The following is a 71,697-nucleotide window of genomic DNA, read 5'->3' on the forward strand; positions in this document are numbered from 1 at the left end:
TGTATATACGTGTGCGTGGGCTCACATACACAAATTCAATGAATGGAAATGTAAGCATCCAGATTATCAGTTTAATTTAGTTATCTATACATACACACACACACACACACTCACACACCGAAAACATTGACAAAATCAGCCATTCCACCAAAACTAGCTGCTTAGTGTCTCATCTCTCATTGAAGATTCCAAATAGAAACGTGGATTTAAAGAGGCATGGTGGTTCATTCTCTCTTGGAGCCCTGTTGGAAGTTGACTGACTGATTCAGACATTGTGTTTGCTCTTGCTTCCCTGGTTCTTTGAATTGGGACGTGAGGGTGTCCATTTTAGATCTTTCCTGCTTTCTCTTGTGGGCATTTAATGCTATGTTTCCCTCTACACACTGCTTTCAATGTATCCCAGAGATTCTGGTATGTTGTGTCTTTGTTCTCATTGGTTTCAAAGAACATCTTTATTCTGTCTTCATTTCGCTATGTACCCAGTAGTCACTCAGGAGCAGATTGCTCCGTTTCCGTGCAGTTGAGCGGTTTTGAGTGAGTTTCTTCATCCTGAGGTCCAGTTTGACTGCCCTGTGGTCTGAGAGACAGTTGGTTGTAATTTCTGTTCTTTTGTATTTGCGGAGGAGTGCTTTCCTTCCAACTATGTGGTCAGTTTTGGAATAAGTGTGATGTGGTGCTGAGAAGAATGTATATTCTGTTGATTTGGGGTGGAGAGTTAATGTAGATGTCTATTCGGTCTGCTTGGTGCAGAGCTAAGTTCAGTCCCTGGATATCGTTTTCAACTTTCTGTCTCGTTGATCTGTTTCATGTTGACGGTGGGGTGTTAAAATCTCCCATTGCTATTGTGTGGGTGTCTAATTATCTTCTGATGACACTTGAAAGATCAAGAAGTAGAAGCGCAAAAAATTTATGCGTCCAATATGACAAAGCTAGTAAGTGGTGGAATTGGAATGGGAACCCAGATGTCTAACTCCAGAGCCTAAGCGCTTGAGCCACCTCACAGTGGTGCCTCTAGAGAAAACCAGGTAAGCGCACATTCAAAAGCAAAGGACTTTCAGTTGTTTTTAGCTTTTTTTTTATTTTTAATTTTTAACTTCATACAGACATTTATTCTGCGCCTGCCCCGGGGGCGGGGGAAAAATCGGGTGGGGGAGGGGAGGTTCAGACAGCCCCACAGAAGGGGAAGAGGCCCAAGAACGAAGACGATCAGGAGGCTGGTGGGCCTGGGGGCTGGCCTTGTTGTCAGAGGCCGGGGAAGTCCAGGTGGGATGGGGGAGGCTAGTGGTGGAAGGCCAGAGGTCTGGGAGGGGCAGAGGGATGGGCACAGGCGCCAGGGGCGGCGGCAGGGTCTCCGGGGACTGGGAGTGGCGGCTGGGGCCTCGGGGAGCCCATTGGTGGAAGGACAGAGGTCTGGGAGGGGCAGAGGGATGGGGACAGGGACGACGGCCCGCGGCAGGGACTCCGGGGGACTGGGAGTCCGGGGTCGGGGTTAGTCTTGGCTTTTGGCCCTCTCCTGCCGCCGGCTGCTCCAGTTTCTTTCGCTTTGCGGCGAGGTGGACAGGGCTAGCTCTCGGGATCGATGGCAGTTTGGGAAGAGGCCTGGGGCTCAGGACAGGCCAGGGCGGCGGGAGAGGCGGACCGGTGGCGTGGCTGGATCTGGGCGCGCTGTCGAACCTTCCACATCGCCAGCTGCAGGCAGGCGTTTGCGTCCTCGCTGGAGTTGTGGCCGTCCTGGCTGTCCTGGATGATCTGTCCCAGGTAGTCGGCCGCGAGATTCCTGAGGGAACGCTTGTAGGGGAAACCCAGGTAGTGCGGGAAGAGCACGGCCGTGTCCACCACGGTGCTGTGGATCAGCTTGAGGGCCAGCAGATCGCTCTCCAGGCTGTGCCCGATGAGGATGGTTTGGGCGCTGAAAAAGCTCAGCAGGATGGCTTGGACTTCGGGCAACGTGACGCTCGTCTTGGCGACGTCGGCCTCGGTCACTCCGGAAAACCTGGTGTTGTAGTCCACGATCTCGTTGTCGGGCTTGACGAAGGTGTCGTACACCACTTGCATGTCGGCGTCCACCACGGTGACGCGGGTCAGCTCCAGGCCATGCGTGGTGTAGCACATCTCACAGTCCAAGGCATAGATTCCTGGATAAGCGTCTGTGGAAAACTCTTTCTTGAAGGTCTTCACGAAGCCATGGAGGCTCTCCTTGCGGCCGTCCCGCACGTGCTGCTTTGCCACCTGGCAGCCCACTGAGCCAGGAGCAGCTGCACAGCAGGTGTACTGGCTAACCCGGCCTGCAGCCACTTGGCTGGAGCGGACCCGCCCCCAGTGATAATAACACAACTGGTCGCGTAGACAGCGGCCCGAGGAGGACACCAGGTAGTCGGTGCCACAACGGCAGCAGACCCTGCAGGAGGAGTCGCCGGGCCCCTTCCCCTGGCCAGTGAAGAGGACGGCGCCTCCGGGCCGCTCGGGGTGCGGGAAGGGGTAGCCGTTCTCCTTGAGCTGGTCCTGGGTGAGCAGGAACTCCTGGAGGCGGCTGTACAGGGCGGCCCTGCTGAGGCCCGGCATGGAGCTGGGGGTCAGGCCCTTCAGTCTCTTGAGGGTGTTCAGGACCACATTCAGGTACATGTTCTTGTTGGGGCTGCAGTCGTAGGCCACCTTCTCCTCGTTCAGCGCCTTCTCCTCGGCCTCCTGCTTGGAGGCGCAGAACTTGAGACACTCTTTGGTGAACAGTTGGAGATAGCCTCGGCGGATGACGGTGGGGACTTGGCAGCGAGACCTTCGGAGGATAATGGGTTTCTTCCAAGTCGGTAAGGATGGACGACGGACGATTCGCTTAGAGCTGAGTGTGGTGGAGGTCTTGCATGCCCTCCCCCGTCTGTTGCGACCAGTCTTCCGTGGCTGTGTGCCGACCCTGGAGCCATTGGAGCGTTGGCTGCTGCCGGCCACCCGGGTTCTCTTGGCATCGGTGCGACCTGCGACCAAGCAGGGGCTGGGAAAGTGGGCGATCCTCTTCCTCTCCCTGGGGGCTGAGATGCGGACTCCACAGGGCCTCTCTGTCAGCTTTGGGGCTGCTGGCAAGCAGCAGGCCGACCCCCTCTGCGCGGGGAAGTACCACGCCTCCGTCGCCATCTTGGGCCACGCTGGGGGCACCGCCGGACCCCTATTCTGGGGCTCCGCCCGGATGTCCACGAGTGCTGAGGCCTGGTTGTGCATCTGGGGCACGCAGAGCCCGAAGCTCTGGGCAGGCTGATGAGAGGGCAGTGGGAATTCTGGAGCCTCGAGGGCCGCCTCCTCGGCCACCTTCTTGGCTTCTGGGTATGCAGGAGGGAACCAGCAGGGAGCTGTGGCTCGCAACATCTTGCTGCCTTCGGGAACACCGACCTGGCTCTGCTCCACTCCCAAATGGCGGCTTGCCTCGTGGGGCGCCTCCTCGGCCACCTTCTTAGCTTCTGGGTATGCAGGTGGGAACCAGCAGGGAGCTGTGGCTCGCAACATCTTGCTGCCTTCGGGAGCACCGGCCTGGCTCTGCTCCTCTCCCAACTGGCGGCTTGCCTCGAGGGCCGCCTCCTCGGCCACCTTCTTGGCTTCTGGGCATGCAGGTGGGAACCAGCAGGGAGCTGTGGCTCGCAACATCTTGCTGCCTTCGGGAACACCGACCTGGCTCTGCTCCTCTCCCAACTGGCGGCTTGCCTCGTGGACCGCCTCCTCGGCCACCTTCTTAGCTTCTGGGTATGCAGGTGGGAACCAGCAGGGAGCTGTGGCTCGCAACATCTTGCTGCCTTCGGGAGCACCGGCCTGGCTCTGCTCCTCTCCCAACTGGCGGCTTCAATGAGTGGCGCGGCCGCCCCGCCTCACCTTTATACAGGCACAGGGCAGAGTGGGTGGGACTTCCCCTTCATTGGATTGGTGCTTCAGTCTAGTCACACTGAACCTCATCTTCCACGAGACTTCAGCTTGGGAATTCCTCAGGGGGTCCGCCCATGGAATCAACTGGAATTCCCGGTTGCCAACCTTGGAGCTAGGTTCCTTTTCTTAAGTTAATTGACTGTCCCTGCACAGCAGTCCTATAATAGCGAGTGGAATTGGGCTACCTAGGATTAAATTAAGGTTCAGGGAGGTTGGTCAGCTTGCTGGGCCCACACAGCAACCCATGGAGCCAGGACTGGGCCAGCAGTCTGCTGCATGCTGGAGGGCATGCCTCTCTCTGGGGTTGCCTTTCCCTGCTCTGTGCACTCCTCCACTGTGGGCAAACTGAAGACAGGAAGTGGACCGCATCCACTTCTCTCCCAGGATTTGGGCAATATTCAGTACAGGGGGTCTTCCGAAAGTTCATAGAAAATGTACATGGTGAGAAATCTATGCATGGATTTCAATTCGTTTTCACTAAAATAAACATGTACTCACTTCTTACAACCTTTCTGAACTGGATCTCATTGGAGGCACTAAGAAGGATGAGACATCCACTGAAAAGGCCTCCTATCAGTGCAACTTGAATTCCGCTAAAATTGCAGCAAGAGCAAACATCCAATTGACGGTGAAGCTTGGGTGGAAGAATGAAGAAATCATTGATGTTTGAAGAAAAGCTTCTAAGGACACTAGCCCAAAGAAATCAACTCTTTACGGAGATATGGCTTGTTTCAAGAAGAGATGAGAAGATGTGGAAGATGAATCCTGCAGTGGCTGTGAAAACCATTGTGCCCAGATCAGCTGCAGTGACGACGAGAGCTATCAGTGGAAATTTTCAACAGGAGGGATCACGATCCTGGGGCACCTCTTTGAGAAATTGTAACCGGAATTTGGAACACGGCTTTGCCAATATGATCCTGAAGGCAAAGCGTCATCAAAGCGATGGCTACCAAGAGATGGCAGTGGTCCAGTCAAAGGAAAAGGAGGGCAGACCAAAGGCAACATCATGGCATCAGTGTTATGGGACGCTCAAGGCATTTTGCATGTTGACTTTCTGAAGAGCCAAACATCTGCTTATTAGGAGAGTGTTTTGCGAAACTTAGACAAAGCTTTGGTAGAAACATGCTGGGAAAGTCTCACTCGAGTCCTTTTTGACCACATCAATGCTCTGCTCATTCCTCTCATCAAACAAGGGCCATTTTGTCAGTTTCAATGGGCAATCCTTAGGAATTCACCTTCCAGGCTGGTTTCGTTCCTTCCAACTTCTTTTTGTTTCCTCATGAGAAAAAGTCTCCTTGCCTTGCTTGGAAAGATGAGAGAAAGTCTCGTTGCCTTGCTTGGAAAGATGAGAGATGAGATCCTCCTCTTGTCTCCCAGGACAGAATGGTCAGACTTGAGTTTCCTTTCTCCTCACTCTTGTCTTCCTTGAGGGAGCTGCTGTGCCAGACAGAACTGCTCCCGTGTCTAGACACTGGTAGACTCGTTGAAGATCCGCACAGGCAATCCTCCGTGGGGTCAAAGTGGAAGGACTTATTTCTTTGGGGCTCAGTAGTCCGCATCCTGACGCGCACCTTCAGCAGGCCAGGGTGGGGAAAAGGAGGGTGAAAGGGGGTGGCTCAGAGCCCGCTTCTTCAGCTTGGGGGTATCCTGGGAGGAACCGTTGTCCAGTGAGCAGGTCTTCGTCTCCACCAAATTCCCTAGGGGGAAATTTCTGGCAGCCCTTCTTGTTCAGCAGCTTATTGGGGCCAGGTGGACCTCGGCTAGTCACCAGCCGGAAGGCCTTTCTCCATTTCAGTTAGTTTTGCAAGTTGCCTAGGTGACTATTGACCTCATTATCCAGAACAGCAAAGGGACGAGGGGTGAGAAGAGTGGCCGTCTGGGTTTGCAGCATATTGCTGCCTTTTAGGAGTTGTGCAGTCATCGGGTGTGTGGAACTCCACCTGGCTGATCGGTGGGAACGCCTCCACAAACTCGCTAAATTCAGTAGCCTTTGCCTTCCAAGATTCATTTACACAATGTAGAATGCTTTAAACGAACGAGCATGAAGAGTGCTGGGCCGGAAAGTGACGATACGGATGGTAGGGGCTCCTCGGAGTAGAGGAGTAGAGTTTTACTATGATAACTAGGAGGCAAATAACAAGGAGCTGAACGTGATGCATAATAAACGAAGCACACACTCACGAAGCTCCATACCAACTACATTCAAATGGTAATCATGATATTTGGAAATACAACTTAATGGGAAATCATTAAGTAATCTCATCCAACTTTCTTTAGTGGGTGGCAGGGCTATGGAGGGGAAACAGCAATGGTTCTGGTACCTCCTTAACTTTCTTCCATTCAATTCACCCAACAAGCCTCCAGAGAAGATATTACTGCTTTGATATTACAAAGGGAAAGACAGGTATGGCATCTCTAAAGAGCACAATGTTCTAGGACTGGGATGACTTGAAATCCACACACACACATTTCTGAGACAATTTTGCCATAAGGTACCTTACACCTTACTGTAAACTTATTTTACAATAAGTCTTGAACATCATTCCAAGTTACCATTTGGAAGAGTTTCCTCCATTTGGTTTTGTTCTAGCTGCATAGTATTCTTCTGTAAGGATGAACGTACTCTGATTTAGTTAGCCAGCCTCTTACTGATGTACAATTAAGTCGTTTGTAAATCTTTCACTCTTGAAAATCTTGTTTCTCACACATAAATATTTGTATCCAATAAATAGTTGAAGTAGAATTGTTGGAGTTCGAGACCAGCCTGGTCAACATGGTGAAAACCCATCTCTCCTAGAAACACAAAATTGGCCGCACATGATGGGACATGCCTTTAATCTCAGCTGAGGCAGGAGAATCACTTCAGCCTGGGAGGCAGAGGTTGTAGTGAGCCGAAATCATGCCACTGCACTCCAGCCTGGGGAACACGAGCGAAACCATATCCCCCCCAAAACAATAATAATAAATGTATGTCTATCTATCTATCTATCTATATATATAGGTACATATATCCAATAGAATCCTATTCAGCCTTGAAAAAGAAAGAAATCTTATCATTAGCAACATGAATGAGCCTAGAGGATGTTCTACTGTGTGAAATAAAGCAAAGGCCAGACACAGTGGCTCAGGCCTGTAATCCCAGGACTTCGGGAGGAGAAGGGAGGAGGAAGAGTTGAGCCCAGGAGTTGGAGATCAACCATCTCTACATAAAATACAAAAATTAGCCAGGTGTGGTGTTGGACGCCTGTAGTCCTAGCTACTCAGGAGGCTGAAGTGGGAGGATCTCTTGACCCCGGGAGGTGGAGGCCGTGGTGAGCCGTGTTTGTGTCACTGTACTCCAGCCTTGGTGACAGACTCCGACACTGTCTGAAAAAATACATAAATACATCATAAAGTTTTAAAAAGCAAACACAGAAATACAAATACTGCACGATCTCACTTCTATGTGCAATGTAAAAAAGTGGAACTCAGAGTCGTAGAGAGCAGAACGCTGCTTACCCGAGGCAGGGGCCGGGGAGGGATTGGGAGATGTTAGTCTAATGATACAAAATTTCAGATACGAATAGTTCTAGAGATATGTTGAACAGCACGGCAACGACAGTGGGTATCTATGTACTGTATACTTGAAATGTGCTATCGGAGTAGATTTGAAACATGTTCTCATCACCATAAAATCAGTATGTGAGGAAACGAATGTGTTAATTAGCTTGATTTTTGTGTCATTCCACAATGTATACATATATGAAACATCATGTTGTACACCGTAAATATATATCATTTTTATTTGTCAATTTAAAATGACAATTTAAATAAATTATAAAAATAAAATGAAACAACGTACACTGCAAAAGACTTTTATCTATTAAATCTCCAGAGAAGAACTCGAAGTTATAAAGGAAAGTAAAATTCCAGGAACGGTGAAATCCATCAGAAATGCCCTTCTTCAGCGCTTTCTGAAATTTGTCTGACACACTGGAAATCCAGTTCTTCACTAAGTCAGTGTTCTGGAAGTGTTAGTGTGTGTGTATATACGTGTGCGTGGGCTCACATACACAAATTAAGTGAATGGAAATGTAAGCATCCAAATTATCAGTTTAATTTAGTTATCTATACATACACACACACACACACTCACACACCGAAAACATTGACAAAATCAGCCATTCCACCAAAACTAGCTGCTTAGTGTCTCATCTCTCATTGAAGATTCCAAATAGAAACGTGGATTTAAAGAGGCATGGTGGTTCATTCTCTCTTGGAGCCCTGTTGGAAGTTGACTGACTGATTCAGACATTGTGTTTGCTCTTGCTTCCCTGGTTCTTTGAATTGGGACCTGAGGGTGTCCATTTTAGATCTTTCCTGCTTTCTCTTGTGGGCATTTAATGCTATGTTTCCCTCTACACACTGCTTTCAATGTATCCCAGAGATTCTGGTATGTTGTGTCTTTGTTCTCATTGGTTTCAAAGAACATCTTTATTCTGTCTTCATTTCGCTATGTACCCAGTAGTCACTCAGGAGCAGATTGCTCCGTTTCCGTGTAGTTGAGCGGTTTTGAGTGAGTTTCTTCATCCTGAGGTCCAGTTTGACTGCCCTGTGGTCTGAGAGACAGTTGGTTGTAATTTCTGTTCTTTTGCATTTGCGGAGGAGTGCTTTCCTTCCAACTATGTGGTCAGTTTTGGAATAAGTGTGATGTGGTGCTGAGAAGAATGTACATTCTGTTGATTTGGGGTGGAGAGTTAATGTAGATGTCTATTCGGTCTGCTTGGTGCGGAGCTAAGTTCAGTTCCTGGATATCCTTTTCAACTTTCTGTCTCGTTGATCTGTTTCATGTTGACGATGGGGTGTTAAAATCTCCCATTGCTATTGTGTGGGTGTCTAATTATCTTCTGATGACACTTGAAAGATCAAGAAGTAGAAGCGCAAAAAAGTTATGCGTCCAATATGACAAAGCTAGTAAGTGGTGGAATTGGAATGGGAACCCAGATGTCTAACTCCAGAGCCTAAGCCCTTGAGCCACCTCACAGTGGTGCCTCTAGAGAAAACAAGGTAAGCGCACATTCAAAAGCAAAGGACTTTCAGTTGTTTTTAGCTTTTTTTTTATTTTTAATTTTTAACTTCATACAGACATTTATTCTGCGCCTGCCCCGGGGGCGGGGGAAAAATCGGGTGGGGGAGGGGAGGTTCAGACAGCCCCACAGAAGGGGAAGAGGCCCAAGAACGAAGACGATCAGGAGGCTGGTGGGCCTGGGGGCTGGCCTTGTTGTCAGAGGCCGGGGAAGTCCAGGTGGGCTGGGGGAGGCTAGTGGTGGAAGGCCAGAGGTCTGGGAGGGGCAGAGGGATGGGCACAGGCGCCAGGGGCGGCGGCAGGGTCTCCGGGGCTGGGACTGGCGGCTGGGGCCTCGAGGAGCCCATTGGTGGAAGGACAGAGGTCTGGGAGGGGCAGAGGGATGGGGACAGGGACGACGGCCCGCGGCAGGGACTCCGGGGGACTGGGAGTCCGGGGTCGGGGTTAGTCTTGGCTTTTGGCCCTCTCCTGCCGCCGGCTGCTCCAGTTTCTTTCGCTTTGCGGCGAGGTGGACAGGGCTAGCTCTCGGGATCGATGGCAGTTTGGGAAGAGGCCTGGGGCTCAGGACAGGCCAGGGCGGCGGGAGAGGCGGACCGGTGGCGTGGCTGGATCTGGGCGCGCTGTCGAACCTTCCACATCGCCAGCTGCAGGCAGGCGTTTGCGTCCTCGCTGGAGTTGTGGCCGTCCTGGCGGTCCTGGATGATCTGTCCCAGGTAGTCGGCCGCGAGATTCCTGAGGGAACGCTTGTAGGGGAAACCCAGGTAGTGCGGGAAGAGCACGGCCGTGTCCACCACGGTGCTGTGGATCAGCTTGAGGGCCAGCAGATCGCTCTCCAGGCTGTGCCCGATGAGGATGGTTTGGGCGCTGAAAAAGCTCAGCAGGATGGCTTGGACTTCGGGCAACGTGACGCTCGTCTTGGCGACGTCGGCCTCGGTCACTCCGGAAAACCTGGTGTTGTAGTCCACGATCTCGTTGTCGGGCTTGACGAAGGTGTCGTACACCACTTGCATGTCGGCGTCCACCACGGTGACGCGGGTCAGCTCCAGGCCATGCGTGGTGTAGCACATCTCACAGTCCAAGGCGTAGATTCCTGGATAAGCGTCTGTGGAAAACTCTTTCTTGAAGGTCTTCACGAAGCCATGGAGGCTCTCCTTGCGGCCGTCCCGCACGTGCTGCTTTGCCACCTGGCAGCCCACTGAGCCAGGAGCAGCTGCACAGCAGGTGTACTGGCTAACCCGGCCTGCAGCCACTTGGCTGGAGCGGACCCGCCCCCAGTGATAATAACACAACTGGTCGCGTAGACAGCGGCCCGAGGAGGACACCAGGTAGTCGGTGCCACAACGGCAGCAGACCCTGCAGGAGGAGTCGCCGGGCCCCTTCCCCTGGCCAGTGAAGAGGACGGCGCCTCCGGGCCGCTCGGGGTGCGGGAAGGGGTAGCCGTTCTCCTTGAGCTGGTCCTGGGTGAGCAGGAACTCCTGGAGGCGGCTGTACAGGGCGGCCCTGCTGAGGCCCGGCATGGAGCTGGGGGTCAGGCCCTTCAGTCTCTTGAGGGTGTTCAGGACCACATTCAGGTACATGTTCTTGTTGGGGCTGCAGTCGTAGGCCACCTTCTCCTCGTTCAGCGCCTTCTCCTCGGCCTCCTGCTTGGAGGCGCAGAACTTGAGACACTCTTTGGTGAACAGTTGGAGATAGCCTCGGCGGATGACGGTGGGGACTTGGCAGCGAGACCTTCGGAGGATAATGGGTTTCTTCCAAGTCGGTAAGGATGGACGACGGACGATTCGCTTAGAGCTGAGTGTGGTGGAGGTCTTGCATGCCCTCCCCCGTCTGTTGCGACCAGTCTTCCGTGGCTGTGTGCCGACCCCGGAGCCATTGGAGCGTTGGCTGCTGCCGGCCACCCGGGTTCTCTTGGCATCGGTGCGACCTGCGACCAAGCAGGGGCTGGGAAAGTGGGCGATCCTCTTCCTCTCCCTGGGGGCTGAGATGCGGACTCCACAGGGCCTCTCTGTCAGCCTTGGGGCGGCTGGCAAGCAGCAGGCCGACCCCCTCTGCACGGGGAGGTACCACGCCTCCGTCGCCATCTTGGGCCACGCTGGGGGCACCGCCGGACCCCTATTCTGGGGCTCCGCCCGGATGTCCACGAGTGCTGAGGCCTGGTTGTGCATCTGGGGCACGCAGAGCCCGAAGCTCTGGGCAGGCTGATGAGAGGGCAGTGGGAATTCTGGAGCCTCGAGGGCCGCCTCCTCGGCCACCTTCTTGGCTTCTGGGTATGCAGGAGGGAACCAGCAGGGAGCTGTGGCTCTCAACATCTTGCTGCCTTCGGGAACACCGACCTGGCTCTGCTCCACTCCCAAATGGCGGCTTGCCTCGTGGGGCGCCTCCTCGGCCACCTTCTTAGCTTCTGGGTATGCAGGTGGGAACCAGCAGGGAGCTGTGGCTCGCAACATCTTGCTGCCTTCGGGAGCACCGGCCTGGCTCTGCTCCTCTCCCAACTGGCGGCTTGCCTCGAGGGCCGCCTCCTCGGCCACCTTCTTGGCTTCTGGGCATGCAGGTGGGAACCAGCAGGGAGCTGTGGCTCGCAACATCTTGCTGCCTTCGGGAACACCGACCTGGCTCTGCTCCTCTCCCAAATGGCGGCTTGCCTCGTGGGCCGCCTCCTCGGCCACCTTCTTAGCTTCTGGGTATGCAGGTGGGAACCAGCAGGGAGCTGTGGCTCGCAACATCTTGCTGCCTTCGGGAGCACCGGCCTGGCTCTGCTCCTCTCCCAACTGGCGGCTTCAATGAGTGGCGCGGCCGCCCCGCCTCACCTTTATACAGGCACAGGGCAGAGTGGGTGGGACTTCCCCTTCATTGGATTGGTGCCTCAGTCTAGTCACACTGAACCTCACCTTCCACGAGACTTCAGCTTGGGAATTCCTCAGGGGGTCCGCCCATGGAATCAACTGGAATCCCCGGTTGCCAACCTTGGAGCTAGGTTCCTTCTCTTAAGTTAATTGACTGTCCCTGCACAGCAGTCCTATAATACCGAGTGGAATTGGGCTACCTAGGATTAAATTAAGGTTCAGGGAGGTTGGTCAGCTTGCTGGGCCCACACAGCAACCCATGGAGCCAGGACTGGGCCAGCAGTCTGCTGCATGCTGGAGGGCATGCCTCTCTCTGGGGTTGCCTTTCCCTGCTCTGTGCACTCCTCCACTGTGGGCAAACTGAAGACAGGAAGTGGACGGCATCCACTTCTCTCCCAGGATTTGGGCAATATTCAGTACAGGGGGTCTTCCGAAAGTTCATAGAAAATGTACATGGTGAGAAATCTATGCATGGATTTCAATTCGTTTTCACTAAAATAAACATGTACTAACTTCTCACAACCTTTCTGAACTGGATCTCATTGGAGGCACTAAGAAGGATGAGACATCCACTGAAAAGGCCTCCTATCAGTGCAACTTGAATTCCGCTAAAATTGCAGCAAGAGCCAACATCCAATTGACGGTGAAGCTTGGGTGGAAGAATGAAGAAATCATTGATGTTTGAAGAAAAGCTTCTAAGGACACTAGCCCAAAGAAATCAACTCTTTACGGAGGTATGGCTTGTTTCAAGAAGAGATGAGAAGATGTGGAAGATGAATCCTGCAGTGGCTGTGAAAACCATTGTGCCCAGATCAGCTGCAGTGACGACGAGAGCTATCAGTGGAAATTTTCAACAGGAGGGATCACGATCCTGGGGCACCTGTTTGACAAATTGTAACCGGAATTTGGAACATGGCTTTGCCAATATGATCCTGAAGACAAAGCGTCATCAAAGCGATGGCTACCAAGAGATGGCAGTGGTCCAGTCAAAGGAAAAGGAGGGCAGACCAAAGGCAACATCATGGCATCAGTGTTATGGGACGCTCAAGGCATTTTGCATGTTGACTTTCTGAAGAGCCAAACATCTGCTTATTAGGAGAGTGTTTTGCGAAACTTAGACAAAGCTTTGGTAGAAACATGCTGGGAAAGTCTCACTCGAGTCCTTTTTGACCACATCAATGCTCTGCTCATTCCTCTCATCAAACAAGGGCCATTTTGTCAGTTTCAATGGGCAATCCTTAGGAATTCACCTTCCAGGCTGGTTTCGTTCCTTCCAACTTCTTTTTGTTTCCTCATGAGAAAAAGTCTCCTTGCCTTGCTTGGAAAGATGAGAGAAAGTCTCGTTGCCTTGCTTGGAAAGGTGAGAGATGAGATCCTCCTCTTGTCTCCCAGGACAGAATGGTCAGACTTGAGTTTCCTTTCTCCTCACTCTTGTCTTCCTTGAGGGAGCTGCTGTGCCAGACAGAACTGCTCCCGTGTCTAGACACTGTTAGACTCGTTGAAGATCCGCACAGGCAATCCTCCGTGGGGTCAAAGTGGAAGGACTTATTTCTTTAGGGCTCAGTAGTCCGCATCCTGACGCGCACCTTCAGCAGGCCAGGGTGGGGAAAAGGAGGGTGAAAGGGGGTGGCTCAGAGCCCGCTTCTTCAGCTTGGGGGTATCCTGGGAGGAACCGTTGTCCAGTGAGCAGGTCTTCGTCTCCACCAAATTCCCTAGGGGGAAATTTCTGGCAGCCCTTCTTGTTCAGCAGCTTATTGGGGCCAGGTGGACCTCGGCTAGTCACCAGCCGGAAGGCCTTTCTCCATTTCAGTTAGTTTTGCAAGTTGCCTAGGTGACTATTGACCTCATTATCCAGAACAGCAAAGGGACGAGGGGTGAGAAGAGTGGCCGTCTGGGTTTGCAGCATATTGCTGCCTTATAGGAGTTGTGCAGTCATCGGGTGTGTGGAACTCCACCTGGCTGACCGGTGGGAACGCCTCCACAAACTCGCTAAATTCAGTAGCTTTTGCCTTCCAAGATTCATTTGCCCAATGTAGAATGCTTTAAACGAACGAGCATGAAGAGTGCTAGGCCGGAAAGTGACGATACGGATGGTAGGGGCTCCTCGGAGTGGAGGAGTAGAGTTTTACTATGATAATTAGGAGGCAAATAACAAGGAGCTGAACGTGATGCATAATAAACGAAGCACACACTCACGAAGCTCCATACCAACTACATTCAAATGGTAATCATGATATTTGGAAATACAACTTAATGGGAAATCATTAAGTAATCTCATCCAACTTTCTTTAGTGGGTGGCAGGGCTATGGAGGGGAAACAGCAATGGTTCTGGTACCTCCTTAACTTTCTTCCATTCAATTCACCCAACAAGCCTCCAGAGAAGATATTACTGCTTTGATATTACAAAGGGAAAGACAGGTATGGCATCTCTAAAGAGCACAATGTTCTAGGACTGGGATGACTTGAAATCCACACACACATTTCTGAGAGAATTTTGCCATAAGGTACCTTACACCTTACTGTAAACTTATTTTACAATAAGTCTTGAACATCATTCCAAGTTACCATTTGGAAGAGTTTCCTCCATTTGGTTTTGTTCTAGCTGCATAGTATTCTTCTGTAAGGATGAACGTACTCTGATTTAGTTAGCCAGCCTCTTACTGATGTACAATTAAGTCGTTTGTAAATCTTTCACTCTTGAAAATCTTGTTTCTCACACATAAATATTTGTATCCAATAAATAGTTGAAGTAGAATTGTTGGAGTTCGAGACCAGCCTGGTCAACATGGTGAAAACCCATCTCTCCTAGAAACACAAAATTGGCCGCACATGATGGGACATGCCTTTAATCTCAGCTGAGGCAGGAGAATCACTTCAGCCTGGGAGGCAGAGGTTGTAGTGAGCCGAAATCATGCCACTGCACTCCAGCCTGGGGAACACGAGCGAAACCATATCCCCCCCAAAACAATAATAATAAATGTATGTCTATCTATCTATCTATCTATATATATAGGTACATATATCCAATAGAATCCTATTCAGCCTTGAAAAAGAAAGAAATCTTATCATTAGCAACATGAATGAGCCTAGAGGATGTTCTACTGTGTGAAATAAAGCAAAGGCCAGACACAGTGGCTCAGGCCTGTAATCCCAGGACTTCGGGAGGAGAAGGGAGGAGGAAGAGTTGAGCCCAGGAGTTGGAGATCAACCATCTCTACATAAAATACAAAAATTAGCCAGGTGTGGTGTTGGACGCCTGTAGTCCTAGCTACTCAGGAGGCTGAAGTGGGAGGATCTCTTGACCCCGGGAGGTGGAGGCCGTGGTGAGCCGTGTTTGTGTCACTGTACTCCAGCCTTGGTGACAGACTCCGACACTGTCTGAAAAAATACATAAATACATCATAAAGTTTTAAAAAGCAAACACAGAAATACAAATACTGCACGATCTCACTTCTATGTGCAATGTAAAAAAGTGGAACTCAGAGTCGTAGAGAGCAGAACGCTGCTTACCCGAGGCAGGGGCCGGGGAGGGATTGGGAGATGTTAGTCTAATGATACAAAATTTCAGATACGAATAGTTCTAGAGATATGTTGAACAGCACGGCAACGACAGTGGGTATCTATGTACTGTATACTTGAAATGTGCTATCGGAGTAGATTTGAAACATGTTCTCATCACCATAAAATCAGTATGTGAGGAAACGAATGTGTTAATTAGCTTGATTTTTGTGTCATTCCACAATGTATACATATATGAAACATCATGTTGTACACCGTAAATATATATCATTTTTATTTGTCAATTTAAAATGACAATTTAAATAAATTATAAAAATAAAATGAAACAACGTACACTGCAAAAGACTTTTATCTATTAAATCTCCAGAGAAGAACTCGAAGTTATAAAGGAAAGTAAAATTCCAGGAACGGTGAAATCCATCAGAAATGCCCTTCTTCAGCGCTTTCTGAAATTTGTCTGACACACTGGAAATCCAGTTCTTCACTAAGTCAGTGTTCTGGAAGTGTTAGTGTGTGTGTATATACGTGTGCGTGGGCTCACATACACAAATTAAGTGAATGGAAATGTAAGCATCCAAATTATCAGTTTAATTTAGTTATCTATACATACACACACACACACACTCACACACCGAAAACATTGACAAAATCAGCCATTCCACCAAAACTAGCTGCTTAGTGTCTCATCTCTCATTGAAGATTCCAAATAGAAACGTGGATTTAAAGAGGCATGGTGGTTCATTCTCTCTTGGAGCCCTGTTGGAAGTTGACTGACTGATTCAGACATTGTGTTTGCTCTTGCTTCCCTGGTTCTTTGAATTGGGACCTGAGGGTGTCCATTTTAGATCTTTCCTGCTTTCTCTTGTGGGCATTTAATGCTATGTTTCCCTCTACACACTGCTTTCAATGTATCCCAGAGATTCTGGTATGTTGTGTCTTTGTTCTCATTGGTTTCAAAGAACATCTTTATTCTGTCTTCATTTCGCTATGTACCCAGTAGTCACTCAGGAGCAGATTGCTCCGTTTCCGTGTAGTTGAGCGGTTTTGAGTGAGTTTCTTCATCCTGAGGTCCAGTTTGACTGCCCTGTGGTCTGAGAGACAGTTGGTTGTAATTTCTGTTCTTTTGCATTTGCGGAGGAGTGCTTTCCTTCCAACTATGTGGTCAGTTTTGGAATAAGTGTGATGTGGTGCTGAGAAGAATGTACATTCTGTTGATTTGGGGTGGAGAGTTAATGTAGATGTCTATTCGGTCTGCTTGGTGCGGAGCTAAGTTCAGTTCCTGGATATCCTTTTCAACTTTCTGTCTCGTTGATCTGTTTCATGTTGACGATGGGGTGTTAAAATCTCCCATTGCTATTGTGTGGGTGTCTAATTATCTTCTGATGACACTTGAAAGATCAAGAAGTAGAAGCGCAAAAAAGTTATGCGTCCAATATGACAAAGCTAGTAAGTGGTGGAATTGGAATGGGAACCCAGATGTCTAACTCCAGAGCCTAAGCCCTTGAGCCACCTCACAGTGGTGCCTCTAGAGAAAACAAGGTAAGCGCACATTCAAAAGCAAAGGACTTTCAGTTGTTTTTAGCTTTTTTTTTATTTTTAATTTTTAACTTCATACAGACATTTATTCTGCGCCTGCCCCGGGGGCGGGGGAAAAATCGGGTGGGGGAGGGGAGGTTCAGACAGCCCCACAGAAGGGGAAGAGGCCCAAGAACGAAGACGATCAGGAGGCTGGTGGGCCTGGGGGCTGGCCTTGTTGTCAGAGGCCGGGGAAGTCCAGGTGGGCTGGGGGAGGCTAGTGGTGGAAGGCCAGAGGTCTGGGAGGGGCAGAGGGATGGGCACAGGCGCCAGGGGCGGCGGCAGGGTCTCCGGGGACTGGGACTGGCGGCTGGGGCCTCGAGGAGCCCATTGGTGGAAGGACAGAGGTCTGGGAGGGGCAGAGGGATGGGGACAGGGACGACGGCCCGCGGCAGGGACTCCGGGGGACTGGGAGTCCGGGGTCGGGGTTAGTCTTGGCTTTTGGCCCTCTCCTGCCGCCGGCTGCTCCAGTTTCTTTCGCTTTGCGGCGAGGTGGACAGGGCTAGCTCTCGGGATCGATGGCAGTTTGGGAAGAGGCCTGGGGCTCAGGACAGGCCAGGGCGGCGGGAGAGGCGGACCGGTGGCGTGGCTGGATCTGGGCGCGCTGTCGAACCTTCCACATCGCCAGCTGCAGGCAGGCGTTTGCGTCCTCGCTGGAGTTGTGGCCGTCCTGGCGGTCCTGGATGATCTGTCCCAGGTAGTCGGCCGCGAGATTCCTGAGGGAACGCTTGTAGGGGAAACCCAGGTAGTGCGGGAAGAGCACGGCCGTGTCCACCACGGTGCTGTGGATCAGCTTGAGGGCCAGCAGATCGCTCTCCAGGCTGTGCCCGATGAGGATGGTTTGGGCGCTGAAAAAGCTCAGCAGGATGGCTTGGACTTCGGGCAACGTGACGCTCGTCTTGGCGACGTCGGCCTCGGTCACTCCGGAAAACCTGGTGTTGTAGTCCACGATCTCGTTGTCGGGCTTGACGAAGGTGTCGTACACCACTTGCATGTCGGCGTCCACCACGGTGACGCGGGTCAGCTCCAGGCCATGCGTGGTGTAGCACATCTCACAGTCCAAGGCGTAGATTCCTGGATAAGCGTCTGTGGAAAACTCTTTCTTGAAGGTCTTCACGAAGCCATGGAGGCTCTCCTTGCGGCCGTCCCGCACGTGCTGCTTTGCCACCTGGCAGCCCACTGAGCCAGGAGCAGCTGCACAGCAGGTGTACTGGCTAACCCGGCCTGCAGCCACTTGGCTGGAGCGGACCCGCCCCCAGTGATAATAACACAACTGGTCGCGTAGACAGCGGCCCGAGGAGGACACCAGGTAGTCGGTGCCACAACGGCAGCAGACCCTGCAGGAGGAGTCGCCGGGCCCCTTCCCCTGGCCAGTGAAGAGGACGGCGCCTCCGGGCCGCTCGGGGTGCGGGAAGGGGTAGCCGTTCTCCTTGAGCTGGTCCTGGGTGAGCAGGAACTCCTGGAGGCGGCTGTACAGGGCGGCCCTGCTGAGGCCCGGCATGGAGCTGGGGGTCAGGCCCTTCAGTCTCTTGAGGGTGTTCAGGACCACATTCAGGTACATGTTCTTGTTGGGGCTGCAGTCGTAGGCCACCTTCTCCTCGTTCAGCGCCTTCTCCTCGGCCTCCTGCTTGGAGGCGCAGAACTTGAGACACTCTTTGGTGAACAGTTGGAGATAGCCTCGGCGGATGACGGTGGGGACTTGGCAGCGAGACCTTCGGAGGATAATGGGTTTCTTCCAAGTCGGTAAGGATGGACGACGGACGATTCGCTTAGAGCTGAGTGTGGTGGAGGTCTTGCATGCCCTCCCCCGTCTGTTGCGACCAGTCTTCCGTGGCTGTGTGCCGACCCCGGAGCCATTGGAGCGTTGGCTGCTGCCGGCCACCCGGGTTCTCTTGGCATCGGTGCGACCTGCGACCAAGCAGGGGCTGGGAAAGTGGGCGATCCTCTTCCTCTCCCTGGGGGCTGAGATGCGGACTCCACAGGGCCTCTCTGTCAGCCTTGGGGCGGCTGGCAAGCAGCAGGCCGACCCCCTCTGCACGGGGAGGTACCACGCCTCCGTCGCCATCTTGGGCCACGCTGGGGGCACCGCCGGACCCCTATTCTGGGGCTCCGCCCGGATGTCCACGAGTGCTGAGGCCTGGTTGTGCATCTGGGGCACGCAGAGCCCGAAGCTCTGGGCAGGCTGATGAGAGGGCAGTGGGAATTCTGGAGCCTCGAGGGCCGCCTCCTCGGCCACCTTCTTGGCTTCTGGGTATGCAGGAGGGAACCAGCAGGGAGCTGTGGCTCTCAACATCTTGCTGCCTTCGGGAACACCGACCTGGCTCTGCTCCACTCCCAAATGGCGGCTTGCCTCGTGGGGCGCCTCCTCGGCCACCTTCTTAGCTTCTGGGTATGCAGGTGGGAACCAGCAGGGAGCTGTGGCTCGCAACATCTTGCTGCCTTCGGGAGCACCGGCCTGGCTCTGCTCCTCTCCCAACTGGCGGCTTGCCTCGAGGGCCGCCTCCTCGGCCACCTTCTTGGCTTCTGGGCATGCAGGTGGGAACCAGCAGGGAGCTGTGGCTCGCAACATCTTGCTGCCTTCGGGAACACCGACCTGGCTCTGCTCCTCTCCCAAATGGCGGCTTGCCTCGTGGGCCGCCTCCTCGGCCACCTTCTTAGCTTCTGGGTATGCAGGTGGGAACCAGCAGGGAGCTGTGGCTCGCAACATCTTGCTGCCTTCGGGAGCACCGGCCTGGCTCTGCTCCTCTCCCAACTGGCGGCTTCAATGAGTGGCGCGGCCGCCCCGCCTCACCTTTATACAGGCACAGGGCAGAGTGGGTGGGACTTCCCCTTCATTGGATTGGTGCCTCAGTCTAGTCACACTGAACCTCACCTTCCACGAGACTTCAGCTTGGGAATTCCTCAGGGGGTCCGCCCATGGAATCAACTGGAATCCCCGGTTGCCAACCTTGGAGCTAGGTTCCTTCTCTTAAGTTAATTGACTGTCCCTGCACAGCAGTCCTATAATACCGAGTGGAATTGGGCTACCTAGGATTAAATTAAGGTTCAGGGAGGTTGGTCAGCTTGCTGGGCCCACACAGCAACCCATGGAGCCAGGACTGGGCCAGCAGTCTGCTGCATGCTGGAGGGCATGCCTCTCTCTGGGGTTGCCTTTCCCTGCTCTGTGCACTCCTCCACTGTGGGCAAACTGAAGACAGGAAGTGGACGGCATCCACTTCTCTCCCAGGATTTGGGCAATATTCAGTACAGGGGGTCTTCCGAAAGTTCATAGAAAATGTACATGGTGAGAAATCTATGCATGGATTTCAATTCGTTTTCACTAAAATAAACATGTACTAACTTCTCACAACCTTTCTGAACTGGATCTCATTGGAGGCACTAAGAAGGATGAGACATCCACTGAAAAGGCCTCCTATCAGTGCAACTTGAATTCCGCTAAAATTGCAGCAAGAGCCAACATCCAATTGACGGTGAAGCTTGGGTGGAAGAATGAAGAAATCATTGATGTTTGAAGAAAAGCTTCTAAGGACACTAGCCCAAAGAAATCAACTCTTTACGGAGGTATGGCTTGTTTCAAGAAGAGATGAGAAGATGTGGAAGATGAATCCTGCAGTGGCTGTGAAAACCATTGTGCCCAGATCAGCTGCAGTGACGACGAGAGCTATCAGTGGAAATTTTCAACAGGAGGGATCACGATCCTGGGGCACCTGTTTGACAAATTGTAACCGGAATTTGGAACATGGCTTTGCCAATATGATCCTGAAGACAAAGCGTCATCAAAGCGATGGCTACCAAGAGATGGCAGTGGTCCAGTCAAAGGAAAAGGAGGGCAGACCAAAGGCAACATCATGGCATCAGTGTTATGGGACGCTCAAGGCATTTTGCATGTTGACTTTCTGAAGAGCCAAACATCTGCTTATTAGGAGAGTGTTTTGCGAAACTTAGACAAAGCTTTGGTAGAAACATGCTGGGAAAGTCTCACTCGAGTCCTTTTTGACCACATCAATGCTCTGCTCATTCCTCTCATCAAACAAGGGCCATTTTGTCAGTTTCAATGGGCAATCCTTAGGAATTCACCTTCCAGGCTGGTTTCGTTCCTTCCAACTTCTTTTTGTTTCCTCATGAGAAAAAGTCTCCTTGCCTTGCTTGGAAAGATGAGAGAAAGTCTCGTTGCCTTGCTTGGAAAGGTGAGAGATGAGATCCTCCTCTTGTCTCCCAGGACAGAATGGTCAGACTTGAGTTTCCTTTCTCCTCACTCTTGTCTTCCTTGAGGGAGCTGCTGTGCCAGACAGAACTGCTCCCGTGTCTAGACACTGTTAGACTCGTTGAAGATCCGCACAGGCAATCCTCCGTGGGGTCAAAGTGGAAGGACTTATTTCTTTAGGGCTCAGTAGTCCGCATCCTGACGCGCACCTTCAGCAGGCCAGGGTGGGGAAAAGGAGGGTGAAAGGGGGTGGCTCAGAGCCCGCTTCTTCAGCTTGGGGGTATCCTGGGAGGAACCGTTGTCCAGTGAGCAGGTCTTCGTCTCCACCAAATTCCCTAGGGGGAAATTTCTGGCAGCCCTTCTTGTTCAGCAGCTTATTGGGGCCAGGTGGACCTCGGCTAGTCACCAGCCGGAAGGCCTTTCTCCATTTCAGTTAGTTTTGCAAGTTGCCTAGGTGACTATTGACCTCATTATCCAGAACAGCAAAGGGACGAGGGGTGAGAAGAGTGGCCGTCTGGGTTTGCAGCATATTGCTGCCTTATAGGAGTTGTGCAGTCATCGGGTGTGTGGAACTCCACCTGGCTGACCGGTGGGAACGCCTCCACAAACTCGCTAAATTCAGTAGCTTTTGCCTTCCAAGATTCATTTGCCCAATGTAGAATGCTTTAAACGAACGAGCATGAAGAGTGCTAGGCCGGAAAGTGACGATACGGATGGTAGGGGCTCCTCGGAGTGGAGGAGTAGAGTTTTACTATGATAATTAGGAGGCAAATAACAAGGAGCTGAACGTGATGCATAATAAACGAAGCACACACTCACGAAGCTCCATACCAACTACATTCAAATGGTAATCATGATATTTGGAAATACAACTTAATGGGAAATCATTAAGTAATCTCATCCAACTTTCTTTAGTGGGTGGCAGGGCTATGGAGGGGAAACAGCAATGGTTCTGGTACCTCCTTAACTTTCTTCCATTCAATTCACCCAACAAGCCTCCAGAGAAGATATTACTGCTTTGATATTACAAAGGGAAAGACAGGTATGGCATCTCTAAAGAGCACAATGTTCTAGGACTGGGATGACTTGAAATCCACACACACATTTCTGAGAGAATTTTGCCATAAGGTACCTTACACCTTACTGTAAACTTATTTTACAATAAGTCTTGAACATCATTCCAAGTTACCATTTGGAAGAGTTTCCTCCATTTGGTTTTGTTCTAGCTGCATAGTATTCTTCTGTAAGGATGAACGTACTCTGATTTAGTTAGCCAGCCTCTTACTGATGTACAATTAAGTCGTTTGTAAATCTTTCACTCTTGAAAATCTTGTTTCTCACACATAAATATTTGTATCCAATAAATAGTTGAAGTAGAATTGTTGGAGTTCGAGACCAGCCTGGTCAACATGGTGAAAACCCATCTCTCCTAGAAACACAAAATTGGCCGCACATGATGGGACATGCCTTTAATCTCAGCTGAGGCAGGAGAATCACTTCAGCCTGGGAGGCAGAGGTTGTAGTGAGCCGAAATCATGCCACTGCACTCCAGCCTGGGGAACACGAGCGAAACCATATCCCCCCCAAAACAATAATAATAAATGTATGTCTATCTATCTATCTATCTATATATATAGGTACATATATCCAATAGAATCCTATTCAGCCTTGAAAAAGAAAGAAATCTTATCATTAGCAACATGAATGAGCCTAGAGGATGTTCTACTGTGTGAAATAAAGCAAAGGCCAGACACAGTGGCTCAGGCCTGTAATCCCAGGACTTCGGGAGGAGAAGGGAGGAGGAAGAGTTGAGCCCAGGAGTTGGAGATCAACCATCTCTACATAAAATACAAAAATTAGCCAGGTGTGGTGTTGGACGCCTGTAGTCCTAGCTACTCAGGAGGCTGAAGTGGGAGGATCTCTTGACCCCGGGAGGTGGAGGCCGTGGTGAGCCGTGTTTGTGTCACTGTACTCCAGCCTTGGTGACAGACTCCGACACTGTCTGAAAAAATACATAAATACATCATAAAGTTTTAAAAAGCAAACACAGAAATACAAATACTGCACGATCTCACTTCTATGTGCAATGTAAAAAAGTGGAACTCAGAGTCGTAGAGAGCAGAACGCTGCTTACCCGAGGCAGGGGCCGGGGAGGGATTGGGAGATGTTAGTCTAATGATACAAAATTTCAGATACGAATAGTTCTAGAGATATGTTGAACAGCACGGCAACGACAGTGGGTATCTATGTACTGTATACTTGAAATGTGCTATCGGAGTAGATTTGAAACATGTTCTCATCACCATAAAATCAGTATGTGAGGAAACGAATGTGTTAATTAGCTTGATTTTTGTGTCATTCCACAATGTATACATATATGAAACATCATGTTGTACACCGTAAATATATATCATTTTTATTTGTCAATTTAAAATGACAATTTAAATAAATTATAAAAATAAAATGAAACAACGTACACTGCAAAAGACTTTTATCTATTAAATCTCCAGAGAAGAACTCGAAGTTATAAAGGAAAGTAAAATTCCAGGAACGGTGAAATCCATCAGAAATGCCCTTCTTCAGCGCTTTCTGAAATTTGTCTGACACACTGGAAATCCAGTTCTTCACTAAGTCAGTGTTCTGGAAGTGTTAGTGTGTGTGTATATACGTGTGCGTGGGCTCACATACACAAATTAAGTGAATGGAAATGTAAGCATCCAAATTATCAGTTTAATTTAGTTATCTATACATACACACACACACACACTCACACACCGAAAACATTGACAAAATCAGCCATTCCACCAAAACTAGCTGCTTAGTGTCTCATCTCTCATTGAAGATTCCAAATAGAAACGTGGATTTAAAGAGGCATGGTGGTTCATTCTCTCTTGGAGCCCTGTTGGAAGTTGACTGACTGATTCAGACATTGTGTTTGCTCTTGCTTCCCTGGTTCTTTGAATTGGGACCTGAGGGTGTCCATTTTAGATCTTTCCTGCTTTCTCTTGTGGGCATTTAATGCTATGTTTCCCTCTACACACTGCTTTCAATGTATCCCAGAGATTCTGGTATGTTGTGTCTTTGTTCTCATTGGTTTCAAAGAACATCTTTATTCTGTCTTCATTTCGCTATGTACCCAGTAGTCACTCAGGAGCAGATTGCTCCGTTTCCGTGTAGTTGAGCGGTTTTGAGTGAGTTTCTTCATCCTGAGGTCCAGTTTGACTGCCCTGTGGTCTGAGAGACAGTTGGTTGTAATTTCTGTTCTTTTGCATTTGCGGAGGAGTGCTTTCCTTCCAACTATGTGGTCAGTTTTGGAATAAGTGTGATGTGGTGCTGAGAAGAATGTACATTCTGTTGATTTGGGGTGGAGAGTTAATGTAGATGTCTATTCGGTCTGCTTGGTGCGGAGCTAAGTTCAGTTCCTGGATATCCTTTTCAACTTTCTGTCTCGTTGATCTGTTTCATGTTGACGATGGGGTGTTAAAATCTCCCATTGCTATTGTGTGGGTGTCTAATTATCTTCTGATGACACTTGAAAGATCAAGAAGTAGAAGCGCAAAAAAGTTATGCGTCCAATATGACAAAGCTAGTAAGTGGTGGAATTGGAATGGGAACCCAGATGTCTAACTCCAGAGCCTAAGCCCTTGAGCCACCTCACAGTGGTGCCTCTAGAGAAAACCAGGTAAGCGCACATTCAAAAGCAAAGGACTTTCAGTTGTTTTTAGCTTTTTTTTTATTTTTAATTTTTAACTTCATACAGACATTTATTCTGCGCCTGCCCCGGGGGCGGGGGAAAAATCGGGTGGGGGAGGGGAGGTTCAGACAGCCCCACAGAAGGGGAAGAGGCCCAAGAACGAAGACGATCAGGAGGCTGGTGGGCCTGGGGGCTGGCCTTGTTGTCAGAGGCCGGGGAAGTCCAGGTGGGCTGGGGGAGGCTAGTGGTGGAAGGCCAGAGGTCTGGGAGGGGCAGAGGGATGGGCACAGGCGCCAGGGGCGGCGGCAGGGTCTCCGGGGACTGGGACTGGCGGCTGGGGCCTCGGGGAGCCCATTGGTGGAAGGACAGAGGTCTGGGAGGGGCAGAGGGATGGGGACAGGGACGACGGCCCGCGGCAGGGACTCCGGGGGACTGGGAGTCCGGGGTCGGGGTTAGTCTTGGCTTTTGGCCCTCTCCTGCCGCCGGCTGCTCCAGTTTCTTTCGCTTTGCGGCGAGGTGGACAGGGCTAGCTCTCGGGATCGATGGCAGTTTGGGAAGAGGCCTGGGGCTCAGGACAGGCCAGGGCGGCGGGAGAGGCGGACCGGTGGCGTGGCTGGATCTGGGCGCGCTGTCGAACCTTCCACATCGCCAGCTGCAGGCAGGCGTTTGCGTCCTCGCTGGAGTTGTGGCCGTCCTGGCGGTCCTGGATGATCTGTCCCAGGTAGTCGGCCGCGAGATTCCTGAGGGAACGCTTGTAGGGGAAACCCAGGTAGTGCGGGAAGAGCACGGCCGTGTCCACCACGGTGCTGTGGATCAGCTTGAGGGCCAGCAGATCGCTCTCCAGGCTGTGCCCGATGAGGATGGTTTGGGCGCTGAAAAAGCTCAGCAGGATGGCTTGGACTTCGGGCAACGTGACGCTCGTCTTGGCGACGTCGGCCTCGGTCACTCCGGAAAACCTGGTGTTGTAGTCCACGATCTCGTTGTCGGGCTTGACGAAGGTGTCGTACACCACTTGCATGTCGGCGTCCACCACGGTGACGCGGGTCAGCTCCAGGCCATGCGTGGTGTAGCACATCTCACAGTCCAAGGCGTAGATTCCTGGATAAGCGTCTGTGGAAAACTCTTTCTTGAAGGTCTTCACGAAGCCATGGAGGCTCTCCTTGCGGCCGTCCCGCACGTGCTGCTTTGCCACCTGGCAGCCCACTGAGCCAGGAGCAGCTGCACAGCAGGTGTACTGGCTAACCCGGCCTGCAGCCACTTGGCTGGAGCGGACCCGCCCCCAGTGATAATAACACAACTGGTCGCGTAGACAGCGGCCCGAGGAGGACACCAGGTAGTCGGTGCCACAACGGCAGCAGACCCTGCAGGAGGAGTCGCCGGGCCCCTTCCCCTGGCCAGTGAAGAGGACGGCGCCTCCGGGCCGCTCGGGGTGCGGGAAGGGGTAGCCGTTCTCCTTGAGCTGGTCCTGGGTGAGCAGGAACTCCTGGAGGCGGCTGTACAGGGCGGCCCTGCTGAGGCCCGGCATGGAGCTGGGGGTCAGGCCCTTCAGTCTCTTGAGGGTGTTCAGGACCACATTCAGGTACATGTTCTTGTTGGGGCTGCAGTCGTAGGCCACCTTCTCCTCGTTCAGCGCCTTCTCCTCGGCCTCCTGCTTGGAGGCGCAGAACTTGAGACACTCTTTGGTGAACAGTTGGAGATAGCCTCGGCGGATGACGGTGGGGACTTGGCAGCGAGACCTTCGGAGGATAATGGGTTTCTTCCAAGTCGGTAAGGATGGACGACGGACGATTCGCTTAGAGCTGAGTGTGGTGGAGGTCTTGCATGCCCTCCCCCGTCTGTTGCGACCAGTCTTCCGTGGCTGTGTGCCGACCCTGGAGCCATTGGAGCGTTGGCTGCTGCCGGCCACCCGGGTTCTCTTGGCATCGGTGCGACCTGCGACCAAGCAGGGGCTGGGAAAGTGGGCGATCCTCTTCCTCTCCCTGGGGGCTGAGATGCGGACTCCACAGGGCCTCTCTGTCAGCCTTGGGGCTGCTGGCAAGCAGCAGGCCGACCCCCTCTGCGCGGGGAAGTACCACGCCTCCGTCGCCATCTTGGGCCACGCTGGGGGCACCGCCGGACCCCTATTCTGGGGCTCCGCCCGGATGTCCACGAGTGCTGAGGCCTGGTTGTGCATCTGGGGCACGCAGAGCCCGAAGCTCTGGGCAGGCTGATGAGAGGGCAGTGGGAATTCTGGAGCCTCGAGGGCCGCCTCCTCGGCCACCTTCTTGGCTTCTGGGTATGCAGGAGGGAACCAGCAGGGAGCTGTGGCTCGCAACATCTTGCTGCCTTCGGGAACACCGACCTGGCTCTGCTCCACTCCCAAATGGCGGCTTGCCTCGTGGGGCGCCTCCTCGGCCACCTTCTTAGCTTCTGGGTATGCAGGTGGGAACCAGCAGGGAGCTGTGGCTCGCAACATCTTGCTGCCTTCGGGAGCACCGGCCTGGCTCTGCTCCTCTCCCAACTGGCGGCTTGCCTCGAGGGCCGCCTCCTCGGCCACCTTCTTGGCTTCTGGGCATGCAGGTGGGAACCAGCAGGGAGCTGTGGCTCGCAACATCTTGCTGCCTTCGGGAACACCGACCTGGCTCTGCTCCTCTCCCAACTGGCGGCTTGCCTCGTGGACCGCCTCCTCGGCCACCTTCTTAGCTTCTGGGTATGCAGGTGGGAACCAGCAGGGAGCTGTGGCTCGCAACATCTTGCTGCCTTCGGGAGCACCGGCCTGGCTCTGCTCCTCTCCCAACTGGCGGCTTCAATGAGTGGCGCGGCCGCCCCGCCTCACCTTTATACAGGCACAGGGCAGAGTGGGTGGGACTTCCCCTTCATTGGATTGGTGCTTCAGTCTAGTCACACTGAACCTCATCTTCCACGAGACTTCAGCTTGGGAATTCCTCAGGGGGTCCGCCCATGGAATCAACTGGAATTCCCGGTTGCCAACCTTGGAGCTAGGTTCCTTTTCTTAAGTTAATTGACTGTCCCTGCACAGCAGTCCTATAATAGCGAGTGGAATTGGGCTACCTAGGATTAAATTAAGGTTCAGGGAGGTTGGTCAGCTTGCTGGGCCCACACAGCAACCCATGGAGCCAGGACTGGGCCAGCAGTCTGCTGCATGCTGGAGGGCATGCCTCTCTCTGGGGTTGCCTTTCCCTGCTCTGTGCACTCCTCCACTGTGGGCAAACTGAAGACAGGAAGTGGACCGCATCCACTTCTCTCCCAGGATTTGGGCAATATTCAGTACAGGGGGTCTTCCGAAAGTTCATAGAAAATGTACATGGTGAGAAATCTATGCATGGATTTCAATTCGTTTTCACTAAAATAAACATGTACTCACTTCTTACAACCTTTCTGAACTGGATCTCATTGGAGGCACTAAGAAGGATGAGACATCCACTGAAAAGGCCTCCTATCAGTGCAACTTGAATTCCGCTAAAATTGCAGCAAGAGCAAACATCCAATTGACGGTGAAGCTTGGGTGGAAGAATGAAGAAATCATTGATGTTTGAAGAAAAGCTTCTAAGGACACTAGCCCAAAGAAATCAACTCTTTACGGAGATATGGCTTGTTTCAAGAAGAGATGAGAAGATGTGGAAGATGAATCCTGCAGTGGCTGTGAAAACCATTGTGCCCAGATCAGCTGCAGTGACGACGAGAGCTATCAGTGGAAATTTTCAACAGGAGGGATCACGATCCTGGGGCACCTCTTTGAGAAATTGTAACCGGAATTTGGAACACGGCTTTGCCAATATGATCCTGAAGGCAAAGCGTCATCAAAGCGATGGCTACCAAGAGATGGCAGTGGTCCAGTCAAAGGAAAAGGAGGGCAGACCAAAGGCAACATCATGGCATCAGTGTTATGGGACGCTCAAGGCATTTTGCATGTTGACTTTCTGAAGAGCCAAACATCTGCTTATTAGGAGAGTGTTTTGCGAAACTTAGACAAAGCTTTGGTAGAAACATGCTGGGAAAGTCTCACTCGAGTCCTTTTTGACCACATCAATGCTCTGCTCATTCCTCTCATCAAACAAGAGCCATTTTGTCAGTTTCAATGGGCAATCCTTAGGAATTCACCTTCCAGGCTGGTTTCGTTCCTTCCAACTTCTTTTTGTTTCCTCATGAGAAAAAGTCTCCTTGCCTTGCTTGGAAAGATGAGAGAAAGTCTCGTTGCCTTGCTTGGAAAGATGAGAGATGAGATCCTCCTCTTGTCTCCCAGGACAGAATGGTCAGACTTGAGTTTCCTTTCTCCTCACTCTTGTCTTCCTTGAGGGAGCTGCTGTGCCAGACAGAACTGCTCCCGTGTCTAGACACTGGTAGACTCGTTGAAGATCCGCACAGGCAATCCTCCGTGGGGTCAAAGTGGAAGGACTTATTTCTTTAGGGCTCAGTAGTCCGCATCCTGACGCGCACCTTCAGCAGGCCAGGGTGGGGAAAAGGAGGGTGAAAGGGGGTGGCTCAGAGCCCGCTTCTTCAGCTTGGGGGTATCCTGGGAGGAACCGTTGTCCAGTGAGCAGGTCTTCGTCTCCACCAAATTCCCTAGGGGGAAATTTCTGGCAGCCCTTCTTGTTCAGCAGCTTATTGGGGCCAGGTGGACCTCGGCTAGTCACCAGCCGGAAGGCCTTTCTCCATTTCAGTTAGTTTTGCAAGTTGCCTAGGTGACTATTGACCTCATTATCCAGAACAGCAAAGGGACGAGGGGTGAGAAGAGTGGCCGTCTGGGTTTGCAGCATATTGCTGCCTTTTAGGAGTTGTGCAGTCATCGGGTGTGTGGAACTCCACCTGGCTGATCGGTGGGAACGCCTCCACAAACTCGCTAAATTCAGTAGCCTTTGCCTTCCAAGATTCATTTACACAATGTAGAATGCTTTAAACGAACGAGCATGAAGAGTGCTGGGCCGGAAAGTGACGATACGGATGGTAGGGGCTCCTCGGAGTAGAGGAGTAGAGTTTTACTATGATAACTAGGAGGCAAATAACAAGGAGCTGAACGTGATGCATAATAAACGAAGCACACACTCACGAAGCTCCATACCAACTACATTCAAATGGTAATCATGATATTTGGAAATACAACTTAATGGGAAATCATTAAGTAATCTCATCCAACTTTCTTTAGTGGGTGGCAGGGCTATGGAGGGGAAACAGCAATGGTTCTGGTACCTCCTTAACTTTCTTCCATTCAATTCACCCAACAAGCCTCCAGAGAAGATATTACTGCTTTGATATTACAAAGGGAAAGACAGGTATGGCATCTCTAAAGAGCACAATGTTCTAGGACTGGGATGACTTGAAATCCACACACACACATTTCTGAGACAATTTTGCCATAAGGTACCTTACACCTTACTGTAAACTTATTTTACAATAAGTCTTGAACATCATTCCAAGTTACCATTTGGAAGAGTTTCCTCCATTTGGTTTTGTTCTAGCTGCATAGTATTCTTCTGTAAGGATGAACGTACTCTGATTTAGTTAGCCAGCCTCTTACTGATGTACAATTAAGTCGTTTTTAAATCTTTCACTCTTGAAAATCTTGTTCCTCACACATAAATATTTGTATCCAATAAATAGTTGAAGTAGAATTGTTGGAGTTCGAGACCAGCCTGGCCAACATGGTGAAAACCCATCTCTCCTAGAAACACAAAATTGGCCGCACATGATGGGACATGCCTTTAATCTCAGCTGAGGCAGGAGAATCACTTCAGCCTGGGAGGCAGAGGTTGTAGTGAGCCGAAATCATGCCACTGCATTCCAGCCTGGGGAACACGAGCGAAACCATATCCCCCCCAAAACAATAATAATAAATGTATGTCTATCTATCTATCTATCTATATATATAGGTACATATATCCAATAGAATCCTATTCAGCCTTGAAAAAGAAAGAAATCTTATCATTAGCAACATGAATGAGCCTAGAGGATGTTCTACTGTGTGAAATAAAGCAAAGGCCAGACACAGTGGCTCAGGCCTGTAATCCCAGGACTTCGGGAGGAGAAGGGAGGAGGAAGAGTTGAGCCCAGGAGTTGGAGATCAACCATCTCTACAAAAAATACAAAAATTAGCCAGGTGTGGTGTTGGACGCCTGTAGTCCTAGCTACTCAGGAGGCTGAAGTGGGAGGATCTCTTGACCCCGGGAGGTGGAGGCCGTGGTGAGCCGTGTTTGTGTCACTGTACTCCAGCCTTGGTGACAGACTCCGACGCTGTCTGAAAAAATACATCAATACATCATAAAGTTTTAAAAAGCAAACACAGAAATACAAATACTGCACGATCTCACTTCTATGTGCAATGTAAAAAAGTGGAACTCAGAGTCGTAGAGAGCAGAACGCTGCTTACCCGAGGCAGGGGCCGGGGAGGGATTGGGAGATGTTAGTCTAATGATACAAAATTTCAGATACGAATAGTTCTAGAGATATGTTGAACAGCACGGCAACGACAGTGGGTAACTATGTACTGTATACTTGAAATGTGCTATCAGAGTAGATTTGAAACATGTTCTCATCACCATAAAATCAGTATGTGAGGAAACGAATGTGTTAATTAGCTTGATTTTTGTGTCATTCCACAATGTATACATATATGAAACATCATGTTGTACACCATAAATATATATCATTTTTATTTGTCAATTTAAAATGACAATTTAAATAAATTATAAAAATAAAATGAAATAACGTACACTGCAAAAGACTTTTATCTATTAAATCTCCAGAGAAGAACTCGAAGTTATAAAGGAAAGTAAAATTCCAGGAACGGTGAAATCCATCAGAAATGCCCTTCTTCAGCGCTTTCTGAAATTTGTCTGACACACTGGAAATCCAGTTCTTCACTAAGTCAGTGTTCTGGAAGTGTTAGTGTGTGTGTATATACGTGTGCGTGGGCTCACATACACAAATTCAATGAATGGAAATGTAAGCATCCAGATTATCAGTTTAATTTAGTTATCTATACATACACACACACACACACACTCACACACCGAAAACATTGACAAAATCAGCCATTCCACCAAAACTAGCTGCTTAGTGTCTCATCTCTCATTGAAGATTCCAAATAGAAACGTGGATTTAAAGAGGCATGGTGGTTCATTCTCTCTTGGAGCCCTGTTGGAAGTTGACTGACTGATTCAGACATTGTGTTTGCTCTTGCTTCCCTGGTTCTTTGAATTGGGACGTGACGGTGTCCATTTTAGATCTTTCCTGCTTTCTCTTGTGGGCATTTAATGCTATGTTTCCCTCTTCACACTGCTTTCAATGTATCCCAGAGATTCTGGTATGTTGTGTCTTTGTTCTCATTGGTTTCAAAGAACATCTTTATTCTGTCTTCATTTCGCTATGTACCCAGTAGTCACTCAGGAGCAGATTGCTCCGTTTCCGTGCAGTTGAGCGGTTTTGAGTGAGTTTCTTCATCCTGAGGTCCAGTTTGACTGCCCTGTGGTCTGAGAGACAGTTGGTTGTAATTTCTGTTCTTTTGTATTTGCGGAGGAGTGCTTTCCTTCCAACTATGTGGTCAGTTTTGGAATAAGTGTGATGTGGTGCTGAGAAGAATGTATATTCTGTTGATTTGGGGTGGAGAGTTAATGTAGATGTCTATTCGGTCTGCTTGGTGCAGAGCTAAGTTCAGTCCCTGGATATCGTTTTCAACTTTCTGTCTCGTTGATCTGTTTCATGTTGACGGTGGGGTGTTAAAATCTCCCATTGCTATTGTGTGGGTGTCTAATTATCTTCTGATGACACTTGAAAGATCAAGAAGTAGAAGCGCAAAAAAGTTATGCGTCCAATATGACAAAGCTAGTAAGTGGTGGAATTGGAATGGGAACCCAGATGTCTAACTCCAGAGCCTAAGCGCTTGAGCCACCTCACAGTGGTGCCTCTAGAGAAAACCAGGTAAGCGCACATTCAAAAGCAAAGGACTTTCAGTTGTTTTTAGCTTTTTTTTTATTTTTAATTTTTAACTTCATACAGACATTTATTCTGCGCCTGCCCCGGGGGCGGGGGAAAAATCGGGTGGGGGAGGGGAGGTTCAGACAGCCCCACAGAAGGGGAAGAGGCCCAAGAACGAAGACGATCAGGAGGCTGGTGGGCCTGGGGGCTGGCCTTGTTGTCAGAGGCCGGGGAAGTCCAGGTGGGATGGGGGAGGCTAGTGGTGGAAGGCCAGAGGTCTGGGAGGGGCAGAGGGATGGGCACAGGCGCCAGGGGCGGCGGCAGGGTCTCCGGGGACTGGGAGTGGCGGCTGGGGCCTCGGGGAGCCCATTGGTGGAAGGACAGAGGTCTGGGAGGGGCAGAGGGATGGGGACAGGGACGACGGCCCGCGGCAGGGACTCCGGGGGACTGGGAGTCCGGGGTCGGGGTTAGTCTTGGCTTTTGGCCCTCTCCTGCCGCCGGCTGCTCCAGTTTCTTTCGCTTTGCGGCGAGGTGGACAGGGCTAGCTCTCGGGATCGATGGCAGTTTGGGAAGAGGCCTGGGGCTCAGGACAGGCCAGGGCGGCGGGAGAGGCGGACCGGTGGCGTGGCTGGATCTGGGCGCGCTGTCGAACCTTCCACATCGCCAGCTGCAGGCAGGCGTTTGCGTCCTCGCTGGAGTTGTGGCCGTCCTGGCTGTCCTGGATGATCTGTCCCAGGTAGTCGGCCGCGAGATTCCTGAGGGAACGCTTGTAGGGGAAACCCAGGTAGTGCGGGAAGAGCACGGCCGTGTCCACCACGGTGCTGTGGATCAGCTTGAGGGCCAGCAGATCGCTCTCCAGGCTGTGCCCGATGAGGATGGTTTGGGCGCTGAAAAAGCTCAGCAGGATGGCTTGGACTTCGGGCAACGTGACGCTCGTCTTGGCGACGTCGGCCTCGGTCACTCCGGAAAACCTGGTGTTGTAGTCCACGATCTCGTTGTCGGGCTTGACGAAGGTGTCGTACACCACTTGCATGTCGGCGTCCACCACGGTGACGCGGGTCAGCTCCAGGCCATGCGTGGTGTAGCACATCTCACAGTCCAAGGCATAGATTCCTGGATAAGCGTCTGTGGAAAACTCTTTCTTGAAGGTCTTCACGAAGCCATGGAGGCTCTCCTTGCGGCCGTCCCGCACGTGCTGCTTTTCCACCTGGCAGCCCACTGAGCCAGGAGCAGCTGCACAGCAGGTGTACTGGCTAACCCGGCCTGCAGCCACTTGGCTGGAGCGGACCCGCCCCCAGTGATAATAACACAACTGGTCGCGTAGACAGCGGCCCGAGGAGGACACCAGGTAGTCGGTGCCACAACGGCAGCAGACCCTGAAGGAGGAGTCGCCGGGCCCCTTCCCCTGGCCAGTGAAGAGGACGGCGCCTCCGGGCCGCTCGGGGTGCGGGAAGGGGTAGCCGTTCTCCTTGAGCTGGTCCTGGGTGAGCAGGAACTCCTGGAGGCGGCTGTACAGGGCGGCCCTGCTGAGGCCCGGCATGGAGCTGGGGGTCAGGCCCTTCAGTCTCTTGAGGGTGTTCAGGACCACATTCAGGTACATGTTCTTGTTGGGGCTGCAGTCGTAGGCCACCTTCTCCTCGTTCAGCGCCTTCTCCTCGGCCTCCTGCTTGGAGGCGCAGAACTTGAGACACTCTTTGGTGAACAGTTGGAGATAGCCTCGGCGGATGACGGTGGGGACTTGGCAGCGAGACCTTCGGAGGATAATGGGTTTCTTCCAAGTCGGTAAGGATGGACGACGGACGATTCGCTTAGAGCTGAGTGTGGTGGAGGTCTTGCATGCCCTCCCCCGTCTGTTGCGACCAGTCTTCCGTGGCTGTGTGCCGACCCTGGAGCCATTGGAGCGTTGGCTGCTGCCGGCCACCCGGGTTCTCTTGGCATCGGTGCGACCTGCGACCAAGCAGGGGCTGGGAAAGTGGGCGATCCTCTTCCTCTCCCTGGGGGCTGAGATGCGGACTCCACAGGGCCTCTCTGTCAGCCTTGGGGCTGCTGGCAAGCAGCAGGCCGACCCCCTCTGCGCGGGGAAGTACCACGCCTCCGTCGCCATCTTGGGCCACGCTGGGGGCACCGCCGGACCCCTATTCTGGGGCTCCGCCCGGATGTCCACGAGTGCTGAGGCCTGGTTGTGCATCTGGGGCACGCAGAGCCCGAAGCTCTGGGCAGGCTGATGAGAGGGCAGTGGGAATTCTGGAGCCTCGAGGGCCGCCTCCTCGGCCACCTTCTTGGCTTCTGGGTATGCAGGAGGGAACCAGCAGGGAGCTGTGGCTCGCAACATCTTGCTGCCTTCGGGAACACCGACCTGGCTCTGCTCCACTCCCAAATGGCGGCTTGCCTCGTGGGGCGCCTCCTCGGCCACCTTCTTAGCTTCTGGGTATGCAGGTGGGAACCAGCAGGGAGCTGTGGCTCGCAACATCTTGCTGCCTTCGGGAGCACCGGCCTGGCTCTGCTCCTCTCCCAACTGGCGGCTTGCCTCGAGGGCCGCCTCCTCGGCCACCTTCTTGGCTTCTGGGCATGCAGGTGGGAACCAGCAGGGAGCTGTGGCTCGCAACATCTTGCTGCCTTCGGGAACACCGACCTGGCTCTGCTCCTCTCCCAACTGGCGGCTTGCCTCGTGGACCGCCTCCTCGGCCACCTTCTTAGCTTCTGGGTATGCAGGTGGGAACCAGCAGGGAGCTGTGGCTCGCAACATCTTGCTGCCTTCGGGAGCACCGGCCTGGCTCTGCTCCTCTCCCAACTGGCGGCTTCAATGAGTGGCGCGGCCGCCCCGCCTCACCTTTATACAGGCACAGGGCAGAGTGGGTGGGACTTCCCCTTCATTGGATTGGTGCTTCAGTCTAGTCACACTGAACCTCATCTTCCACGAGACTTCAGCTTGGGAATTCCTCAGGGGGTCCGCCCATGGAATCAACTGGAATTCCCGGTTGCCAACCTTGGAGCTAGGTTCCTTTTCTTAAGTTAATTGACTGTCCCTGCACAGCAGTCCTATAATAGCGAGTGGAATTGGGCTACCTAGGATTAAATTAAGGTTCAGGGAGGTTGGTCAGCTTGCTGGGCCCACACAGCAACCCATGGAGCCAGGACTGGGCCAGCAGTCTGCTGCATGCTGGAGGGCATGCCTCTCTCTGGGGTTGCCTTTCCCTGCTCTGTGCACTCCTCCACTGTGGGCAAACTGAAGACAGGAAGTGGACCGCATCCACTTCTCTCCCAGGATTTGGGCAATATTCAGTACAGGGGGTCTTCCGAAAGTTCATAGAAAATGTACATGGTGAGAAATCTATGCATGGATTTCAATTCGTTTTCACTAAAATAAACATGTACTAACTTCTTACAACCTTTCTGAACTGGATCTCATTGGAGGCACTAAGAAGGATGAGACATCCACTGAAAAGGCCTCCTATCAGTGCAACTTGAATTCCGCTAAAATTGCAGCAAGAGCAAACATCCAATTGACGGTGAAGCTTGGGTGGAAGAATGAAGAAATCATTGATGTTTGAAGAAAAGCTTCTAAGGACACTAGCCCAAAGAAATCAACTCTTTACGGAGATATGGCTTGTTTCAAGAAGAGATGAGAAGATGTGGAAGATGAATCCTGCAGTGGCTGTGAAAACCATTGTGCCCAGATCAGCTGCAGTGACGACGAGAGCTATCAGTGGAAATTTTCAACAGGAGGGATCACGATCCTGGGGCACCTCTTTGAGAAATTGTAACCGGAATTTGGAACACGGCTTTGCCAATATGATCCTGAAGGCAAAGCGTCATCAAAGCGATGGCTACCAAGAGATGGCAGTGGTCCAGTCAAAGGAAAAGGAGGGCAGACCAAAGGCAACATCATGGCATCAGTGTTATGGGACGCTCAAGGCATTTTGCATGTTGACTTTCTGAAGAGCCAAACATCTGCTTATTAGGAGAGTGTTTTGCGAAACTTAGACAAAGCTTTGGTAGAAACATGCTGGGAAAGTCTCACTCGAGTCCTTTTTGACCACATCAATGCTCTGCTCATTCCTCTCATCAAACAAGGGCCATTTTGTCAGTTTCAATGGGCAATCCTTAGGAATTCACCTTCCAGGCTGGTTTCGTTCCTTCCAACTTCTTTTTGTTTCCTCATGAGAAAAAGTCTCCTTGCCTTGCTTGGAAAGATGAGAGAAAGTCTCGTTGCCTTGCTTGGAAAGATGAGAGATGAGATCCTCCTCTTGTCTCCCAGGACAGAATGGTCAGACTTGAGTTTCCTTTCTCCTCACTCTTGTCTTCCTTGAGGGAGCTGCTGTGCCAGACAGAACTGCTCCCGTGTCTAGACACTGGTAGACTCGTTGAAGATCCGCACAGGCAATCCTCCGTGGGGTCAAAGTGGAAGGACTTATTTCTTTGGGGCTCAGTAGTCCGCATCCTGACGCGCACCTTCAGCAGGCCAGGGTGGGGAAAAGGAGGGTGAAAGGGGGTGGCTCAGAGCCCGCTTCTTCAGCTTGGGGGTATCCTGGGAGGAACCGTTGTCCAGTGAGCAGGTCTTCGTCTCCACCAAATTCCCTAGGGGGAAATTTCTGGCAGCCCTTCTTGTTCAGCAGCTTATTGGGGCCAGGTGGACCTCGGCTAGTCACCAGCCGGAAGGCCTTTCTCCATTTCAGTTAGTTTTGCAAGTTGCCTAGGTGACTATTGACCTCATTATCCAGAACAGCAAAGGGACGAGGGGTGAGAAGAGTGGCCGTCTGGGTTTGCAGCATATTGCTGCCTTTTAGGAGTTGTGCAGTCATCGGGTGTGTGGAACTCCACCTGGCTGATCGGTGGGAACGCCTCCACAAACTCGCTAAATTCAGTAGCCTTTGCCTTCCAAGATTCATTTACACAATGTAGAATGCTTTAAACGAACGAGCATGAAGAGTGCTGGGCCGGAAAGTGACGATACGGATGGTAGGGGCTCCTCGGAGTAGAGGAGTAGAGTTTTACTATGATAACTAGGAGGCAAATAACAAGGAGCTGAACGTGATGCATAATAAACGAAGCACACACTCACGAAGCTCCATACCAACTACATTCAAATGGTAATCATGATATTTGGAAATACAACTTAATGGGAAATCATTAAGTAATCTCATCCAACTTTCTTTAGTGGGTGGCAGGGCTATGGAGGGGAAACAGCAATGGTTCTGGTACCTCCTTAACTTTCTTCCATTAAATTCACCCAACAAGCCTCCAGAGAAGATATTACTGCTTTGATATTACAAAGGGAAAGACAGGTATGGCATCTCTAAAGAGCACAATGTTCTAGGACTGGGATGACTTGAAATCCACACACACACATTTCTGAGACAATTTTGCCATAAGGTACCTTACACCTTACTGTAAACTTATTTTACAATAAGTCTTGAACATCATTCCAAGTTACCATTTGGAAGAGTTTCCTCCATTTGGTTTTGTTCTAGCTGCATAGTATTCTTCTGTAAGGATGAACGTACTCTGATTTAGTTAGCCAGCCTCTTACTGATGTACAATTAAGTCGTTTTTAAATCTTTCACTCTTGAAAATCTTGTTCCTCACACATAAATATTTGTATCCAATAAATAGTTGAAGTAGAATTGTTGGAGTTCGAGACCAGCCTGGCCAACATGGTGAAAACCCATCTCTCCTAGAAACACAAAATTGGCCGCACATGATGGGACATGCCTTTAATCTCAGCTGAGGCAGGAGAATCACTTCAGCCTGGGAGGCAGAGGTTGTAGTGAGCCGAAATCATGCCACTGCATTCCAGCCTGGGGAACACGAGCGAAACCATATCCCCCCCAAAACAATAATAATAAATGTATGTCTATCTATCTATCTATCTATATATATAGGTACATATATCCAATAGAATCCTATTCAGCCTTGAAAAAGAAAGAAATCTTATCATTAGCAACATGAATGAGCCTAGAGGATGTTCTACTGTGTGAAATAAAGCAAAGGCCAGACACAGTGGCTCAGGCCTGTAATCCCAGGACTTTGGGAGGAGAAGGGAGGAGGAAGAGTTGAGCCCAGGAGTTGGAGATCAACCATCTCTACAAAAAATACAAAAATTAGCCAGGTGTGGTGTTGGACGCCTGTAGTCCTAGCTACTCAGGAGGCTGAAGTGGGAGGATCTCTTGACCCCGGGAGGTGGAGGCCGTGGTGAGCCGTGTTTGTGTCACTGTACTCCAGCCTTGGTGACAGACTCCGACGCTGTCTGAAAAAATACATCAATACATCATAAAGTTTTAAAAAGCAAACACAGAAATACAAATACTGCACGATCTCACTTCTATGTGCAATGTAAAAAAGTGGAACTCAGAGTCGTAGAGAGCAGAACGCTGCTTACCCGAGGCAGGGGCCGGGGAGGGATTGGGAGATGTTAGTCTAATGATACAAAATTTCAGATACGAATAGTTCTAGAGATATGTTGAACAGCACGGCAACGACAGTGGGTAACTATGTACTGTATACTTGAAATGTGCTATCAGAGTAGATTTGAAACATGTTCTCATCACCATAAAATCAGTATGTGAGGAAACGAATGTGTTAATTAGCTTGATTTTTGTGTCATTCCACAATGTATACATATATGAAACATCATGTTGTACACCATAAATATATATCATTTTTATTTGTCAATTTAAAATGACAATTTAAATAAATTATAAAAATAAAATGAAATAACGTACACTGCAAAAGACTTTTATCTATTAAATCTCCAGAGAAGAACTCGAAGTTATAAAGGAAAGTAAAATTCCAGGAACGGTGAAATCCATCAGAAATGCCCTTCTTCAGCGCTTTCTGAAATTTGTCTGACACACTGGAAATCCAGTTCTTCACTAAGTCAGTGTTCTGGAAGTGTTAGTGTGTGTGTATATACGTGTGCGTGGGCTCACATACACAAATTCAATGAATGGAAATGTAAGCATCCAGATTATCAGTTTAATTTAGTTATCTATACATACACACACACACACACACTCACACACCGAAAACATTGACAAAATCAGCCATTCCACCAAAACTAGCTGCTTAGTGTCTCATCTCTCATTGAAGATTCCAAATAGAAACGTGGATTTAAAGAGGCATGGTGGTTCATTCTCTCTTGGAGCCCTGTTGGAAGTTGACTGACTGATTCAGACATTGTGTTTGCTCTTGCTTCCCTGGTTCTTTGAATTGGGACGTGACGGTGTCCATTTTAGATCTTTCCTGCTTTCTCTTGTGGGCATTTAATGCTATGTTTCCCTCTTCACACTGCTTTCAATGTATCCCAGAGATTCTGGTATGTTGTGTCTTTGTTCTCATTGGTTTCAAAGAACATCTTTATTCTGTCTTCATTTCGCTATGTACCCAGTAGTCACTCAGGAGCAGATTGCTCCGTTTCCGTGCAGTTGAGCGGTTTTGAGTGAGTTTCTTCATCCTGAGGTCCAGTTTGACTGCCCTGTGGTCTGAGAGACAGTTGGTTGTAATTTCTGTTCTTTTGTATTTGCGGAGGAGTGCTTTCCTTCCAACTATGTGGTCAGTTTTGGAATAAGTGTGATGTGGTGCTGAGAAGAATGTATATTCTGTTGATTTGGGGTGGAGAGTTAATGTAGATGTCTATTCGGTCTGCTTGGTGCAGAGCTAAGTTCAGTCCCTGGATATCGTTTTCAACTTTCTGTCTCGTTGATCTGTTTCATGTTGACGGTGGGGTGTTAAAATCTCCCATTGCTATTGTGTGGGTGTCTAATTATCTTCTGATGACACTTGAAAGATCAAGAAGTAGAAGCGCAAAAAAGTTATGCGTCCAATATGACAAAGCTAGTAAGTGGTGGAATTGGAATGGGAACCCAGATGTCTAACTCCAGAGCCTAAGCGCTTGAGCCACCTCACAGTGGTGCCTCTAGAGAAAACCAGGTAAGCGCACATTCAAAAGCAAAGGACTTTCAGTTGTTTTTAGCTTTTTTTTTATTTTTAATTTTTAACTTCATACAGACATTTATTCTGCGCCTGCCCCGGGGGCGGGGGAAAAATCGGGTGGGGGAGGGGAGGTTCAGACAGCCCCACAGAAGGGGAAGAGGCCCAAGAACGAAGACGATCAGGAGGCTGGTGGGCCTGGGGGCTGGCCTTGTTGTCAGAGGCCGGGGAAGTCCAGGTGGGCTGGGGGAGGCTAGTGGTGGAAGGCCAGAGGTCTGGGAGGGGCAGAGGGATGGGCACAGGCGCCAGGGGCGGCGGCAGGGTCTCCGGGGACTGGGAGTGGCGGCTGGGGCCTCGGGGAGCCCATTGGTGGAAGGACAGAGGTCTGGGAGGGGCAGAGGAATGGGGACAGGGACGACGGCCCGCGGCAGGGACTCCGGGGGACTGGGAGTCCGGGGTCGGGGTTAGTCTTGGCTTTTGGCCCTCTCCTGCCGCCGGCTGCTCCAGTTTCTTTCGCTTTGCGGCGAGGTGGACAGGGCTAGCTCTCGGGATCGATGGCAGTTTGGGAAGAGGCCTGGGGCTCAGGACAGGCCAGGGCGGCGGGAGAGGCAGACCGGTGGCGTGGCTGGATCTGGGCGCGCTGTCGAACCTTCCACATCACCAGCTGCAGGCAGGCGTTTGCGTCCTCGCTGGAGTTGTGGCCGTCCTGGCTGTCCTGGATGATCTGTCCCAGGTAGTCGGCCGCGAGATTCCTGAGGGAACGCTTGTAGGGGAAACCCAGGTAGTGCGGGAAGAGCACGGCCGTGTCCACCACGGTGCTGTGGATCAGCTTGAGGGCCAGCAGATCGCTCTCCAGGCTGTGCCCGATGAGGATGGTTTGGGCGCTGAAAAAGCTCAGCAGGATGGCTTGGACTTCGGGCAACGTGACGCTCGTCTTGGCGACGTCGGCCTCGGTCACTCCGGAAAACCTGGTGTTGTAGTCCACGATCTCGTTGTCGGGCTTGACGAAGGTGTCGTACACCACTTGCATGTCGGCGTCCACCACGGTGACGCGGGTCAGCTCCAGGCCATGCGTGGTGTAGCACATCTCACAGTCCAAGGCGTAGATTCCTGGATAAGCGTCTGTGGAAAACTCTTTCTTGAAGGTCTTCACGAAGCCATGGAGGCTCTCCTTGCGGCCGTCCCGCACGTGCTGCTTTGCCACCTGGCAGCCCACTGAGCCAGGAGCAGCTGCACAGCAGGTGTACTGGCTAACCCGGCCTGCAGCCACTTGGCTGGAGCGGACCCGCCCCCAGTGATAATAACACAACTGGTCGCGTAGACAGCGGCCCGAGGAGGACACCAGGTAGTGGGTGCCACAACGGCAGCAGACCCTGCAGGAGGAGTCGCCGGGCCCCTTCCCCTGGCCAGTGAAGAGGACGGCGCCTCCGGGCCGCTCGGGGTGCGGGAAGGGGTAGCCGTTCTCCTTGAGCTGGTCCTGGGTGAGCAGGAACTCCTGGAGGCGGCTGTACAGGGCGGCCCTGCTGAGGCCCGGTATGGAGCTGGGGGTCAGGCCCTTCAGTCTCTTGAGGGTGTTCAGGACCACATTCAGGTACATGTTCTTGTTGGGGCTGCAGTCGTAGGCCACCTTCTCCTCGTTCAGCGCCTTCTCCTCGGCCTCCTGCTTGGAGGCGCAGAACTTGAGACACTCTTTGGTGAACAGTTGGAGATAGCCTCGGCGGATGACGGTGGGGACTTGGCAGCGAGACCTTCGGAGGATAATGGGTTTCTTCCAAGTCGGTAAGGATGGACGACGGACGATTCGCTTAGAGCTGAGTGTGGTGGAGGTCTTGCATGCCCTCCCCCGTCTGTTGCGACCAGTCTTCCGTGGCTGTGTGCCGACCCTGGAGCCATTGGAGCGTTGGCTGCTGCCGGCCACCCGGGTTCTCTTGGCATCAGTGCGACCTGCGACCAAGCAGGGGCTGGGAAAGTGGGCGATCCTCTTCCTCTCCCTGGGGGCTGAGATGCGGACTCCACAGGGCCTCTCTGTCAGCCTTGGGGCGGCTGGCAAGCAGCAGGCCGACCCCCTCTGCGCGGGGAAGTACCACGCCTCCGTCGCCATCTTGGGCCACGCTGGGGGCACCGCCGGACCCCTATTCTGGGGCTCCGCCCGGATGTCCACGAGTGCTGAGGCCTGGTTGTGCATCTGGGGCACGCAGAGCCCGAAGCTCTGGGCAGGCTGATGAGAGGGCAGTGGGAATTCTGGAGCCTCGAGGGCCGCCTCCTCGGCCACCTTCTTGGCTTCTGGGTATGCAGGAGGGAACCAGCAGGGAGCTGTGGCTCGCAACATCTTGCTGCCTTCGGGAACACCGACCTGGCTCTGCTCCACTCCCAAATGGCGGCTTGCCTCGTGGGGCGCCTCCTCGGCCACCTTCTTAGCTTCTGGGTATGCAGGTGGGAACCAGCAGGGAGCTGTGGCTCGCAACATCTTGCTGCCTTCGGGAGCACCGGCCTGGCTCTGCTCCTCTCCCAACTGGCGGCTTGCCTCGAGGGCCGCCTCCTCGGCCACCTTCTTGGCTTCTGGGCATGCAGGTGGGAACCAGCAGGGAGCTGTGGCTCGCAACATCTTGCTGCCTTCGGGAACACCGACCTGGCTCTGCTCCTCTCCCAACTGGCGGCTTGCCTCGTGGACCGCCTCCTCGGCCACCTTCTTAGCTTCTGGGTATGCAGGTGGGAACCAGCAGGGAGCTGTGGCTCGCAACATCTTGCTGCCTTCGGGAGCACCGGCCTGGCTCTGCTCCTCTCCCAACTGGCGGCTTCAATGAGTGGCGCGGCCGCCCCGCCTCACCTTTATACAGGCACAGGGCAGAGTGGGTGGGACTTCCCCTTCATTGGATTGGTGCTTCAGTCTAGTCACACTGAACCTCATCTTCCACGAGACTTCAGCTTGGGAATTCCTCAGGGGGTCCGCCCATGGAATCAACTGGAATTCCCGGTTGCCAACCTTGGAGCTAGGTTCCTTTTCTTAAGTTAATTGACTGTCCGTGCACAGCAGTCCTATAATAGCGAGTGGAATTGGGCTACCTAGGATTAAATTAAGGTTCAGGGAGGTTGGTCAGCTTGCTGGGCCCACACAGCAACCCATGGAGCCAGGACTGGGCCAGCAGTCTGCTGCATGCTGGAGGGCATGCCTCTCTCTGGGGTTGCCTTTCCCTGCTCTGTGCACTCCTCCACTGTGGGCAAACTGAAGACAGGAAGTGGACCGCATCCACTTCTCTCCCAGGATTTGGGCAATATTCAGTACAGGGGGTCTTCCGAAAGTTCATAGAAAATGTACATGGTGAGAAATCTATGCATGGATTTCAATTCGTTTTCACTAAAATAAACATGTACTAACTTCTTACAGCCTTTCTGAACTGGATCTCATTGGAGGCACTAAGAAGGATGAGACATCCACTGAAAAGGCCTCCTATCAGTGCAACTTGAATTCCGCTAAAATTGCAGCAAGAGCAAACATCCAATTGACGGTGAAGCTTGGGTGGAAGAATGAAGAAATCATTGATGTTTGAAGAAAAGCTTCTAAGGACACTAGCCCAAAGAAATCAACTCTTTACGGAGATATGGCTTGTTTCAAGAAGAGATGAGAAGATGTGGAAGATGAATCCTGCAGTGGCTGTGAAAACCATTGTGCCCAGATCAGCTGCAGTGACGACGAGAGCTATCAGTGGAAATTTTCAACAGGAGGGATCACGATCCTGGGGCACCTCTTTGAGAAATTGTAACCGGAATTTGGAACACGGCTTTGCCAATATGATCCTGAAGACAAAGCGTCATCAAAGCGATGGCTACCAAGAGATGGCAGTGGTCCAGTCAAAGGAAAAGGAGGGCAGACCAAAGGCAACATCATGGCATCAGTGTTATGGGACGCTCAAGGCATTTTGCATGTTGACTTTCTGAAGAGCCAAACATCTGCTTATTAGGAGAGTGTTTTGCGAAACTTAGACAAAGCTTTGGTAGAAACATGCTGGGAAAGTCTCACTCGAGTCCTTTTTGACCACATCAATGCTCTGCTCATTCCTCTCATCAAACAAGGGCCATTTTGTGAGTTTCAATGGGCAATCCTTAGGAATTCACCTTCCAGGCTGGTTTCGTTCCTTCCAACTTCTTTTTGTTTCCTCATGAGAAAAAGTCTCCTTGCCTTGCTTGGAAAGATGAGAGAAAGTCTCGTTGCCTTGCTTGGAAAGATGAGAGATGAGATCCTCCTCTTGTCTCCCAGGACAGAATGGTCAGACTTGAGTTTCCTTTCTCCTCACTCTTGTCTTCCTTGAGGGAGCTGCTGTGCCAGACAGAACTGCTCCCGTGTCTAGACACTGGTAGACTCGTTGAAGATCCGCACAGGCAATCCTCCGTGGGGTCAAAGTGGAAGGACTTATTTCTTTGGGGCTCAGTAGTCCGCATCCTGACGCGCACCTTCAGCAGGCCAGGGTGGGGAAAAGGAGGGTGAAAGGGGGTGGCTCAGAGCCCGCTTCTTCAGCTTGGGGGTATCCTGGGAGGAACCGTTGTCCAGTGAGCAGGTCTTCGTCTCCACCAAATTCCCTAGGGGGAAATTTCTGGCAGCCCTTCTTGTTCAGCAGCTTATTGGGGCCAGGTGGACCTCGGCTAGTCACCAGCCGGAAGGCCTTTCTCCATTTCAGTTAGTTTTGCAAGTTGCCTAGGTGACTATTGACCTCATTATCCAGAACAGCAAAGGGACGAGGGGTGAGAAGAGTGGCCGTCTGGGTTTGCAGCATATTGCTGCCTTTTAGGAGTTGTGCAGTCATCGGGTGTGTGGAACTCCACCTGGCTGATCGGTGGGAACGCCTCCACAAACTCGCTAAATTCAGTAGCCTTTGCCTTCCAAGATTCATTTACACAATGTAGAATGCTTTAAACGAACGAGCATGAAGAGTGCTGGGCCGGAAAGTGACGATACGGATGGTAGGGGCTCCTCGGAGTAGAGGAGTAGAGTTTTACTATGATAACTAGGAGGCAAATAACAAGGAGCTGAACGTGATGCATAATAAACGAAGCACACACTCACGAAGCTCCATACCAACTACATTCAAATGGTAATCATGATATTTGGAAATACAACTTAATGGGAAATCATTAAGTAATCTCATCCAACTTTCTTTAGTGGGTGGCAGGGCTATGGAGGGGAAACAGCAATGGTTCTGGTACCTCCTTAACTTTCTTCCATTAAATTCACCCAACAAGCCTCCAGAGAAGATATTACTGCTTTGATATTACAAAGGGAAAGACAGGTATGGCATCTCTAAAGAGCACAATGTTCTAGGACTGGGATGACTTGAAATCCACACACACATTTCTGAGAGAATTTTGCCATAAGGTACCTTACACCTTACTGTAAACTTATTTTACAATAAGTCTTGAACATCATTCCAAGTTACCATTTGGAAGAGTTTCCTCCATTTGGTTTTGTTCTAGCTGCATAGTATTCTTCTGTAAGGATGAACGTACTCTGATTTAGTTAGCCAGCCTCTTACTGATGTACAATTAAGTCGTTTTTAAATCTTTCACTCTTGAAAATCTTGTTCCTCACACATAAATATTTGTATCCAATAAATAGTTGAAGTAGAATTGTTGGAGTTCGAGACCAGCCTGGCCAACATGGTGAAAACCCATCTCTCCTAGAAACACAAAATTGGCCGCACATGATGGGACATGCCTTTAATCTCAGCTGAGGCAGGAGAATCACTTCAGCCTGGGAGGCAGAGGTTGTAGTGAGCCGAAATCATGCCACTGCACTCCAGCCTGGGGAACACGAGCGAAACCATATCCCCCCCAAAACAATAATAATAAATGTATGTCTATCTATCTATCTATCTATATATATAGGTACATATATCCAATAGAATCCTATTCAGCCTTGAAAAAGAAAGAAATCTTATCATTAGCAACATGAATGAGCCTAGAGGATGTTCTACTGTGTGAAATAAAGCAAAGGCCAGACACAGTGGCTCAGGCCTGTAATCCCAGGACTTTGGGAGGAGAAGGAAGGAGGAAGAGTTGAGCCCAGGAGTTGGAGATCAACCATCTCTACAAAAAATACAAAAATTAGCCAGGTGTGGTGTTGGACGCCTGTAGTCCTAGCTACTCAGGAGGCTGAAGTGGGAGGATCTCTTGACCCCGGGAGGTGGAGGCCGTGGTGAGCCGTGTTTGTGTCACTGTACTCCAGCCTTGGTGACAGACTCCGACGCTGTCTGAAAAAATACATCAATACATCATAAAGTTTTAAAAAGCAAACACAGAAATACAAATACTGCACGATCTCACTTCTATGTGCAATGTAAAAAAGTGGAACTCAGAGTCGTAGAGAGCAGAACGCTGCTTACCCGAGGCAGGGGCCGGGGAGGGATTGGGAGATGTTAGTCTAATGATACAAAATTTCAGATACGAATAGTTCTAGAGATATGTTGAACAGCACGGCAACGACAGTGGGTAACTATGTACTGTATACTTGAAATGTGCTATCAGAGTAGATTTGAAACATGTTCTCATCACCATAAAATCAGTATGTGAGGAAACGAATGTGTTAATTAGCTTGATTTTTGTGTCATTCCACAATGTATACATATACGAAACATCATGTTGTACACCATAAATATATATCATTTTTATTTGTCAATTTAAAATGACAATTTAAATAAATTATAAAAATAAAATGAAATAACGTACACTGCAAAAGACTTTTATCTATTAAATCTCCAGAGAAGAACTCGAAGTTATAAAGGAAAGTAAAATTCCAGGAACGGTGAAATCCATCAGAAATGCCCTTCTTCAGCGCTTTCTGAAATTTGTCTGACACACTGGAAATCCAGTTCTTCACTAAGTCAGTGTTCTGGAAGTGTGAGTGTGTGTGTATATACGTGTGCGTGGGCTCACATACACAAATTAAATGAATGGAAATGTAAGCATCCAGATTATCAGTTTAATTTAGTTATCTATACATACACACACACACACACACTCACACACCGAAAACATTGACAAAATCAGCCATTCCACCAAAACTAGCTGCTTAGTGTCTCATCTCTCATTGAAGATTCCAAATAGAAACGTGGATTTAAAGAGGCATGGTGGCTCATTCTCTCTTGGAGCCCTGTTGGAAGTTGACTGACTGATTCAGACATTGTGTTTGCTCTTGCTTCCCTGGTTCTTTGAATTGGGACGTGAGGGTGTCCATTTTAGATCTTTCCTGCTTTCTCTTGTGGGCATTTAATGCTATGTTTCCCTCTACACACTGCTTTCAATGTATCCCAGAGATTCTGGTATGTTGTGTCTTTGTTCTCATTGGTTTCAAAGAACATCTTTATTCTGTCTTCATTTCGCTATGTACCCAGTAGTCACTCAGGAGCAGATTGCTCCGTTTCCGTGTAGTTGAGCGGTTTTGAGTGAGTTTCTTCATCCTGAGGTCCAGTTTGACTGCCCTGTGGTCTGAGAGACAGTTGGTTGTAATTTCTGTTCTTTTGCATTTGCGGAGGAGTGCTTTCCTTCCAACTATGTGGTCAGTTTTGGAATAAGTGTGATGTGGTGCTGAGAAGAATGTATATTCTGTTGATTTGGGGTGGAGAGTTAATGTAGATGTCTATTCGGTCTGCTTGGTGCAGAGCTAAGTTCAGTTCCTGGATATCCTTTTCAACTTTCTGTCTCGTTGATCTGTTTCATGTTGACGGTGGGGTGTTAAAATCTCCCATTGCTATTGTGTGGGTGTCTAATTATCTTCTGATGACACTTGAAAGATCAAGAAGTAGAAGCGCAAAAAAGTTATGCGTCCAATATGACAAAGCTAGTAAGTGGTGGAATTGGAATGGGAACCCAGATGTCTAACTCCAGAGCCTAAGCGCTTGAGCCACCTCACAGTGGTGCCTCTAGAGAAAACCAGGTAAGCGCACATTCAAAAGCAAAGGACTTTCAGTTGTTTTTAGCTTTTATTTATTTTTAATTTTTAACTTCATACAGACATTTATTCTGCGCCTGCCCCGGGGGCGGGGGAAAAATCTGGTGGGGGAGGGGAGGTTCAGACAGCCCCACAGAAGGGGAAGAGGCCCAAGAACGAAGACGATCAGGAGGCTGGTGGGCCTGGGGGCTGGCCTTGTTGTCAGAGGCCGGGGAAGTCCAGGTGGGCTGGGGGAGGCTAGTGGTGGAAGGCCAGAGGTCTGGGAGGGTCAGAGGGATGGGCACAGGCGCCAGGGGTGGCGGCAGGGTCTCCGGGGACTGGGAGTGGCGGCTGGGGACTCGGGGAGCCCACTGATGGAAGGACAGAGGTCTGGGAGGGGCAGAGGGATGGGGACAGGGACGACGGCCCGCGGCAGGGACTCCGGGGGACTGGGAGTCCGGGGTCGGGGTTAGTCTTGGCTTTTGTCCCTCTCCTGCCGCCGGCTGCTCCAGTTTCTTTCGCTTTGCGGCGAGGTGGACAGGGCTAGCTCTCGGGATCGATGGCAGTTTGGGAAGAGGCCTGGGGCTCAGGACAGGCCAGGGCGGCGGGAGAGGCGGACCGGTGGCGTGGCTGGATCTGGGCGCGCTGTCGAACCTTCCACATCGCCAGCTGCAGGCAGGCGTTTGCGTCCTCGCTGGAGTTGTGGCCGTCCTGGCTGTCCTGGATGATCTGTCCCAGGTAGTCGGCCGCGAGATTCCTGAGGGAACGCTTGTAGGGGAAACCCAGGTAGTGCGGGAAGAGCACGGCCGTGTCCACCACGGTGCTGTGGATCAGCTTGAGGGCCAGCAGATCGCTCTCCAGGCTGTGCCCGATGAGGACGGTTTGGGCGCTGAAAAAGCTCAGCAGGATGGCTTGGACTTCGGGCAACGTGACGCTCGTCTTGGCGACGTCGGCCTCGGTCACTCCGGAAAACCTGGTGTTGTAGTCCACGATCTCGTTGTCGGGCTTGACGAAGGTGTCGTACACCACCTGCATGTCGGCGTCCACCACGGTGACGCGGGTCAGCTCCAGGCCATGCGTGGTGTAGCACATCTCACAGTCCAAGGCGTAGATTCCTGGATAAGCGTCTGTGGAAAACTCTTTCTTGAAGGTCTTCACGAAGCCATGGAGGCTCTCCTTGCGGCCGTCCCGCACGTGCTGCTTTGCCACCTGGCAGCCCACTGAGCCAGGAGCAGCTGCACAGCAGGTGTACTGGCTAACCCGGCCTGCAGCCACTTGGCTGGAGCGGACCCGCCCCCAGTGATAATAACACAACTGGTCGCGTAGACAGCGGCCCGAGGAGGACACCAGGTAGTCGGTGCCACAACGGCAGCAGACCCTGCAGGAGGAGTCGCCGGGCCCCTTCCCCTGGCCAGTGAAGAGGACGGCGCCTCCGGGCCGCTCGGGGTGCGGGAAGGGGTAGCCGTTCTCCTTGAGCTGGTCCTGGGTGAGCAGGAACTCCTGGAGGCGGCTGAACAGGGCGGCCCTGCTGAGGCCCGGCATGGAGCTGGGGGTCAGGCCCTTCAGTCTCTTGAGGGTGTTCAGGACCACATTCAGGTACATGTTCTTGTTGGGGCTGCAGTCGTAGGCCACCTTCTCCTCGTTCAGCGCCTTCTCCTCGGCCTCCTGCTTGGAGGCGCAGAACTTGAGACACTCTTTGGTGAACAGTTGGAGATAGCCTCGGCGGATGACGGTGGGGACTTGGCAGCGAGACCTTCGGAGGATAATGGGTTTCTTCCAAGTCGGTAAGGATGGACGACGGACGATTCGCTTAGAGCTGAGTGTGGTGGAGGTCTTGCATGCCCTCCCCCGTCTGTTGCGACCAGTCTTCCGTGGCTGTGTGCCGACCCTGGAGCCATTGGAGCGTTGGCTGCTGCCGGCCACCCGGGTTCTCTTGGCATCGGTGCGACCTGCGACCAAGCAGGGGCTGGGAAAGTGGGCGATCCTCTTCCTCTCCCTGGGGGCTGAGATGCGGACTCCACAGGGCCTCTCTGTCAGCCTTGGGGCGGCTGGCAAGCAGCAGGCCGACCCCCTCTGCGCGGGGAAGTACCACGCCTCCGTCGCCATCTTGGGCCACGCTGGGGGCACCGCCGGACCCCTATTCTGGGGCTCCGCCCGGATGTCCACGAGTGCTGAGGCCTGGTTGTGCATCTGGGGCACGCAGAGCCCGAAGCTCTGGGCAGGCTGATGAGAGGGCAGTGGGAATTCTGGAGCCTCGAGGGCCGCCTCCTCGGCCACCTTCTTGGCTTCTGGGTATGCAGGAGGGAACCAGCAGGGAGCTGTGGCTCGCAACATCTTGCTGCCTTCGGGAACACCGACCTGGCTCTGCTCCACTCCCAAATGGCGGCTTGCCTCGTGGGGCGCCTCCTCGGCCACCTTCTTAGCTTCTGGGTATGCAGGTGGGAACCAGCAGGGAGCTGTGGCTCGCAACATCTTGCTGCCTTCGGGAGCACCGGCCTGGCTCTGCTCCTCTCCCAACTGGCGGCTTGCCTCGAGGGCCGCCTCCTCGGCCACCTTCTTGGCTTCTGGGCATGCAGGTGGGAACCAGCAGGGAGCTGTGGCTCGCAACATCTTGCTGCCTTCGGGAACACCGACCTGGCTCTGCTCCTCTCCCAACTGGCGGCTTGCCTCGTGGACCGCCTCCTCGGCCACCTTCTTAGCTTCTGGGTATGCAGGTGGGAACCAGCAGGGAGCTGTGGCTCGCAACATCTTGCTGCCTTCGGGAGCACCGGCCTGGCTCTGCTCCTCTCCCAACTGGCGGCTTCAATGAGTGGCGCGGCCGCCCCGCCTCACCTTTATACAGGCACAGGGCAGAGTGGGTGGGACTTCCCCTTCATTGGATTGGTGCTTCAGTCTAGTCACACTGAACCTCATCTTCCACGAGACTTCAGCTTGGGAATTCCTCAGGGGGTCCGCCCATGGAATCAACTGGAATTCCCGGTTGCCAACCTTGGAGCTAGGTTCCTTTTCTTAAGTTAATTGACTGTCCCTGCACAGCAGTCCTATAATAGCGAGTGGAATTGGGCTACCTAGGATTAAATTAAGGTTCAGGGAGGTTGGTCAGCTTGCTGGGCCCACACAGCAACCCATGGAGCCAGGACTGGGCCAGCAGTCTGCTGCATGCTGGAGGGCATGCCTCTCTCTGGGGTTGCCTTTCCCTGCTCTGTGCACTCCTCCACTGTGGGCAAACTGAAGACAGGAAGTGGACCGCATCCACTTCTCTCCCAGGATTTGGGCAATATTCAGTACAGGGGGTCTTCCGAAAGTTCATAGAAAATGTACATGGTGAGAAATCTATGCATGGATTTCAATTCGTTTTCACTAAAATAAACATGTACTAACTTCTTACAGCCTTTCTGAACTGGATCTCATTGGAGGCACTAAGAAGGATGAGACATCCACTGAAAAGGCCTCCTATCAGTGCAACTTGAATTCCGCTAAAATTGCAGCAAGAGCAAACATCCAATTGACGGTGAAGCTTGGGTGGAAGAATGAAGAAATCATTGATGTTTGAAGAAAAGCTTCTAAGGACACTAGCCCAAAGAAATCAACTCTTTACGGAGGTATGGCTTGTTTCAAGAAGAGATGAGAAGATGTGGAAGATGAATCCTGCAGTGGCTGTGAAAACCATTGTGCCCAGATCAGCTGCAGTGACGACGAGAGCTATGAGTGGAAATTTTCAACAGGAGGGATCACGATCCTGGGGCACCTCTTTGACAAATTGTAACCGGAATTTGGAACACGGCTTTGCCAATATGATCCTGAAGACAAAGCGTCATCAAAGCGATGGCTACCAAGAGATGGCAGTGGTCCAGTCAAAGGAAAAGGAGGGCAGACCAAAGGCAACATCATGGCATCAGTGTTATGGGACGCTCAAGGCATTTTGCATGTTGACTTTCTGAAGAGCCAAACATCTGCTTATTAGGAGAGTGTTTTGCGAAACTTAGACAAAGCTTTGGTAGAAACATGCTGGGAAAGTCTCACTCGAGTCCTTTTTGACCACATCAATGCTCTGCTCATTCCTCTCATCAAACAAGGGCCATTTTGTCAGTTTCAATGGGCAATCCTTAGGAATTCACCTTCCAGGCTGGTTTCGTTCCTTCCAACTTCTTTTTGTTTCCTCATGAGAAAAAGTCTCCTTGCCTTGCTTGGAAAGATGAGAGAAAGTCTCGTTGCCTTGCTTGGAAAGATGAGAGATGAGATCCTCCTCTTGTCTCCCAGGACAGAATGGTCAGACTTGAGTTTCCTTTCTCCTCACTCTTGTCTTCCTTGAGGGAGCTGCTGTGCCAGACAGAACTGCTCCCGTGTCTAGACACTGGTAGACTCGTTGAAGATCCGCACAGGCAATCCTCCGTGGGGTCAAAGTGGAAGGACTTATTTCTTTGGGGCTCAGTAGTCCGCATCCTGACGCGCACCTTCAGCAGGCCAGGGTGGGGAAAAGGAGGGTGAAAGGGGGTGGCTCAGAGCCCGCTTCTTCAGCTTGGGGGTATCCTGGGAGGAACCGTTGTCCAGTGAGCAGGTCTTCGTCTCCACCAAATTCCCTAGGGGGAAATTTCTGGCAGCCCTTCTTGTTCAGCAGCTTATTGGGGCCAGGTGGACCTCGGCTAGTCACCAGCCGGAAGGCCTTTCTCCATTTCAGTTAGTTTTGCAAGTTGCCTAGGTGACTATTGACCTCATTATCCAGAACAGCAAAGGGACGAGGGGTGAGAAGAGTGGCCGTCTGGGTTTGCAGCATATTGCTGCCTTTTAGGAGTTGTGCAGTCATCGGGTGTGTGGAACTCCACCTGGCTGATCGGTGGGAACGCCTCCACAAACTCGCTAAATTCAGTAGCCTTTGCCTTCCAAGATTCATTTACACAATGTAGAATGCTCTAAACGAACGAGCATGAAGAGTGCTGGGCCGGAAAGTGACGATACGGATGGTAGGGGCTCCTCGGAGTAGAGGAGTAGAGTTTTACTATGATAACTAGGAGGCAAATAACAAGGAGCTGAACGTGATGCATAATAAACGAAGCACACACTCACGAAGCTCCATACCAACTACATTCAAATGGTAATCATGATATTTGGAAATACAACTTAATGGGAAATCATTAAGTAATCTCATCCAACTTTCTTTAGTGGGTGGCAGGGCTATGGAGGGGAAACAGCAATGGTTCTGGTACCTCCTTAACTTTCTTCCATTAAATTCACCCAACAAGCCTCCAGAGAAAATATTACTGCTTTGATATTACAAAGGGAAAGACAGGTATGGCATTTCTAAAGAGCACAATGTTCTAGGACTGGGATGACTTGAAATCCACACACACATTTCTGAGAGAATTTTGCCATAAGGTACCTTACACCTTACTGTAAACTTATTTTACAATAAGTCTTGAACATCATTCCAAGTTACCATTTGGAAGAGTTTCCTCCATTTGGTTTTGTTCTAGCTGCATAGTATTCTTCTGTAAGGATGAACGTACTCTGATTTAGTTAGCCAGCCTCTTACTGATGTACAATTAAGTCGTTTTTAAATCTTTCACTCTTGAAAATCTTGTTCCTCACACATAAATATTTGTATCCAATAAATAGTTGAAGTAGAATTGTTGGAGTTCGAGACCAGCCTGGCCAACATGGTGAAAACCCATCTCTCCTAGAAACACAAAATTGGCCGCACATGATGGGACATGCCTTTAATCTCAGCTGAGGCAGGAGAATCACTTCAGCCTGGGAGGCAGAGGTTGTAGTGAGCCGAAATCATGCCACTGCACTCCAGCCTGGGGAACACGAGCGAAACCATATCCCCCCCAAAAAAATAATAATAAATGTATATCTATCTATCTATCTATATATATAGGTACATATATCCAATAGAATCCTATTCAGCCTTGAAAAAGAAAGAAATCTTAACATTAGCAACATGAATGAGCCTAGAGGATGTTCTACTGTGTGAAATAAAGCAAAGGTCAGACACAGTGGCTCAGGCCTCTAATCCCAGGACTTTGGGAGGAGAAGGGAGGAGGAAGAGTTGAGCCCAGGAGTTGGAGATCAATCATCTCTACAAAAAAAACAAAAATTAGCCAGGTGTGGTGTTGGACGCCAGTAGTCCTAGCTACTCAGGAGGCTGAAGTGGGAGGATCTCTTGACCCCGGGAGGTGGAGGCCGTGGTGAGCCGTGTTTGTGTCACTGTACTCCAGCCTTGGTGACAGACTCCGACACTGTCTGAAAAAATACATCAATACATCATAAAGTTTTAAAAAGCAAACACAGAAATACAAATACTGCACGATCTCACTTCTATGTGCAATGTAAAAAAGTGGAACTCAGAGTCGTAGAGAGCAGAACGCTGCTTACCTGAGGCAGGGGCCGGGGAGGGATTGGGAGATGTTAGTCTAATGATACAAAATTTCAGATACGAATAGTTCTAGAGATATGTTGAACAGCACGGCAACGACAGTGGGTAACTATGTACTGTATACTTGAAATGTGCTATCAGAGTAGATTTGAAACATGTTCTCATCACCATAAAATCAGTATGTGAGGAAACGAATGTGTTAATTAGCTTGATTTTTGTGTCATTCCACAATGTATGCATATATGAAACATCGTGTTGTACACCATAAATATATATCATTTTTATTTGTCAATTTAAAATGACAATTTAAATAAATTATAAAAATAAAATGAAATAACGTACACTGCAAAAGACTTTTATCTGTTAAATCTCCAGAGAAGAACTCGAAGTTATAAAGGAAAGTAAAATTCCAGGAACGGTGAAATCCATCAGAAATGCCCTTCTTCAGCGCTTTCTGAAATTTGTCTGACACACTGGAAATCCAGTTCTTCACTAAGTCAGTGTTCTGGAAGTGTGAGTGTGTGTGTATATACGTGTGCGTGGGCTCACATACACAAATTAAATGAATGGAAATGTAAGCATCCAGATTATCAGTTTAATTTAGTTATCTATACATACACACACACACACACTCACACACCGAAAACATTGACAAAATCAGCCATTCCACCAAAACTAGCTGCTTAGTGTCTCATCTCTCATTGATGATTCCAAATAGAAACGTGGATTTAAAGAGGCATGGTGGTTCATTCTCTCTTGGAGCCCTGTTGGAAGTTGACTGACTGATTCAGACATTGTGTTTGCTCTTGCTTCCCTGGTTCTTTGAATTGGGACGTGAGGGTGTCCATTTTAGATCTTTCCTGCTTTCTCTTGTGGGCATTTAATGCTATGTTTCCCTCTACACACTGCTTTCAATGTATCCCAGAGATTCTGGTATGTTGTGTCTTTGTTCTCATTGGTTTCAAAGAACATCTTTATTCTGTCTTCATTTCGCTACGTACCCAGTAGTCACTCAGGAGCAGATTGCTCCGTTTCCGTGTAGTTGAGCGGTTTTGAGTGAGTTTCTTCATCCTGAGGTCCAGTTTGACTGCCCTGTGGTCTGAGAGACAGTTGGTTGTAATTTCTGTTCTTTTGTATTTGCGGAGGAGTGCTTTCCTTCCAACTATGTGGTCAGTTTTGGAATAAGTGTGATGTGGTGCTGAGAAGAATGTATATTCTGTTGATTTGGGGTGGAGAGTTAATGTAGATGTCTATTCGGTCTGCTTGGTGCGGAGCTAAGTTCAGTCCCTGGATATCGTTTTCAACTTTCTGTCTCGTTGATCTGTTTCATGTTGACGGTGGGGTGTTAAAATCTCCCATTGCTATTGTGTGGGTGTCTAATTATCTTCTGATGACACTTGAAAGATCAAGAAGTAGAAGCGCAAAAAAGTTATGCGTCCAATATGACAAAGCTAGTAAGTGGTGGAATTGGAATGGGAACCCAGATGTCTAACTCCAGAGCCTAAGCGCTTGAGCCACCTCACAGTGGTGCCTCTAGAGAAAACTAGGTAAGCGCACATTCAAAAGCAAAGGACTTTCAGTTGTTTTTAGCTTTTTTTTTTATTTTTAATTTTTATCTTCATACAGACATTTATTCTGCGCCTGCCCCGGGGGCGGGGGAAAAATCGGGTGGGGGAGGGGAGGTTCAGACAGCCCCACAGAAGGGGAAGAGGCCCAAGAACGAAGACGATCAGGAGGCTGGTGGGCCTGGGGGCTGGCCTTGTTGTCAGAGGCCGGGGAAGTCCAGGTGGGCTGGGGGAGGCTAGTGGTGGAAGGCCAGAGGTCTGGGAGGGGCAGAGGGATGGGCACAGGCGCCAGGGGCGGCGGCAGGGTCTCCGGGGACTGGGAGTGGCGGCTGGGGCCTCGGGGAGCCCATTGGTGGAAGGACAGAGGTCTGGGAGGGGCAGAGGGATGGGGACAGGGACGACGGCCCGCGGCAGGGACTCCGGGGGACTGGGAGTCCGGGGTCGGGGTTAGTCTTGGCTTTTGGCCCTCTCCTGCCGCCGGCTGCTCCAGTTTCTTTCGCTTTGCGGCGAGGTGGACAGGGCTAGCTCTCGGGATCGATGGCAGTTTGGGAAGAGGCCTGGGGCTCAGGACAGGCCAGGGCGGCGGGAGAGGCGGACCGGTGGCGTGGCTGGATCTGGGCGCGCTGTCGAACCTTCCACATCGCCAGCTGCAGGCAGGCGTTTGCGTCCTCGCTGGAGTTGTGGCCGTCCTGGCTGTCCTGGATGATCTGTCCCAGGTAGTCGGCCGCGAGATTCCTGAGGGAACGCTTGTAGGGGAAACCCAGGTAGTGCGGGAAGAGCACGGCCGTGTCCACCACGGTGCTGTGGATCAGCTTGAGGGCCAGCAGATCGCTCTCCAGGCTGTGCCCGATGAGGATGGTTTGGGCGCTGAAAAAGCTCAGCAGGATGGCTTGGACTTCGGGCAACGTGACGCTCGTCTTGGCGACGTCGGCCTCGGTCACTCCGGAAAACCTGGTGTTGTAGTCCACGATCTCGTTGTCGGGCTTGACGAAGGTGTCGTACACCACCTGCATGTCGGCGTCCACCACGGTGACGCGGGTCAGCTCCAGGCCATGCGTGGTGTAGCACATCTCACAGTCCAAGGCGTAGATTCCTGGATAAGCGTCTGTGGAAAACTCTTTCTTGAAGGTCTTCACGAAGCCATGGAGGCTCTCCTTGCGGCCGTCCCGCACGTGCTGCTTTGCCACCTGGCAGCCCACTGAGCCAGGAGCAGCTGCACAGCAGGTGTACTGGCTAACCCGGCCTGCAGCCACTTGGCTGGAGCGGACCCGCCCCCAGTGATAATAACACAACTGGTCGCGTAGACAGCGGCCCGAGGAGGACACCAGGTAGTCGGTGCCACAACGGCAGCAGACCCTGCAGGAGGAGTCGCCGGGCCCCTTCCCCTGGCCAGTGAAGAGGACGGCGCCTCCGGGCCGCTCGGGGTGCGGGAAGGGGTAGCCGTTCTCCTTGAGCTGGTCCTGGGTGAGCAGGAACTCCTGGAGGCGGCTGTACAGGGCGGCCCTGCTGAGGCCCGGTATGGAGCTGGGGGTCAGGCCCTTCAGTCTCTTGAGGGTGTTCAGGACCACATTCAGGTACATGTTCTTGTTGGGGCTGCAGTCGTAGGCCACCTTCTCCTCGTTCAGCGCCTTCTCCTCGGCCTCCTGCTTGGAGGCGCAGAACTTGAGACACTCTTTGGTGAACAGTTGGAGATAGCCTCGGCGGATGACGGTGGGGACTTGGCAGCGAGACCTTCGGAGGATAATGGGTTTCTTCCAAGTCGGTAAGGATGGACGACGGACGATTCGCTTAGAGCTGAGTGTGGTGGAGGTCTTGCATGCCCTCCCCCGTCTGTTGCGACCAGTCTTCCGTGGCTGTGTGCCGACCCCGGAGCCATTGGAGCGTTGGCTGCTGCCGGCCACCCGGGTTCTCTTGGCATCGGTGCGACCTGCGACCAAGCAGGGGCTGGGAAAGTGGGCGATCCTCTTCCTCTCCCTGGGGGCTGAGATGCGGACTCCACAGGGCCTCTCTGTCAGCCTTGGGGCTGCTGGCAAGCAGCAGGCCGACCCCCTCTGCGCGGGGAAGTACCACGCCTCCGTCGCCATCTTGGGCCACGCTGGGGGCACCGCCGGACCCCTATTCTGGGGCTCCGCCCGGATGTCCACGAGTGCTGAGGCCTGGTTGTGCATCTGGGGCACGCAGAGCCCGAAGCTCTGGGCAGGCTGATGAGAGGGCAGTGGGAATTCTGGAGCCTCGAGGGCCGCCTCCTCGGCCACCTTCTTGGCTTCTGGGTATGCAGGAGGGAACCAGCAGGGAGCTGTGGCTCGCAACATCTTGCTGCCTTCGGGAACACCGACCTGGCTCTGCTCCACTCCCAAATGGCGGCTTGCCTCGTGGGGCGCCTCCTCGGCCACCTTCTTAGCTTCTGGGTATGCAGGTGGGAACCAGCAGGGAGCTGTGGCTCGCAACATCTTGCTGCCTTCGGGAGCACCGGCCTGGCTCTGCTCCTCTCCCAACTGGCGGCTTGCCTCGAGGGCCGCCTCCTCGGCCACCTTCTTGGCTTCTGGGCATGCAGGTGGGAACCAGCAGGGAGCTGTGGCTCGCAACATCTTGCTGCCTTCGGGAACACCGACCTGGCTCTGCTCCTCTCCCAACTGGCGGCTTGCCTCGTGGACCGCCTCCTCGGCCACCTTCTTAGCTTCTGGGTATGCAGGTGGGAACCAGCAGGGAGCTGTGGCTCGCAACATCTTGCTGCCTTCGGGAGCACCGGCCTGGCTCTGCTCCTCTCCCAACTGGCGGCTTCAATGAGTGGCGCGGCCGCCCCGCCTCACCTTTATACAGGCACAGGGCAGAGTGGGTGGGACTTCCCCTTCATTGGATTGGTGCTTCAGTCTAGTCACACTGAACCTCATCTTCCACGAGACTTCAGCTTGGGAATTCCTCAGGGGGTCCGCCCATGGAATCAACTGGAATTCCCGGTTGCCAACCTTGGAGCTAGGTTCCTTTTCTTAAGTTAATTGACTGTCCCTGCACAGCAGTCCTATAATAGCGAGTGGAATTGGGCTACCTAGGATTAAATTAAGGTTCAGGGAGGTTGGTCAGCTTGCTGGGCCCACACAGCAACCCATGGAGCCAGGACTGGGCCAGCAGTCTGCTGCATGCTGGAGGGCATGCCTCTCTCTGGGGTTGCCTTTCCCTGCTCTGTGCACTCCTCCACTGTGGGCAAACTGAAGACAGGAAGTGGACCGCATCCACTTCTCTCCCAGGATTTGGGCAATATTCAGTACAGGGGGTCTTCCGAAAGTTCATAGAAAATGTACATGGTGAGAAATCTATGCATGGATTTCAATTCGTTTTCACTAAAATAAACATGTACTAACTTCTTACAGCCTTTCTGAACTGGATCTCATTGGAGGCACTAAGAAGGATGAGACATCCACTGAAAAGGCCTCCTATCAGTGCAACTTGAATTCCGCTAAAATTGCAGCAAGAGCAAACATCCAATTGACGGTGAAGCTTGGGTGGAAGAATGAAGAAATCATTGATGTTTGAAGAAAAGCTTCTAAGGACACTAGCCCAAAGAAATCAACTCTTTACGGAGGTATGGCTTGTTTCAAGAAGAGATGAGAAGATGTGGAAGATGAATCCTGCAGTGGCTGTGAAAACCATTGTGCCCAGATCAGCTGCAGTGACGACGAGAGCTATGAGTGGAAATTTTCAACAGGAGGGATCACGATCCTGGGGCACCTCTTTGACAAATTGTAACCGGAATTTGGAACACGGCTTTGCCAATATGATCCTGAAGACAAAGCGTCATCAAAGCGATGGCTACCAAGAGATGGCAGTGGTCCAGTCAAAGGAAAAGGAGGGCAGACCAAAGGCAACATCATGGCATCAGTGTTATGGGACGCTCAAGGCATTTTGCATGTTGACTTTCTGAAGAGCCAAACATCTGCTTATTAGGAGAGTGTTTTGCGAAACTTAGACAAAGCTTTGGTAGAAACATGCTGGGAAAGTCTCACTCGAGTCCTTTTTGACCACATCAATGCTCTGCTCATTCCTCTCATCAAACAAGGGCCATTTTGTCAGTTTCAATGGGCAATCCTTAGGAATTCACCTTCCAGGCTGGTTTCGTTCCTTCCAACTTCTTTTTGTTTCCTCATGAGAAAAAGTCTCCTTGCCTTGCTTGGAAAGATGAGAGAAAGTCTCGTTGCCTTGCTTGGAAAGATGAGAGATGAGATCCTCCTCTTGTCTCCCAGGACAGAATGGTCAGACTTGAGTTTCCTTTCTCCTCACTCTTGTCTTCCTTGAGGGAGCTGCTGTGCCAGACAGAACTGCTCCCGTGTCTAGACACTGGTAGACTCGTTGAAGATCCGCACAGGCAATCCTCCGTGGGGTCAAAGTGGAAGGACTTATTTCTTTGGGGCTCAGTAGTCCGCATCCTGACGCGCACCTTCAGCAGGCCAGGGTGGGGAAAAGGAGGGTGAAAGGGGGTGGCTCAGAGCCCGCTTCTTCAGCTTGGGGGTATCCTGGGAGGAACCGTTGTCCAGTGAGCAGGTCTTCGTCTCCACCAAATTCCCTAGGGGGAAATTTCTGGCAGCCCTTCTTGTTCAGCAGCTTATTGGGGCCAGGTGGACCTCGGCTAGTCACCAGCCGGAAGGCCTTTCTCCATTTCAGTTAGTTTTGCAAGTTGCCTAGGTGACTATTGACCTCATTATCCAGAACAGCAAAGGGACGAGGGGTGAGAAGAGTGGCCGTCTGGGTTTGCAGCATATTGCTGCCTTTTAGGAGTTGTGCAGTCATCGGGTGTGTGGAACTCCACCTGGCTGATCGGTGGGAACGCCTCCACAAACTCGCTAAATTCAGTAGCCTTTGCCTTCCAAGATTCATTTACACAATGTAGAATGCTTTAAACGAACGAGCATGAAGAGTGCTGGGCCGGAAAGTGACGATACGGATGGTAGGGGCTCCTCGGAGTAGAGGAGTAGAGTTTTACTATGATAACTAGGAGGCAAATAACAAGGAGCTGAACGTGATGCATAATAAACGAAGCACACACTCACGAAGCTCCATACCAACTACATTCAAATGGTAATCATGATATTTGGAAATACAACTTAATGGGAAATCATTAAGTAATCTCATCCAACTTTCTTTAGTGGGTGGCAGGGCTATGGAGGGGAAACAGCAATGGTTCTGGTACCTCCTTAACTTTCTTCCATTAAATTCACCCAACAAGCCTCCAGAGAAGATATTACTGCTTTGATATTACAAAGGGAAAGACAGGTATGGCATTTCTAAAGAGCACAATGTTCTAGGACTGGGATGACTTGAAATCCACACACACATTTCTGAGAGAATTTTGCCATAAGGTACCTTACACCTTACTGTAAACTTATTTTACAATAAGTCTTGAACATCATTCCAAGTTACCATTTGGAAGAGTTTCCTCCATTTGGTTTTGTTCTAGCTGCATAGTATTCTTCTGTAAGGATGAACGTACTCTGATTTAGTTAGCCAGCCTCTTACTGATGTACAATTAAGTCGTTTTTAAATCTTTCACTCTTGAAAATCTTGTTCCTCACACATAAATATTTGTATCCAATAAATAGTTGAAGTAGAATTGTTGGAGTTCGAGACCAGCCTGGCCAACATGGTGAAAACCCATCTCTCCTAGAAACACAAAATTGGCCGCACATGATGGGACATGCCTTTAATCTCAGCTGAGGCAGGAGAATCACTTCAGCCTGGGAGGCAGAGGTTGTAGTGAGCCGAAATCATGCCACTGCACTCCAGCCTGGGGAACACGAGCGAAACCATATCCCCCCCAATAAAATAATAATAAATGTATATCTATCTATCTATCTATATATATAGGTACATATATCCAATAGAATCCTATTCAGCCTTGAAAAAGAAAGAAATCTTAACATTAGCAACATGAATGAGCCTAGAGGATGTTCTACTGTGTGAAATAAAGCAAAGGTCAGACACAGTGGCTCAGGCCTGTAATCCCAGGACTTTGGGAGGAGAAGGGAGGAGGAAGAGTTGAGCCCAGGAGTTGGAGATCAATCATCTCTACAAAAAAAACAAAAATTAGCCAGGTGTGGTGTTGGACGCCAGTAGTCCTAGCTACTCAGGAGGCTGAAGTGGGAGGATCTCTTGACCCCGGGAGGTGGAGGCCGTGGTGAGCCGTGTTTGTGTCACTGTACTCCAGCCTTGGTGACAGACTCCGACACTGTCTGAAAAAATACATCAATACATCATAAAGTTTTAAAAAGCAAACACAGAAATACAAATACTGCACGATCTCACTTCTATGTGCAATGTAAAAAAGTGGAACTCAGAGTCGTAGAGAGCAGAACGCTGCTTACCTGAGGCAGGGGCCGGGGAGGGATTGGGAGATGTTAGTCTAATGATACAAAATTTCAGATACGAATAGTTCTAGAGATATGTTGAACAGCACGGCAACGACAGTGGGTAACTATGTACTGTATACTTGAAATGTGCTATCAGAGTAGATTTGAAACATGTTCTCATCACCATAAAATCAGTATGTGAGGAAACGAATGTGTTAATTAGCTTGATTTTTGTGTCATTCCACAATGTATGCATATATGAAACATCGTGTTGTACACCATAAATATATATCATTTTTATTTGTCAATTTAAAATGACAATTTAAATAAATTATAAAAATAAAATGAAATAACGTACACTGCAAAAGACTTTTATCTGTTAAATCTCCAGAGAAGAACTCGAAGTTATAAAGGAAAGTAAAATTCCAGGAACGGTGAAATCCATCAGAAATGCCCTTCTTCAGCGCTTTCTGAAATTTGTCTGACACACTGGAAATCCAGTTCTTCACTAAGTCAGTGTTCTGGAAGTGTGAGTGTGTGTGTATATACGTGTGCGTGGGCTCACATACACAAATTAAATGAATGGAAATGTAAGCATCCAGATTATCAGTTTAATTTAGTTATCTATACATACACACACACACACACACTCACACACCGAAAACATTGACAAAATCAGCCATTCCACCAAAACTAGCTGCTTAGTGTCTCATCTCTCATTGATGATTCCAAATAGAAACGTGGATTTAAAGAGGCATGGTGGTTCATTCTCTCTTGGAGCCCTGTTGGAAGTTGACTGACTGATTCAGACATTGTGTTTGCTCTTGCTTCCCTGGTTCTTTGAATTGGGACGTGAGGGTGTCCATTTTAGATCTTTCCTGCTTTCTCTTGTGGGCATTTAATGCTATGTTTCCCTCTACACACTGCTTTCAATGTATCCCAGAGATTCTGGTATGTTGTGTCTTTGTTCTCATTGGTTTCAAAGAACATCTTTATTCTGTCTTCATTTCGCTACGTACCCAGTAGTCACTCAGGAGCAGATTGCTCCGTTTCCGTGCAGTTGAGCGGTTTTGAGTGAGTTTCTTCATCCTGAGGTCCAGTTTGACTGCCCTGTGGTCTGAGAGACAGTTGGTTGTAATTTCTGTTCTTTTGTATTTGCGGAGGAGTGCTTTCCTTCCAACTATGTGGTCAGTTTTGGAATAAGTGTGATGTGGTGCTGAGAAGAATGTATATTCTGTTGATTTGGGGTGGAGAGTTAATGTAGATGTCTATTCGGTCTGCTTGGTGCGGAGCTAAGTTCAGTCCCTGGATATCGTTTTCAACTTTCTGTCTCGTTGATCTGTTTCATGTTGACGGTGGGGTGTTAAAATCTCCCATTGCTATTGTGTGGGTGTCTAATTATCTTCTGATGACACTTGAAAGATCAAGAAGTAGAAGCGCAAAAAAGTTATGCGTCCAATATGACAAAGCTAGTAAGTGGTGGAATTGGAATGGGAACCCAGATGTCTAACTCCAGAGCCTAAGCGCTTGAGCCACCTCACAGTGGTGCCTCTAGAGAAAACTAGGTAAGCGCACATTCAAAAGCAAAGGACTTTCAGTTGTTTTTAGCTTTTTTTTTTATTTTTAATTTTTAACTTCATACAGACATTTATTCTGCGCCTGCCCCGGGGGCGGGGGAAAAATCGGGTGGGGGAGGGGAGGTTCAGACAGCCCCACAGAAGGGGAAGAGGCCCAAGAACGAAGACGATCAGGAGGCTGGTGGGCCTGGGGGCTGGCCTTGTTGTCAGAGGCCGGGGAAGTCCAGGTGGGCTGGGGGAGGCTAGTGGTGGAAGGCCAGAGGTCTGGGAGGGGCAGAGGGATGGGCACAGGCGCCAGGGGCGGCGGCAGGGTCTCCGGGGACTGGGAGTGGCGGCTGGGGCCTCGGGGAGCCCATTGGTGGAAGGACAGAGGTCTGGGAGGGGCAGAGGGATGGGGACAGGGACGACGGCCCGCGGCAGGGACTCCGGGGGACTGGGAGTCCGGGGTCGGGGTTAGTCTTGGCTTTTGGCCCTCTCCTGCCGCCGGCTGCTCCAGTTTCTTTCGCTTTGCGGCGAGGTGGACAGGGCTAGCTCTCGGGATCGATGGCAGTTTGGGAAGAGGCCTGGGGCTCAGGACAGGCCAGGGCGGCGGGAGAGGCGGACCGGTGGCGTGGCTGGATCTGGGCGCGCTGTCGAACCTTCCACATCGCCAGCTGCAGGCAGGCGTTTGCGTCCTCGCTGGAGTTGTGGCCGTCCTGGCTGTCCTGGATGATCTGTCCCAGGTAGTCGGCCGCGAGATTCCTGAGGGAACGCTTGTAGGGGAAACCCAGGTAGTGCGGGAAGAGCACGGCCGTGTCCACCACGGTGCTGTGGATCAGCTTGAGGGCCAGCAGATCGCTCTCCAGGCTGTGCCCGATGAGGATGGTTTGGGCGCTGAAAAAGCTCAGCAGGATGGCTTGGACTTCGGGCAACGTGACGCTCGTCTTGGCGACGTCGGCCTCGGTCACTCCGGAAAACCTGGTGTTGTAGTCCACGATCTCGTTGTCGGGCTTGACGAAGGTGTCGTACACCACCTGCATGTCGGCGTCCACCACGGTGACGCGGGTCAGCTCCAGGCCATGCGTGGTGTAGCACATCTCACAGTCCAAGGCGTAGATTCCTGGATAAGCGTCTGTGGAAAACTCTTTCTTGAAGGTCTTCACGAAGCCATGGAGGCTCTCCTTGCGGCCGTCCCGCACGTGCTGCTTTGCCACCTGGCAGCCCACTGAGCCAGGAGCAGCTGCACAGCAGGTGTACTGGCTAACCCGGCCTGCAGCCACTTGGCTGGAGCGGACCCGCCCCCAGTGATAATAACACAACTGGTCGCGTAGACAGCGGCCCGAGGAGGACACCAGGTAGTCGGTGCCACAACGGCAGCAGACCCTGCAGGAGGAGTCGCCGGGCCCCTTCCCCTGGCCAGTGAAGAGGACGGCGCCTCCGGGCCGCTCGGGGTGCGGGAAGGGGTAGCCGTTCTCCTTGAGCTGGTCCTGGGTGAGCAGGAACTCCTGGAGGCGGCTGTACAGGGCGGCCCTGCTGAGGCCCGGTATGGAGCTGGGGGTCAGGCCCTTCAGTCTCTTGAGGGTGTTCAGGACCACATTCAGGTACATGTTCTTGTTGGGGCTGCAGTCGTAGGCCACCTTCTCCTCGTTCAGCGCCTTCTCCTCGGCCTCCTGCTTGGAGGCGCAGAACTTGAGACACTCTTTGGTGAACAGTTGGAGATAGCCTCGGCGGATGACGGTGGGGACTTGGCAGCGAGACCTTCGGAGGATAATGGGTTTCTTCCAAGTCGGTAAGGATGGACGACGGACGATTCGCTTAGAGCTGAGTGTGGTGGAGGTCTTGCATGCCCTCCCCCGTCTGTTGCGACCAGTCTTCCGTGGCTGTGTGCCGACCCCGGAGCCATTGGAGCGTTGGCTGCTGCCGGCCACCCGGGTTCTCTTGGCATCGGTGCGACCTGCGACCAAGCAGGGGCTGGGAAAGTGGGCGATCCTCTTCCTCTCCCTGGGGGCTGAGATGCGGACTCCACAGGGCCTCTCTGTCAGCCTTGGGGCTGCTGGCAAGCAGCAGGCCGACCCCCTCTGCGCGGGGAAGTACCACGCCTCCGTCGCCATCTTGGGCCACGCTGGGGGCACCGCCGGACCCCTATTCTGGGGCTCCGCCCGGATGTCCACGAGTGCTGAGGCCTGGTTGTGCATCTGGGGCACGCAGAGCCCGAAGCTCTGGGCAGGCTGATGAGAGGGCAGTGGGAATTCTGGAGCCTCGAGGGCCGCCTCCTCGGCCACCTTCTTGGCTTCTGGGTATGCAGGAGGGAACCAGCAGGGAGCTGTGGCTCGCAACATCTTGCTGCCTTCGGGAACACCGACCTGGCTCTGCTCCACTCCCAAATGGCGGCTTGCCTCGTGGGGCGCCTCCTCGGCCACCTTCTTAGCTTCTGGGTATGCAGGTGGGAACCAGCAGGGAGCTGTGGCTCGCAACATCTTGCTGCCTTCGGGAGCACCGGCCTGGCTCTGCTCCTCTCCCAACTGGCGGCTTGCCTCGAGGGCCGCCTCCTCGGCCACCTTCTTGGCTTCTGGGCATGCAGGTGGGAACCAGCAGGGAGCTGTGGCTCGCAACATCTTGCTGCCTTCGGGAACACCGACCTGGCTCTGCTCCTCTCCCAACTGGCGGCTTGCCTCGTGGACCGCCTCCTCGGCCACCTTCTTAGCTTCTGGGTATGCAGGTGGGAACCAGCAGGGAGCTGTGGCTCGCAACATCTTGCTGCCTTCGGGAGCACCGGCCTGGCTCTGCTCCTCTCCCAACTGGCGGCTTCAATGAGTGGCGCGGCCGCCCCGCCTCACCTTTATACAGGCACAGGGCAGAGTGGGTGGGACTTCCCCTTCATTGGATTGGTGCTTCAGTCTAGTCACACTGAACCTCATCTTCCACGAGACTTCAGCTTGGGAATTCCTCAGGGGGTCCGCCCATGGAATCAACTGGAATTCCCGGTTGCCAACCTTGGAGCTAGGTTCCTTTTCTTAAGTTAATTGACTGTCCCTGCACAGCAGTCCTATAATAGCGAGTGGAATTGGGCTACCTAGGATTAAATTAAGGTTCAGGGAGGTTGGTCAGCTTGCTGGGCCCACACAGCAACCCATGGAGCCAGGACTGGGCCAGCAGTCTGCTGCATGCTGGAGGGCATGCCTCTCTCTGGGGTTGCCTTTCCCTGCTCTGTGCACTCCTCCACTGTGGGCAAACTGAAGACAGGAAGTGGACCGCATCCACTTCTCTCCCAGGATTTGGGCAATATTCAGTACAGGGGGTCTTCCGAAAGTTCATAGAAAATGTACATGGTGAGAAATCTATGCATGGATTTCAATTCGTTTTCACTAAAATAAACATGTACTAACTTCTTACAGCCTTTCTGAACTGGATCTCATTGGAGGCACTAAGAAGGATGAGACATCCACTGAAAAGGCCTCCTATCAGTGCAACTTGAATTCCGCTAAAATTGCAGCAAGAGCAAACATCCAATTGACGGTGAAGCTTGGGTGGAAGAATGAAGAAATCATTGATGTTTGAAGAAAAGCTTCTAAGGACACTAGCCCAAAGAAATCAACTCTTTACGGAGGTATGGCTTGTTTCAAGAAGAGATGAGAAGATGTGGAAGATGAATCCTGCAGTGGCTGTGAAAACCATTGTGCCCAGATCAGCTGCAGTGACGACGAGAGCTATGAGTGGAAATTTTCAACAGGAGGGATCACGATCCTGGGGCACCTCTTTGACAAATTGTAACCGGAATTTGGAACACGGCTTTGCCAATATGATCCTGAAGACAAAGCGTCATCAAAGCGATGGCTACCAAGAGATGGCAGTGGTCCAGTCAAAGGAAAAGGAGGGCAGACCAAAGGCAACATCATGGCATCAGTGTTATGGGACGCTCAAGGCATTTTGCATGTTGACTTTCTGAAGAGCCAAACATCTGCTTATTAGGAGAGTGTTTTGCGAAACTTAGACAAAGCTTTGGTAGAAACATGCTGGGAAAGTCTCACTCGAGTCCTTTTTGACCACATCAATGCTCTGCTCATTCCTCTCATCAAACAAGGGCCATTTTGTCAGTTTCAATGGGCAATCCTTAGGAATTCACCTTCCAGGCTGGTTTCGTTCCTTCCAACTTCTTTTTGTTTCCTCATGAGAAAAAGTCTCCTTGCCTTGCTTGGAAAGATGAGAGAAAGTCTCGTTGCCTTGCTTGGAAAGATGAGAGATGAGATCCTCCTCTTGTCTCCCAGGACAGAATGGTCAGACTTGAGTTTCCTTTCTCCTCACTCTTGTCTTCCTTGAGGGAGCTGCTGTGCCAGACAGAACTGCTCCCGTGTCTAGACACTGGTAGACTCGTTGAAGATCCGCACAGGCAATCCTCCGTGGGGTCAAAGTGGAAGGACTTATTTCTTTGGGGCTCAGTAGTCCGCATCCTGACGCGCACCTTCAGCAGGCCAGGGTGGGGAAAAGGAGGGTGAAAGGGGGTGGCTCAGAGCCCGCTTCTTCAGCTTGGGGGTATCCTGGGAGGAACCGTTGTCCAGTGAGCAGGTCTTCGTCTCCACCAAATTCCCTAGGGGGAAATTTCTGGCAGCCCTTCTTGTTCAGCAGCTTATTGGGGCCAGGTGGACCTCGGCTAGTCACCAGCCGGAAGGCCTTTCTCCATTTCAGTTAGTTTTGCAAGTTGCCTAGGTGACTATTGACCTCATTATCCAGAACAGCAAAGGGACGAGGGGTGAGAAGAGTGGCCGTCTGGGTTTGCAGCATATTGCTGCCTTTTAGGAGTTGTGCAGTCATCGGGTGTGTGGAACTCCACCTGGCTGATCGGTGGGAACGCCTCCACAAACTCGCTAAATTCAGTAGCCTTTGCCTTCCAAGATTCATTTACACAATGTAGAATGCTTTAAACGAACAAGCATGAAGAGTGCTGGGCCGGAAAGTGACGATACGGATGGTAGGGGCTCCTCGGAGTAGAGGAGTAGAGTTTTACTATGATAACTAGGAGGCAAATAACAAGGAGCTGAACGTGATGCATAATAAACGAAGCACACACTCACGAAGCTCCATACCAACTACATTCAAATGGTAATCATGATATTTGGAAATACAACTTAATGGGAAATCATTAAGTAATCTCATCCAACTTTCTTTAGTGGGTGGCAGGGCTATGGAGGGGAAACAGCAATGGTTCTGGTACCTCCTTAACTTTCTTCCATTAAATTCACCCAACAAGCCTCCAGAGAAGATATTACTGCTTTGATATTACAAAGGGAAAGACAGGTATGGCATTTCTAAAGAGCACAATGTTCTAGGACTGGGATGACTTGAAATCCACACACACATTTCTGAGAGAATTTTGCCATAAGGTACCTTACACCTTACTGTAAACTTATTTTACAATAAGTCTTGAACATCATTCCAAGTTACCATTTGGAAGAGTTTCCTCCATTTGGTTTTGTTCTAGCTGCATAGTATTCTTCTGTAAGGATGAACGTACTCTGATTTAGTTAGCCAGCCTCTTACTGATGTACAATTAAGTCGTTTTTAAATCTTTCACTCTTGAAAATCTTGTTCCTCACACATAAATATTTGTATCCAATAAATAGTTGAAGTAGAATTGTTGGAGTTCGAGACCAGCCTGGCCAACATGGTGAAAACCCATCTCTCCTAGAAACACAAAATTGGCCGCACATGATGGGACATGACTTTAATCTCAGCTGAGGCAGGAGAATCACTTCAGCCTGGGAGGCAGAGGTTGTAGTGAGCCGAAATCATGCCACTGCACTCCAGCCTGGGGAACACGAGCGAAACCATATCCCCCCCAAAACAATAATAATAAATGTATATCTATCTATCTATCTATATATATAGGTACATATATCCAATAGAATCCTATTCAGCCTTGAAAAAGAAAGAAATCTTAACATTAGCAACATGAATGAGCCTAGAGGATGTTCTACTGTGTGAAATAAAGCAAAGGTCAGACACAGTGGCTCAGGCCTGTAATCCCAGGACTTTGGGAGGAGAAGGGAGGAGGAAGAGTTGAGCCCAGGAGTTGGAGATCAATCATCTCTACAAAAAAAACAAAAATTAGCCAGGTGTGGTGTTGGACGCCAGTAGTCCTAGCTACTCAGGAGGCTGAAGTGGGAGGATCTCTTGACCCCGGGAGGTGGAGGCCGTGGTGAGCCGTGTTTGTGTCACTGTACTCCAGCCTTGGTGACAGACTCCGACGCTGTCTGAAAAAATACATCAATACATCATAAAGTTTTAAAAAGCAAACACAGAAATACAAATACTGCACGATCTCACTTCTATGTGCAATGTAAAAAAGTGGAACTCAGAGTCGTAGAGAGCAGAACGCTGCTTACCTGAGGCAGGGGCCGGGGAGGGATTGGGAGATGTTAGTCTAATGATACAAAATTTCAGATACGAATAGTTCTAGAGATATGTTGAACAGCACGGCAACGACAGTGGGTAACTATGTACTGTATACTTGAAATGTGCTATCAGAGTAGATTTGAAACATGTTCTCATCACCATAAAATCAGTATGTGAGGAAACGAATGTGTTAATTAGCTTGATTTTTGTGTCATTCCACAATGTATGCATATATGAAACATCGTGTTGTACACCATAAATATATATCATTTTTATTTGTCAATTTAAAATGACAATTTAAATAAATTATAAAAATAAAATGAAATAACGTACACTGCAAAAGACTTTTATCTATTAAATCTCCAGAGAAGAACTCGAAGTTATAAAGGAAAGTAAAATTCCAGGAACGGTGAAATCCATCAGAAATGCCCTTCTTCAGCGCTTTCTGAAATTTGTCTGACACACTGGAAATCCAGTTCTTCACTAAGTCAGTGTTCTGGAAGTGTGAGTGTGTGTGTATATACGTGTGCGTGGGCTCACATACACAAATTAAATGAATGGAAATGTAAGCATCCAGATTATCAGTTTAATTTAGTTATCTATACATACACACACACACACACACTCACACACCGAAAACATTGACAAAATCAGCCATTCCACCAAAACTAGCTGCTTAGTGTCTCATCTCTCATTGATGATTCCAAATAGAAACGTGGATTTAAAGAGGCATGGTGGTTCATTCTCTCTTGGAGCCCTGTTGGAAGTTGACTGACTGATTCAGACATTGTGTTTGCTCTTGCTTCCCTGGTTCTTTGAATTGGGACGTGAGGGTGTCCATTTTAGATCTTTCCTGCTTTCTCTTGTGGGCATTTAATGCTATGTTTCCCTCTACACACTGCTTTCAATG

The sequence above is a fragment of the Pongo abelii genome, chromosome 7, assembly GCF_028885655.2.
Source record: "Pongo abelii isolate AG06213 chromosome 7, NHGRI_mPonAbe1-v2.0_pri, whole genome shotgun sequence".
Taxonomy (NCBI): Eukaryota; Metazoa; Chordata; class Mammalia; order Primates; family Hominidae; genus Pongo; species Pongo abelii.